Genomic DNA, 72,089 nt, shown 5'->3' on the forward strand with positions numbered 1-72,089 from the left:
GAACTGCATGTTCAGACCACCATCCATGAAAGGAGCAGGCTAGAGATTTGGCAGATAAGAAGAGCTCTGTTGACAGATATTCAGTGCCACTACTGGTTTAAGTCAACTGAAGAAATTTGACATGTAATATCAGCCTACTTCCCCTGGAATGTATAGGGGCTCCTCAAAATGCCTGCCATTTTTGGATACAAAACATGGTCAGGGCATTGTTAGTGTTGGTAAAAAAGTATTAAGAGTTAAAATGTTTTCATGCATGTTAGTTATTTCCTGATTCATTCATATGGTCTCTATCCCACCTAAGCTCTTTGTTTTTGTAGTAGTAGTTATTGTTGTTGTTTTACCTTGTTTTAGCAAATAATTGACAAAGATAATCATTTCCAAAGTTTACGATATGAAAGTGATTGGCTTAGTTTCCATGCAAGGATACTGTAAGATAAATAAAAGAAACACATGGAATAAACAGGGGTTGGTCAAAGAAAAATAATTTTTTTTCTACAAAAAAATACCACTAAGTAAAATAAAATATTGAATGACTATTATTAATAGTATTCTGCCATTATAGCTTGTTAATGTTGGACCTCATCTATTAATTTATTTATTATAAAAGAAAAATTATTTATTATTCTTTTATAGCAATAGTAGGTGAAGCTGTATGTTACCTATACTTTATCTCTGAAACCGTCATTCTTTTTACAGTGTGAGCTTATTGCTATACAGGCTATGGAGCTCTCATCCTATAATTTTGTTTTACTAACCTGAGTTGGCATAAATATCCCTAGAAGTCATATGTAAAATTTTTCAATTACTCTTTCTTTTTGTTCATGTTACTTCTTTTAAAGAGTGTGGGAAGTAAACATCAGTACCATGCATTCCAACATATATATTTTTCCTATATTCATATTCAAACATTGTAATAAAAAACCATGGACAAATTTGCACACATAAAAATGGCTTATAATCAGCCTTATTATGTGTAAGGGTGTATGTGTATACATATATACAAATTATATATGGGTTGGGGATCCCTGGGTGGCTCAGGGGTTCAGTGCCTGCCTTTGGCCCAGGGTGTGATCCTGGGGTCCTGGGATCGAGTCCCACATCGGGCTCCCTGTGTGGAGCCTGCTTCTCGCTCTGCCTGTGTCTCTGCTTCTCTCTCTCTCTCTATCATGAATAAATAAATAAAGTCTTAAAAAAAATTATGAATGGGCAATTTGGGGTGAGCAGCTGCCAGAGACTAATCTACAATATGACTGAAAAATAAATGAAAAAATAAGGTCACATCAGAGTTATTATTTGAGAATAAGTTTTTTTGTATGTATATTTTTTATTGGAGTTTGATTTGCCAACATACAGTATAACACCCAGTGCTCATCCCATCAAGTGCCCCCCTCAGTGCCCATCACCTAGTCACCCCATCCCCCTGCACACTTCCCCTTCCACTACCCCTTGTTTGTTTCCCAGAGTTAGGAGTCTCTCATGGTCTGTCACCTTCTCTGATTTTTCCCACTCATTTTCTCTCCTTTTCCCTATAATCCCTTTCACTAAGGGATGCTATGTAAAGAGAAAAAGAGAAAGAACAAACTTTAGGAAATTAGAAATATGGTTAAGATAATGTGAAGAAATATTTAAAATGTAATTCCAAGTGGAATGTGTGAGCAAAATGTGTGAGACATAGAATGTCAATTCAGGAAAGCTGATATTTGATTAATTATGTGTCTGGTTAATTATCTGGTTCTCAAAGGGAGGACAGAGTAAAGAAAGGAAAGGAATTATTAAAAAAATTACATGAATTTGAAAATGGATATTCTTTCCATATAAATAATGGATCTTCTTTGTTTTCCAGAAATGCTCAAGATAATACTATTTCACACAATAAGTAAGAATGGTGTTCTTCTAGATAAAACACAAAGAAAAAGAAAAGCTGAAAATAGCTAGAGGGAAAAATGAGGTCCTTACCTTACTTAGGGTAACTATTCTTGTTACTGTGACAGATGATTTTTCACTAGCAACAACAGAAGCCATAATCTATGGAATAGCTTCTTCAACATATTACCAAAAAAATAGTAAATGCCACCTAGAAATCATATCCACCAAAAGTATATTTTAAGATTAAATATAAATATAGCCTTTTCAGATTATTTCAAAAAGAAAAATTCCCAAAGACATAGACATCAAGAAATCTCATGAAAGAATAAAATTCTAAAGGATACTGTTGTTGAAAAAATGACCACATTTTTCTGTGATGACAATTTGTGACGGAGAAGTAATTAAAAATGTGATAAAAGTGGATAAATCAGAGAGCTTGGAAGCAACCCTGATCAAAGGATGTTGAGTCCAGAGTCCTATCCCTGCTGGACTGCAAGTATCTGACCCAGCTGCATGTCCTCACTGTATATGGAGGATGCAGTGTGCCAGCTGCCAGAGAACAAGGAAAATAGTAGCCAATATGGTATTGCCAGGCTCTTCACTGAATATTTTAACATTTTAAGTCAGGGAACTCACCTCCTCTTGGGATTTCAGCTTCATCCAAGCCACCTCTCACAATAGGGCATCATTCTTTCTTTTTTTCCTAAAGATTTTATTTATTTATTCATGAGAGACACACAGAGATAGGCAGAGACACAGGCAGAGGGAGAAGCAGGCTCCCTGCAGGGACCCCGACACGGGACTGATCCCGGACCCTGAGGTTCAGGCCCTGAGCTGAAGGTAGACACCCAACCACTGAACCACCCAAGCATCCCAATAGGACATCATTTTTAAGGGCCTTCGGCAGATGCTTCTGAATTTTGGGCAAAAATGGGGACATTCAGATCCTAATCCCTGGAACCTGTGAATGTTATGTACCAAGAAGGACTTTGGAGATAGGGTTAACTTAAGGATCTCAAGATGGGGCAGATTATCCAGGATAATGTAATCACAAATATTCTTGCAAGAGACAGACAAGATTTGATGACAGAGGAGGAAAAACATGATGTAAAAGTGTAAAACGGGGAGGAGAGGGCCACGAGCCAAGGAATGGGGACATTCTTTAGAAAATGGAAAAGCAAAAGACACGAACAGAAATCTCACAGAGGAAGATGTAGACATGGCCAACAGGCACATGAGAAACTGCTCTGCATCACTTGCCATCAGGGAAATACAAATCAAAACCACAATGAGATACCACCTCACACCAGTGAGAATGGGGAAAATTAACAAGGCAGGAAACCACAAATGTTGGAGAGGATGCGGAGAAAGGGGAACCCTCTTAGACTGTTGGTGGGAATGTGAACTGGTGCAGCCACTCTGGAAAACTGTGTGGAGGTTCCTCAAAGAGTTAAAAATAGACCTGCCCTACGACCCAGCAATTGCACTGCTGGGGATTTACCCCAAAGGTACAGATGCAGTGAAATGCCGGGACACCTGCACCCCGATGTTTATAGCAACAATGTCCGCAATAGCCAAACTGTGGAAGGAGCCTCGGTGTCCATCGAAAGATGAATGGATAAAGCAGATGTGGTTTATGTATACAATGGAATATTACTCAGCCATTAGAAACGACGAATACCCACCATTTGCTTCAATGTGGATGGAACTGGAGGGTATTATGCTGAGTGAAGTAAGTCAATCGGAGAAGGACAAACATTATATGTTCTCATTCATTTGGGGAATATAAATAATAGTGAAAGGGAATATAAGGGAAGGGAGAAGAAATGTGGGAAATATCAGAAAGGGAGACAGAACATAAAGACTCCTAACTCTGGGAAACGAACTGGGGGTGGTGGAAGGGCAGGAGGGTGGGGGGTGGGAGTGAATGGGTGACGGGCACTGAGGGGGGCACTTGACGGGATGAGCACTGGGTGTTATTCTGTATGTTGGCAAATTGAACACCAATGAAAAATAAATTTATTATTAAAAAAATAAAAAAATAAATAAAAATAAAATCTTTTTCTCAGGAAAAAAGAGAAAGAAAGAAAGAAAGAAAGAAAGAAAGAAAGAAAGAAAGAAAGAAAGAAAGAAAGAAAGAAAGAAAATGGAAAAGCCAAGGAAACAATCTCCCTTAGAATCTCCAGAAGAAACCAGCCCTGCTGACACTTTGATGTTAGTCCTGTAAGACAGGTGTTGGACTTATTATGGCCTTCAGAAGTTTTAAGAGAATAGATTTCAGTTGTTTCAAGCCAAAAAAAGGTGGATAAATCAAGTTAAGAACTGGCAGGATTGAATAAAAAGTATTTTGTTTAAAGAATCAAAATAAACTGAGAGGATTGAGTAGAATTAAAGTGTCTTATGTTCCATGTATTATTCAGATATAGGGAAAATTCATGGATTACCTTTACAGTAGATGAAAAAATAGGTATTGTTTACAACAGATATATGTAAAACCAAAAACATAAAGATTAAAAGTTAAAAGATGATAAAAGACATAAAATGCATATAAACACCAACTAAAGAATACTTCTTAATGTTGAACAAAATGGCATTTAAGGCAGAAATTACTGCTGGAGAAATATGGGTCATTTAATAATAATAACTTGTTGGATTTAGCTATAAAGTACAACCATCTCTAACTGGAATGCATGCAATCATTCTGTCTTAATATTATAATAGATGGGAATAAGATAAAATAATAGAGTAAAAAAACACAATAGGGAGTAAGTCTGAACTAGTGGTTTAAAGGGTATATTGAGTTAAAGTATTCCATGAATTATCTGAGTCAGGAAGCTAGAGAGCAGAGATTTGAACTCTAAAGAGCAGAGCTGAAATACCCTGTTATTTTAGGGCTGTGGTTGTTAAGACCCATCAGAATCTCAAGAAAAAGACTGGAGAGCTCTATCTGAGGAACAGGAAAGCTAGATGTAGGTGGAATCATTACTAACACTGAAACAGAGCCCTGAACAAGCAAGATACTTTGTTAGAGTGAGTAATAAGGCCTTTATTTGCTATCTGGAGAAAGGGAGAAGATTTTCTAGTTGAAGATAACATCACTTAGAGTCTTTATAATCAATCCATCTTACCTAGCATCTGGCATACAATAAAACTCACAAGCCATAAAATAAAACTTAGAAAGAATGGGGAATAGCCATATGATAAAAGCAGTATGGTGGAACAGACCATAAGGTGACCCCCAATGATCAGTAATTCCTTGTGTTCAGGCTCCTGAGTTCCTCTTGAGAGCATGCAGAACATGTGATTTAATATAACTTATGGGATACAGCAAAGGTGATGTGCTGTCATTCCTGTTATAACATTATATTATGTAAGAGTTCATCCAGAAACTCATGCTGGTGATTCTCCTTGATGGCTTGATGAAGTAAATGGTCATGTTTGGATAGATTCCAGGTACTGAGGGTAACTTCTGGCCAACAAAGAGCAAGGAAATGAAGACATTTGTTTTACAATTTCAAGGAAATAAATTCTGCCCAGAATCTGAGTGAGCCTGGTAGCTTTTTTTCCTCTCATTTGAGCCTCCAGATTAGAATGAAGCCTGGCCAATATCTTGAAATTCTTACACTCTAGTATAAGCAAAGAACCCAGATAAGCTATGCCCAGACTGCTGAATCACAGAAACTGTGAAATAATAAACGTGTGTGTTTTTTTAAGCTGCTAAAGTTGTGGTAATCTGTTATGCCACATCGAAAACTAATGATAGCAGACTCACTGATGATCCAAAATTTGGAGTTAAGAGATAAGGACTTTTAAAGCAATCATAATTAATGTGTTAAAGAAATAGAGGGAAAATACAGATGAGCTAGATGGATAGAGGATAGAGAATTGCAATAGATGATTGAAACTAATAAAAAAGAGTCAAATGGGGTTTTAGAACTGAAAATATAATGTATAAAAATAAGAACAAAATGGATTTAATAGTAGAGTCAAAAAATGACAGATGATTGGATTAGTGAATTGAACAGATAAATAGAATATACAAGAACTGAAAACTGAAGAGGTAAAGACAAAAGAATGAAAAGAGAAGTGAGCATGTGGTGGATAAGATAATGCTCCTCTTCTCCCAAAAGATGTTCATGTCCAAATCCCTAGAACACTTGAATGTCATTTTATATAGAAAAAGGACTTTACGGACATGATTAAGTTAAGGATCTTGAAATGGGAAGATTATCCTGGATTATCTGGGCTAAACAATGTAATCGCAGTGGTCCTCAGAAGAAAGAAGCAGATACTGGAAGAAGAAAAATGAGATGCGACAGAAAATGAAGATGAGACAGAGCCACGAACCAAGGAGTGCAGGTAAGCTGTAGAAGCTGGATAGGAAGGTGACATAGTCCTCCTTTGAATCTCCAGAAGCAACACAGCTCTGCTGACATCTTGATTTTAACCCAAATTGATTTTGGACTTTCAACCTTCAAAACTAAAATTGTGAAGTTTAGGTAGTAAATCTTTGTTGTTTGAAGGCACTAAATTTGGGGTAAAGTAGCAGTAGATAACAAGTAGAGATTTTGATTCCTGGAAGTGAGATGTTGTTGTGACAAATAAATATAAAAAAATATGTAAATGGCTTTGGAACTGAGTACTAGGTGGTAAACACAAGATTTAGGAAAAGCATGATATATAAAGCCTAGATTGCCTTGAATAGTTGTTAAAAGGGATATGGATGCTAATAACTTTGCCAGCGAGGACTCAGAAGGGATTGAGGAGCACGGTAGAAAAATACTAAATCACCCTAGAGAACGTCTAAATAATCACAAACAGACTTTTGGTGGAAATATGAACAGTGAAAACACTGCTAGCAATGACTCAGAAATAACATGTTATTAGAACCTAGAGGGAAGTTGTCCTTGTTATGTACAGTGGCAAAAACTTAGCCACTGTACATATTATATTCTATAGTTATATGGAAATCAGAATATGTAAAGTGATGCATTTGGATATTTAAGTGAGGATATTTGCAAGCAATGTGCTAAAGGCATGGGCTGTATTCTTGGTGCAGTTTATGGTAAAATGCAAGAGGAAAGATATTGATGGAAAGAATTGTTCAACAAGAAGGAACCAGCATTTGATAATTTGGAAATTCACCTATCCAGATTACAAAAGACATTCAAATTTGGAGATCTACTATCAATAAAACATGTTCTGGAAAGAAACCTAAGGGTCTGGCTAGCAAACCTTTTGCTAATGCCTTGGAAGGATCACTGAAGTCATAATATTCAATCACTCAGAGGCTTCTTCCACGTGATTAAGCATGGGACTAATGGCTCCTCTCAGCCATCTAAGCAGAAGCTGTGAATAGAGAGAGGATTATCCAGAAAATATCTTTGGAGGGATATCTTGTCTAGTGGAATGAATCTCAAGACATACACAGGAGACCCACAAGGTTTCTGAGAATGTTGTATCTTGGACTGAAAGTGACAGAGACAGAAATAAATGAATGAAAGAAGACTGTTGAACTCCCCAAATCCTACAGGCAGAAAGCAAGCTAATCAAATTACCCGTAAATACATGCTACCATTCATGAAGAAGGAAGGATGGGTGGGGTGACATTAGTGGATGTGATGCAACAGGTGGCTCTGAGTGTCCATTCCTACAGAGAAACATCGACAAATCAAGCCAAAAGTGTCAGAATTAATTTTGTCAGACATCTGGAAAGTAGTCAAAGGTTTATAGTAACCAAGCAAAGACTGAATCATTGAAAAAAGGAAATTTTTAAATGGTGGGAAAGCTTTGCAGAATTTTTTCTTGTCTTTGCCATAACTGCCCCTGACTCAGTAGTGGTCTTGAAGACAAACAGCCAATATTCTCAGTATATGAGGCAGTCTAAGGTGAACTGATCTTATTCTCAAGAGTTATGTTCATTGAACACTACATCTGAAACTAAGTATGTACTTTATGTTGGCTGATTGAATTTAAATTAAAGAAAGAATGATGTTTATTTGTTTTAACCTGTCAGAGGTAAACCTAAAGGACTGGCACAAAGCATTTACCATTATTTTACCTAAGTCAGAACCCACTTAAGATAGAAACTGTCTGTTTTCATTGAAAACTTTGAAAGGAAAATGAACAACTTATAACCTCCTGGGAACAGAGATTACAACTGAGGCAAGCATTAGGGTATTGAAAGCCTAGCAGGAAAAATTTGTTTTTTGAAATTAGGGTTTCTCAAAATCCCCATGTAGACTGGGTAATTTAGCAAGCTACACATGTAAAGGGAAGGACACATGCTCAGAAATGACCTTTTTCTTGTTTTAAGGTTAGAATGACAACATCTAAACTCTTTACAGGTGGAACTGAAGTAGGAACTCTGTCTTGGTATATAATTATTGGGATATAATCCTTTCCTTGCAGAAGTCTTCACAGATTTATACATTGCTTTCCAATATATAAATTGTGTTCTATATTTTAGCTTATAGTCTTGCAGATACTATGTAGTTGTTGGTCTAATTCTTTTTTCCTTTGTTAATGTTTTGTTCTTTCTGATTGGAGGCTCGTAAGCCTTTCTAGCGTTCAGGAATTTTGCCTGGATGTTCCTAGGAGAGTGCTTTTTATTGTCAATCTATCCTAGGTTCAAATGGCTCGCTTAAATCTTCAGCTTGTCCTTTTTTTTTTTTTTTTTTTTGAAGAATTACCTTGTTATTATTTTTTTCTTGATCAACTCAAGTTTTTATCTTGTATGTATTTTTCTGAAACTCTGTTGAGGGTTTTTGGGTCTTTCTGTAGATTCTCGTCTACTTCCTCATTATTTCCATTCTTCAGGTTTGTCTTTAATGCTTTCACATATTTAGCACTTAATTATATCCAGGTTAGTAAATTGGGGCTGAGTACTATTTCCTAAATTTTTACCTTGAATATCTTATTTAAGAAAGTATAGTTTTAAACTTAATCTTTTTCTCTGCATATGAATTTGAAGCAGTTTCTATTCATTTCCCTAGCTACTGTCTGCCGTTTCTTTTCTGAGGCAATGGTAGAAAACTTCATGGCTAAACCCTTACCTATGCACTCTCAGGCTAAAAGGCAAGGAGGGCTCAAGCTATGTATTCAATTTAAATCTCTTTGGTGAATGTGAGTCTAATATATTCAAGTGGGGCCAGTGTTGACTCTCCAGGACTTCCACAGGTCTCTGAACACTTGGTACTTCTTCAGGACTGTCAGGAATTTTTCCAACTCAATCAAGGAAAACAAACTTCACAACATTTCTCTTTGCCTAAAGCCCAATAGTGCTAACATCCTGACTTGTGCACCTGTCTAGAACTGTTAGCAGCTCCTTGACACTGGAGAAGTAGGTCTCCTCAAAGTAGAGGAGGAGAAAGGAACCATATTCAGATCACCATGTTCCAAGAATCTTGAGACACATTTTCTAACATTATAACAGAATTGACAGCCTTGGCAATGTAAGCATGATAAATAACTGACGGAATAGGGAGATGTGTTGTGTGGAGGAGGTGATGTGTCTTTAACATCATAAGAAATCCAAAATAATACCTAAAGTTAGTAGAAATAAAATATTTGCACATGTGATTTCATAAAGCCAACTAATAGGAAACTAAAGCATAATATTGCTAACAAGAAGAGGAGGGAGTATAGGGAAGTAATCACTAAGTTTCACTAAGTAATCACACCAGTCAAATCAAGGGGCTCTAGGTACAATTTTGACTTCATAAATAGATGAGGTTACACATTTTGGAGAGAATTCTAAGGAGAATATCCAACTTCAAAAATGTTTCCTTTCAGAGGGATATTTCAAGGTATTTTACTTCATGTTTTACTTCATTCTATATTATTTGAAAATGTTTCATCACATACATGTATGGTTTAAAATTAATGATTATGAAATGGTTATATAACAAAATGTAATGGGATAGAGTGGCCAGCCACAGGCTCAGTTAATACCAGACTGGGGTTTTGTTTACTTTTGATTGCTGGTCTGTTTTCTTTTCAATGTGACATTGTAACAGGATAGAATAACACAAGTGATATTATATAACTTATAGTTCAGTCTAATAAAGACCATATATTAATGTACTTTTATGTACTTGTTCTGCTTTTCTATTAGCCATTGTGAGTTAATTTCTTTGTGTGTTGACCATTTTTTGGTCTCTGTAATTCTGTGTGCCTAGATCATTACTCTCATTTCAGGCAGCAAACTTTTTTTTTTACTTTCTTTATTGAAAGTTTGTTCTGTATTTCATTGATTTCTTTTCTTCTTCTTTACTGTTTGTCTTATTTGCTATGTATTTGAGCTTGATGTACTAAACTTTCCTCTACTCTTTCAATATGAATCGCTATTTTCAAATTATCTCCTTTTCTAATATATGGATCAAATGGCACAAATTTCCCTCTAAGAATTGTTCAGTTGATATATCTCTAATATAACTTAGTTGAGAAGATTTTATTTTATCAGCTTTACTGAGGTGTAATTGATAAATAAAATTACATATATTTAAGGTATACATATGGTGTTTTGTTTTTTTAAGATTTTATTTATTTTTTTGAGAGGGAGGATGAGCATGGCAGGGGAATGGGCAGAGGGAGAGAGAGAAGCAGACTCCCTGCTGAACAGGAAGCCTGTTGTGGGGCTTGATTCCAGGACCTTGGGATCATGACCTGAGCTGACGGCAGATGCTTAACTGACTGAGCCACCCAGGTGCCCGCACATGGTGTTTTAATATATGCATACATTGTGAAATGATTACCAAAGTTAAACTAATGAACATATTCATCACTTCCTATGGTTACCATCTGTGTGTGTGTGTGTGTGTGTGTGTGTGTGTGGTGAGAATACTTGAGATCTACTTTATTACTAAATTTCAAGTACAACGTATCATTACTAATTATAGTCACTATGCTGTACATTAGGTCTCCAGAACTTTTTGATTTTATAACTGAAGATTTGTACCCTTAATTATTATCCCCTTTCTTTCCCCCACTCCTAGGCTCTGGTAACTACCATTCTACTCTCTGTTACTCTGAGTTCAATTTTTCTTTTTTTAAGTTCCACTTATAAGTGAGATCACATGATCTCACTTTTGCTTTTCTGTGTCTGGCTTATTTCACTCAGCATAATGTCCTCCAGGTTTATTCATATTGTTGCAATGGTAGGATTTCCCTCTATTTTTAAGGCTGAATAATTAGTGATATGTAAGGAATTACTAATGCCCCTTTGTTAATTGTTTTCTGGGTGTTTTGCAGATCCTTTATTCTTTTCTTTCTGTCTTATCATATTCTTTTGTGATTTGGCAATTTTCCATAATAATATGCTTTGAGTCCTTTATCTTTAAGTTTTGTGTATTTTTTTATTACAGGTTTTTACTTTGTAGTGATTATGAGTCTTGGAGTCAAACTTTTGAATGTCATTATTAGGATCAAATACTGATATGCATTGAAATCCAATTCTCATTTAGTTTATTTAAGGAAAAGATTTATTCAGACACGAAAGCCTGAATGCACAGCTAGGAATGTGTGTGGTTTTCAGAGCTCATGCTTGAGGACTATGCGACTCTGCAGGATGAAAAACTAACAGGTTAGAAGTCAGCCTTGAGGATACCTTCAGGTTTAACATGAGATGAGTTAGAGATATGGCCTTGGGAGCAGCAGAACTGCTTCCCAAATGTGGCTGGCTGCTCTTGTTCAAGATCCTTTACCTACAGGAACTCAGATTTTTCATATTTTAAATGAGAATAACCTATACCTCACATACTTTTTTTAAACCCATATTTCATAGCATTTCATTAAGTATCAGAGACTGTGCTCAGTGTTCAAAGTGCTTATTTAACTTTTAGACCTATTCCAGGAGGTCAGTGTATGATTATACCTGTCTTACCAATGAATAAACTGAGGTAGAGACCACATAATAAGTAAACATAGTAAAAGGAGAACCTAGATATGTTTTGCTCTAGTTTCCTTAGCTTTAATCATGTTATCATAATTCTTATAGAAGGCTTTTATTTAATTACATTGTGCATCAATGTGCTTGGCACATTCTGGATTCTCATACAATGAAGATTCCTTCAAAAGCAGAGAAGGGTTATTTGCCACCTAAGTTCCAGCATGGGATGAAAAAGGAATGGATGTAAGGGAAAAAGTAGGGTAAAGTTTCAGGCTGCCACACTAAGATGATATTCCTCACCCATAATCACAGTGATCATAGCTCTGAGGTGTTTGCAAGGTAGTGATCAAGATGATTACTGAGGGGAAAGCACAGTGAGTTCTACCAGGAGCCTTTAAAATCCCATCTGGCTATTCAGTGAGATCCTCTGATCTTAACCTCTGTCACAGCCTTCTTTGCATTGCAATGAACTTCCTTCCCCCCAGGTGAAACATGGCTGCTAATCACCATACCCATGCAAAACAGCCATGGTCTAGTGAGCAGGGCCCTCGGGAACTGTGCCTTTCTGCTCTTCCCCCAGGAATCAGCAACCTGCTATGGCTAAATCCTTATGTTGTGAGTAAATTTGAATATACTACTCTAGCAACCTTCAAAGGACCCTGAGTGGGACTAAATATTTTCTTTATTCTTCAGCTTCATGAATTTAGGCTTAAAGGTGGGAAATTAATTGTCCACAGACTGAATAACTGAATAGTTGGTGGGACCATGAGTGACCTCATAGATGTCTGACTGTGAAGCTCATGTTTTTTTCCACTGCCCTCCTGTGCTGAAGTGACCTGCCTCTGTCCATCCCCTTTCCTGTGTGAGTTCATGAGTTCTGCCTACAATGAGAGCCATGGGAGTAAAAGGCAATGATGTCCTGCTAGTTTGGGATGACCTACCCCTCAAATTTCCTCTGCTGGATGATAACATAGATCATAGATGTGTCTGTTTCAGGATGCAGAGGCCAGTCTCCTGGAAGAGATCTAGAATAAATGAAGGTGATATTTCATTCTGATTATTTTCTCTGACTTATGTGGGCAGCTCTTAAGGAAAAAGGCCTATGAATAAACATGAATAACTAAATAGACCAGTATTTACATCACACTACAGAGCTCTTACTCTCCTTTCTATCCTCTCTAAATTGGCCATTATATTCAGATTTCCAGGGAAAGAAGAAAATTGGATAACATCAAAGTAGAGTGATAGAGTGCTCTTTTTTTTTTTTTTTTTGATAGAGTGCTCTTAATAGTCAATTAAGTCTATCTCAGTTCAAATGCCTGCAAACCAGTATTTCTCTTCTTTGAAGTGAGGTCACAATACCTACATCCTAAGGTGGTTGTAGGAAACCCAATAAGAGAATGGATATGAAAGCTTATGGTAGGAATGGTTTTGTATTATTAACCACTTGAAAAATATTTGGCAAATGCCTTCAATCTGTAGGAGGAGGCCTTCAAGCATTCCATATTATGGACCAGTAATTCTCAAAGTGTGGCTCTTTGAGTAGCAACACCAGCATCACCTGGGAACTTGTGAGTAATGCTAATTCTCAAGCTCTATCACAGAATCAGAAACTGGAAGTGAGAGCCAGAAGTCTGTGTTTTGCAGTCTCTCTGGGTGTTTCTGTTGTGCTTTAATGTTTGATAATCACTGCTATCGGCAGATTGAGGCCTAGGAAACTGTCTTCAGTGATGACACCACTTCTGTCCATCCATCCCTAATGAGTGTTTTGGACTAAGCCTCACTTGTGTCTGGCATCTGCCTTATTTGCATCCCTCCTCTGGCACTGCTAGTGCTAAGGAGATGTGACGTGAGTGGAGGGACAGTGGGGAGGGGAGTAGAGAGAAGACTGAGCCCAAAATAAGGCCCTTTGCTTTAATGAACCAGGGATCCTCTAAGGAGACAGAAGCTGAAATGTTCAAATAGTAGAAGCAGTGATCACCATTAGTGTAGTTTTCAGTTTCTTAGTAGTTGATAGTTGTTGATTCTTAACAGTTGGCATAAAGATTTTATTACTGGAACTTAAGGGTTTAATTTTATTGTCAGTAGCCAGAACACAGCACACCTTGTGTCTGTCACATCTCCATTTCAGATAATCTTTTTGAAGTTCTCCACTAATGCATTTCTTCTTGCAATATCCCATTTTGTTTTCACACCTTCTCAAAAATAAATGACCTGTGTAAAGGAATTGTTTAACTCATTAAACCAAAGATATTTATCAAAATAAATTTAAACATTGAACATTGACTATTGAAGTCTTTTTCAGTTGCTTTGTTGTATTTGTCCTAACAGTGAAAACTTCCTCTGAGGAATAAATGAGATTTTATGAATACAGAAACATATGAATTTATATACATATGTAAGAACTTACCGTTCCTGAAATGAGAATTCTGCATGCAAACTTTCCCCAGAATTCTATTTTTCATTTTTTTAATGAAAAAAATTACATATCATTACACATCAACACAAAATCCCCAGTTTTCTAAAGTGTAACCAAAACACATTTAAACACATAAGTAGAACTCACAAGCTATCCTCCTATAACATATGAAATGCTTAAATCATTGTTGTAATGCTTCTCAGAATTATCAAAACAGACATAGCTTTTGTTGACACTTGGGGGATTTTGAGAATATCATTACATGTTTCTGAGATCCTACAAATTTTATTTGGAATGTAATTCTATGCTTGTCTTACATATGTTGTTAATAATGTATCAACTGATAGACAAATACATCTAAAGTTTTAACATATAAACATTGATTATATATGCATAATTCTTGGTAATTTTAGTAATAAAATATAAAAGAGGCATTTTACTAGGAACATACTAATCAGAGAGACATTCTGCAGGGTATAAATATTTTGTAGGTACATAATATGTGTGCATATTACATACATATACAAAGTCTTCCATCAAATGGTTTAACATATAGAGGGCCATGAAGAGATGTTTGGACTCTTCCCCATCTTGCTCTATGTTGAGTCATATTTTCTTTTATTCAATCAAAATATATATAATCAGAATTAAGCAGAACAGACAAGGTCAGGTGCTTACATTGGAAAAGAGGAGAAAGAAAATAACAAGTAAATAGCTACAGGTTGGTCTAAGTATTATTATTATTATTATTTAAAGATTTTATTTATTTATTCATGAGAGACTCAGAGAGAGGCAGAGACATAGGCAGAGGGAGAAGTAGGGAATCCTAATGCAGGACTCAATCCCAAAATCCCAGGATCATGACCTGAGCTGAAGGCAGACGCTCAACCACTGAACCATCCAGGCATCCCATGATCTAAGTATTATTAAGGAAAGAAATAATGTAACAGAGAAACTGAGTAGATCTACTAATGACAGGATGATAGAATTACCCCTAAGGAAGTGATAATTTGATGCTAGACATGAATGATAAAAAGGATCCAGCTCTGTGAAGACCTAGAAGGTGTTAGAAAGAAAGGGAGTAGCGTATGCAAAGGCCATGAGCTGGTGAAGAGCTTGATGTACCTGAGGGACTTCTGCTGTTTTCATGACTCTTCTCCCTCTTCATATTCTGTGTGTCTTAAGGGCTCTTGGAATGATCCTTGGACTTATACTCCCTTTCCAACCACGCCTTCTTTTATCCTTTTCCTCACTGTAAAAACAAACATCTCCATGAATGGGACACTCAAAAGTCTTTCTTCAGCTGGGATATATGGATGGAAATCTAGATCAAATCTGTTGTTTCCTTCTTTCCATTCCTGATGTTCCACGTGTCTTGGTGTTTTGAGGATTTTCTCTCCCAAATATATGTATTCCACTTTTAATGCCACTAGATGTTGGAGATGGATTGGCTAATCTTACAGGATAATCCTGAATTGCTTGTGTTTGTCTAGAAAATGAACCTGAACTTTCTCAGGGCCCTTTGCTTTAAAACTAGAACATCATGTGAGTGTGTGATGTATGTTAATGTTCCCAGAGGCAGGGAGAAAAATTGTACAACCTAAACTCATAGAATTTTGAGGTTACTTAAGACCAGGAACATTTTCTGAGACATTTCTCATACCATTATTAATTTTCTCCTATCCTTCAATTTGAACAGTTTGCTAGTAGTAGAGAATGGAAACCATTATATTCTTGGAGGCAGGCTGTAGAATAACACAATTATCTTTCTGTTAGGAAATTCTTCCTCAAAAAGTTAGTTTGGTACTTTGTGGCATATATTCAAAAATTACAGATAAGATATAGTCCAGTGGGCAGCCCGGGTGGCTCAGTGCTACCTTCGGCCCAGGGCCTGATCCTGGAGACCTGGGATTGAGTCCCACATCAGGCTCCCTGCATGGAGCCTACTTCTCCCTCTGCCTGTGTCTCTGCCTCTCTCTGTCTCTCATGAATAAATGAATAGAATCTTAAAAAAAAAAAAGATATAGTCCAGTGTAAAAAATAGAACCATAGAAAATATAAAACACAAGTAACTGTTCTCAATACTGGAAAGAACTTTCTAAGCTAATGGAGAATACAAAGAAAAATACTAATAGATTTGATATGAAAATGAAAATTTCACACCTCAATAAATTAATAAAAAATTAAAAAGTGACCAATAGGTGATTGCCTTGGGTTTGTGGGGCCAAGTGAGGAGTGACTGCTGATGGGCACAAGGTTTCTTCCTAGGATGATGAGGAGATTCTAAGTTTAGATCATGGTGATAGTTGCATAATTCTCTAAATAGACTAAAATGCATTGATTTATATATTTTATTTTTTTTAAGATTTATTTATTTATTTATTCCAATGCGGGACTCGATCCCAGGACTCCAGGGTTAGGCCCTGAGCCAAAGGCAGGCGCTAAACTGCTGAGCCACCCAGGGATCCCCGATTTATATATTTTAAATGAGTGGGCTATATGGTATACAGAATTTATCTGTATCAATAAAGTAAAAAATAACCAACACAATAATTTGCAATGCATAAAATGCCAAAGTTAACATACCTGTCAGATAAAAGTATCAAATTAATAAGAAAACACTAATATGCTAAGAATAACCATTTGAAAATATATGCCAGTTCCCTGATAAAAATAATGTCTTGTCATAGATATGAAAGTACATATCAATAAAGGTACTAAAAGCTAGCACACAATATTTACATTAATATAAAATTTCAAAGTTAATATACTAATCTAGGAAAACCTAAATTAATTAGTGAGAAAGTACTAACATACTAAGAGTGACCATTTGAAAAATGTATGGTGGTTCTCTTAAAAGAAATACTATGATGTAACCTGGAAATGAACTTCTAAAATTTGCTTATATACAGAAATCCTACAATGATTTATGAACTAGATTACAACACTTTATAATACTAACACATTGGAAAAAATAACTTGGGACGCCTGGGTGGCTCAGTGGTTGAGTGTCTGTCTGCCTTCGGCTCAGGATGTGGTCCTAGGGTCCAAGATTGAGTCCCACATCTGGCTCTTTGCAGAAAGCCTGCTTCTCCCTCTGCCTGTGTCTCTGCCTCTCTCTCTCTCTGTGTGTCTCTCATGAATAAATAAATAAAATCTTAAAAAAAAAAAAAGGAAAAAATAACTTGATGCAAGCAAAGTCTTTCCAAACAAATGTTGGAATAAAAATAGAATAATGAACATCTATGGCAAACCTTATTTTTGAGGAATATTTAAAGGTCTGTAAAATTCACAAAACATTAAATTAAGCAGTTAGGTTAGAAACATGACATATGACTTGGTCAACATTTAGAAAATATAAGAGGTTATTAAATTGTAACCAATTTTTTTTGATTTCCCAAGTAGAGTATTCCTGTCTTAATTTTGTAAATATGAACTATAGAATTAATTAAAAAGAAGGAATGTTTACACGAGAAGCCTGAAATGTGACATGGGTCTTCCAGCAGTTCTGAATCTTTTCCCCATGTCCACCCAGGATAGTTTCCTTCACTTTTCCACTTTACAGTCCTACAGATATTCAGAAATAGCCTTTCCAGTCTTATTAATCACATCCAAGAATACAAAAATGGGGGATCTTCTCTGAAAGATCAAGAAAATTAGAAGTAATATTGTAGAATTGTTACTTTAGAAGATAACACCTGGTGCCATACAAAGTGAAGTGAGGCAGGGCTGGCCTGAGTTGGCCCTCGGTGATAGGATAGAGGGCGGTTTGGAAAGTCAGGTCCATCTCTGCATTTGGGTACTAATTATTCTCCCTCAGTTTCAACCATAGTCACTGCTCCATTGTGAGATCTCTTAGATCTTCTCTTGGGATCTCTTAGAAGAGAGATGTTCTAAAGAAACAGAGCAAACCTCAGTCTCCTGTCCTGTGAAAACACTTTCCCCCATTCTCATGGAGAGTTTGACAATAGGGATTCTATGTGCAGGACCCTGTTCTAGGTTAGTGTTTCTTTTCCCCCAAGATTTTATTTACCTGAGACCAAGTGAATCAGGAGGAAAAAAATTGCGAAGGTGAATAATAAGGACTTCATAGCTCCTGAAAGACAGTGGGTTCTATGGAGTCCAAAACTCTATTCAGTGTGATTCTGGACACAGGTCTCTGTTGTCTTTTCTAGATGGGGTTGGGCTCAGCCAGTAGACCAGTAGCATATAGGATACTGTGTCAAACATAACTGCAGTCTATTGGCCAGAAGCTCTAATTGAAGCACCACTGTTCAGAGTCCTGTCCTAGGTATGTCGTTAAGGAAAGTGAAAGATAGAAGAAAAGGTGAAAGAATGGTATGGTAATTTGGAGAGAAAGGACACTTACAAGGGTAATTTATTTTGATCCTCTAAGCCTGGGCACTCCTACCTGGGTTTGTTTGTTTTGTTTACAGCTTCTTGTGTTGACTCTATTAGTGTTTATCTTACTGCATTGTGACAATCTGTTCACCTGTCTCTCCCTCTAAAATGGAATGCCTTTAAGGACACTGACTATATATTATTCTTTTCTGTTTTTCAGTAGTGGGTACAGAGAAGTACCTATATAATTGTTGAATGAACAGATTAATCCTCTTTTGATCATAAGCACTTCAAAAAGTTTTTTTTTAAAGAAATGTCAGTGATCAAAGATCTATGTACAAAGATGTCTTCAAATCCCCCTTTAAGCCCATCAGTAGAATATCATTAAATGAAGTGCATTCAAATGATTTAACATCATGCATCTGTTAAAAAGACTGCAGCAGATTTGTTTTTCTAAACATATTTTTGAGTGCAAAAGCAATGCTGTAGAACAATATAGTAATGATTCTAATTTATGTAAAACTGTATTGTGTGTATGTATGTCAGTAAAAGTATTAGCTAAAGGGGGTGGAAGGATACACATCATTTTAATAATAGTGTCCTCTAGATGGAACTGGTTAAAGACAGGTAGTCCCAGTAAACTTTAAATTGCATTAAAATTTTTTGAGTGGCCCTCTGGATTGTGGCTGAAATTCAAAAGACTTGAGATTTCCTTCTTTGTGAAGAGATTTTATTTTTTCATTTCTTTTACAGCTTTATTGAGATATAACTGACATATATTAAACTGTATTATTTAAAGTGTTCAATTTGATGAGTTTGACATATGCAAACATGGGTGAAACCACCACCACAATCAACATAATACTTCCTTCAACCTTCAAAGATTCTTTGTGCTTCTCTGAAATCCATTTCTTTCTTTCTCTTCCTCCATATTTCTCAGACAACCAATGGTCCAGTATCTGTATATAGATTTGTTTGCGATTTCTAAAATAGCACATAAAGAATGCATAGCATTCTTTTTTTAGCCTGTCTTCTTTCATCAGTGTAATAATTTTGAGATTCATCCATGGTGTTGGATATAATAATACTTAATTTACTTTCACTGATAACATTCCATTTCATGGATATACAAAAATTTGTTTATTCATTCACCTCTTAATTTTGGTTGTTTCTAGATATTGTTACTACAAAGCTGTTGTTGATCATTTGTGTGCAAGTCTCTGTGTGGATATATGCTTTCTTTTCTTTTGTATAAACAGCTAGCAGGGGAATTTCAGTCACAGAATAGGTATATATTTACTTATTAAGAAATGGCCAGGTGCCTGTCTGGCTCAGTTGGTAGAGCATGTGACTTTTGATCTCAGGGTTGTGAGTTCAAGCCCCATGCTGGCTGAAGAGTTTATTTAAAAAAAAAAAAAAAAGAAAGAAAGAACGAAAAGGAAAGGAAAGAAATGTCCAACTTCTTTTCCAAATGATTGTACCATTTTACATTCTTACCAGTACTTTATGAAAGTTCTTTTGGATATATATTCAGAAGTGGGATTGCTATGGTAGTTCTATTTTTAATTTTTTGAGGAACTTCTGTACTGTTTTTCCATAGTGGCTATCCCAATTTACATTCCTATCAACAGTGCACAAGTGTTCTCTTCCTCTGCATTCTTGCCAACATTTGTTATTTCTTGCCTTCTTGATGACAGCCATTCCAAAGACGTGAGATGACATCTCATTGTGGTTTTAATTTGCATTTCCCTGATGATTGTGATATTGAGCATCTTTTCATGTGTCTATTAGCCATTTGGATGTATTCTTTGGAAAATGTCTATTTAAGTCCCCTTCCTATTTTAAAATTAGATTGTTTGCTTTTCTGTTATTGAGTTGTATGAATTCTTTATATATTTTGGATATTAACCCTTTACCTGATATATGGTTTGCAAATAGTTTCTCCCATTCTGTGGGTTGCTGTTTTCATTTTGTTGATAGTTTCTTCTGCTGTGCAGAAGCTTTTAAGTTTGGTATAGTCCCACTTGTTAATTTTTGCTTCTGTTGCTTGTTCTTTTGGTGTCATATTTTAAAAATATTGTCAAGACTTGTGTCATTTATATGATACTCTAGACATTGCAAACCAACCTGTACAGAACTGGTAGAAATCTAGCATGCCTGAAGGCGTATTGTGTGCCAGTCTCAGCCTATCAATAATTGGTCTTGTGGTTGGACCAGCCCTTGTGGTTATGATTGCAAGATACTTTTCAGCAATAACCATCAGGAAACTTTGAAGAAATAAAGTTTATTACTTATAAGACATGGAGATTACATAGCACACCTGAGGCCACACAGGGAAGTCATGGGGAGAGAGAAAGTGTGCACAGGGGTCTGGAGTTCTGCTTTTATTTGGGCTGAGGGTGGGGTTTAGGGTATTATGGTCTCACTATTGGTGAATTTTAAATGTAAGAGCAGAAATTTAAAGCATTGGAAGAGAGGGACACCTGGCTGGCTCAGTTGGAAGAGTGCATGACTCTTGATCTCAGGGTTGTGAGTTTGAACCCTATGCTGGGTATAGAGATTACTCAAATAAATTAAACAAAAAAAATGTAAAGCATGGGAAGAGAAAAAAGTAGTGTCCCAAGTGGTCAGTTATTGAAATCAACCAAGATCTCTAAAAGTGACCTAAGTGAAGATGGGTAGGGGGCTCTTTTTCTAGCTCTGTAGCTGGTAATGTGTTTATTAGAGATAGCCATTGTTGAAGTGGATGCCTCTGCAATCAAAGCTTAAGTCAGGCACCAGCATTACAAAAACAAATAAACAACAAACAAAAAAACACAAAACAACTGCCTGGGTTTAGGCTATAGGGAGACTCCAGCAGAGCAACAGAGTGAGAAGAATAGGAGTCTGGACACAGTTGAGAGGAATTCCACAAGAGCCACCTAGGGTGATACTGCACAGGGCTAAGCTGTCCAGCACTGGGGACAGCCTCTCCCATTGAGAAAGTTTAAAGCAGTGAGTTAGTGCCCAGCTACCCCAGTTATGTGGGTCATGGCTGGAGAAACTTGTTTCTTTTCAGAAGAACCAAGAGTACCGAGGTAGGGCTTCCATGACAGGGGAAAGGGAAAAGACAGGGAAGGAAGCAGATAAGAATATCAAAAGGCCATAGAGAAAGCAATTCCTGTTGACTGCTTTGGGGTTTCAGTAGGAAGTCTACCTACAAACCACTAGGAGTGTCCAACTGGAAGATCTCCATACCTGGTCCTTCGGAACCCATAATGCCCCAGTGCTAAGCCCGCACCTCTCCCTACTTTGCAGCCAGATCTTTGTGTGGCCCACGAATGCTAGCAGTGAGAATAGTTCAGATACCTGGGTCTGTGGGCAAGGAGAAACCACTGGAGCTGCAGTGCCACCTTCTGGAAACTAAAGAGAGGTTTCCAGCAGCCTGACTGGTGAGTTTCTAACAAGAGAAAACAATAAAAGCTTAAGAATTCTGCCACAAAATGGAACAAGAAAGGTGGAGCTGATCTACCCATACACAACCTAGGAAACACCAGGTAAACTGATAACAAGGGACAGTACTGCATGGGAAGACAACCAGCAGAGATTTAAGAAGGTTTCTGCTGCTTTATATGTGAAGGCAGCATGAAAAATGCAGGAACATCACTATAAGATATCCATAATTCTCCCAACAGCCAAACTCAAAGTTAGAGAATATTGCAATCTAGCTGATAAAGAATTCAAAATAGCTGTTTTGAAGAAACTTAGTAAGCTATAAGAAGACTTAGTAAGACAGTTCAATGATATTAGGAAAAAAAAAACACATGAACAAAATGAACTCTTAATCAGAGAAATAGATCCTAAAAAGACCCAAACAGAAATTCTGGAGCTAAAGGATTGAATGAATCAAATGAATATAATAGAGAACATCTTTTGAGAAATGAGCAAATGGAAGGTATTTTAAGTGACTAGAAGATAGGAATTTTGAACAGAAGAGAACGAAGAAAAAAGAATAAAGTGAAGACAGCGGGTATGTTCTTTGGCACTGAGCCAAAGGGGAAATATTGGAATAATTGGGGTCCTAGAGAGAGAAGGGAAGGAGAAGAAGACAGAAATCTTAAAGAAATTATAACTGAAAACTGCCCAAACCTGGGGAAAACTTGGACACCCGAATTCACAAAGCTAATAGATCACCCTACTATCTTAGGGGCAAAAGACCTCCAAAATACAACATAATAAAACTTCAAAATCAAAGATATAGAGAATCCCAAAAGGCAGCCAGTGAATGAAGAGAGTGACTGACAGAGGAAACGATTTTAGGGTGTCAGCAGATTTCTCAGCAGAAACCCTAACAAGACAGTGGAGTGACTTTACCAGGCAAACAAAAGTTGAAGGAGTTCTTCACTACTAGACCTGCCTTGTAAGAAATGCTGATGGGGGAGGGGCAATATGATGGAAGAGTAGGGTCCCCAAGTCACCTGTCCCCACCAACTAATGTAGATAACTTTCAAATCATCCTGAAAACCTACAAATTCAGCCTGAGATTTAAAGAGAGAACAGCTGGAATGCTACAGAGTGAAGAATTTGGGCTTCTAACAAGTACAACTCATTTTTAGCCACTCTGCACTGAGCAAAATGACTAGAAAGAACTCACCGTGAAAGAAAGAATCAGAAACAGTCCTCTCTCCCACAGAGTTACAGAATTTGGATTACAATTCCATGTCAGAAAGCCAATTCAGAAGCACAATTATAAAGCTACTGGTGGCTCTGGAAAAAAGCATAAAGGATTCAAGAGACTTCATGACTGTAGAATTTAGATCGAATCAGGGCAAAATTAAAAATCAATTAAATGAGATGCGATCCAAACTGGAGGTCCTAACAACGAGGGTTAATGATGTAGAAGAACAAGTGAGTGACATAGAAGACAAGTTGATGGTAAGGAGGTAAGGAAGGAAGCTGAGGAAAAAAGATAAAAACAAAAGACCACGAGAAAACATTAAGAGAAATAAATGACAGCCTCAGAAGGAAAAAAATCTACATTTAAGTGGGGTTCTAGAGGGTGCCGAGAGGGAGAGAGGACCAGAAAGTGTATTTGAACAAATCATAGCTGAGAACTTTCCTATCTTGGGGAGGGAAACAGGCATTCATATCCAGGAGATAGAGAGATCCCCACCCCCTAAAATCAATAAAAACCATTCTACACCTCGACATTTAATAGTGAAACTTGCAAATTCCAAAGATAAAGAGAAAATCCTTAAAGCAGCAAGAGACAAGAGATCCCTAACTTATATGAGGAGAAATATTAGATTATCAGCAGACCTCTCCACAGGGAACTGGCAGGCCAGAAAGGGCTGGCAGGATATAGTTAGGGTCCTAAATGAGAAGAACATGCAGTCAAGAATACTTTATCCAGCAAGGCTCTCATTCAGAATAGAAGGAGAGATAAAGAGCTTCCAAGATAGGCAGAAACTGAAAGAATATGTGACCACCAAACCAGCTCTGCAAGAAATGTTAAGGGGGACTCTGTAAAAGAAAGAGGAAGTCCAAAGAAATAATCCACAAAACAGAGACTGAATAGGTATTATGATGACACAAAATTCATATTTTTCAACAGTAACTCTGAACGTGAATGGGCTTAATGATCCCATCAAAAGACGCAGGGTTTCAGACTGGATAAAAAAGCAAGACCCATCTATTTGCTGTCTACAAGAGACTCATTTTAGACCTAAGGATACCTACAGCCTGAAAATAAAAGGTTGGAGAACCATTTACCATTCAAATGGTCCTCAAGGAAGACAGGGGTAGCCATCCTCATATCAAATAAATTAAAGTTTATCCCAAAGACTGTAGTAAGAGATGAAGAGGGACACTATATCATACTTAAAGGATCTATCCAACACGATCTAAAAATCATGAATATTTTTGCCTATAATGTGGGAGCTGCCAAGTATATCAATCAATTAATAGCCAAAGTCAAGACATACTTGGATAATAATAAATTTTTACTAGGAGACTTCAACACGACACTTTCTGAAAACGACAGATCTTCTCAGCACAACATTTCCAATGAAACAAGAGATTTAAATGATACACTGGACCAGATAGATTTCACAGATATTTACAGAACTTTACATCTGAACGCAGCTGAATACACATTCTTCTCAAGTGCACATGGAACTTTTTCCAGAATAGACCACATACTGGGTCACAAATCAGGTCTTAACCGATACCAAAAGATTGGGATTGTCCCCTGCATATTTTCAGACCAAAATGCTTTGAAACTAGAACTCAATCACAAGAAGAAATTTGGAAGAAATTCAAATACGTGGAGGTTAAAAGACCATCCTGCTAAAAGATGAGTGGGTCAACCAGGAAATTAGAGAAGAATTTAAAAGATTCATGGAAACTAATGAGAATGAAGATACAACCGTTCAAAATCTTTGGGATACAGCAAAAGCAGTCCTGAGAGGGAAATACATCGCAATACAAGCGTCCCTCAAAAAACTGGAAAAAACTCAAATACACAAGCTAACCTTGCAGCTAAAGGAACTGGAGAAAGAACAGCAAATAAAGCCTACACCCAGCAGAAGAAGAGAGTTAATAAATATCCGAGCAGAACTCAATGAAACAGAGACCAGAAGAACTGTAGAACAGATCAACAAAACCAGGGATTGGTTCTTTGAAAGAATTAATAAGACAGATAAACCATTAGCCAGCCTTATTAAAAACAAAAGAGAACAGACTCTAATTAATAAAATCATGAATGAAAAAGGAGAGATCACCACCAATACCAAGGAAATGCAAATGATTTTAAAAACTTATTATGAGCAGCTATATGCCAATAAATTAGGCAATCTAGAAGAAATGGATGCATTTCTGGAAAACCACAAACAACCAAAACTGGAACAGGAAGAATTGGAAAACCTGAGTAGGCCAATAACCAGCGAGAAAATTGAAGCAATCATCAAAAACCTCCCAAGATAACAAAGGCCAGGGCTTGATGGCTTCCCAGGGGAATTCTATCAAATGTTTAAAGAAGAAACCATACCTATTCTACTAAAGCTGTTCTGAAAGATAGAAAGGGATGGAATTCTCCCAAACTCGTTCTATGAGGCCAGCATCACCTTAATTTCAAAACCAGACAAAGACCCTGCCAAAAAGGAGAATTATAGACCAATATCCCTGATGAAAACAGATGTAAAAATTCTCAACAAGATACTAGCCAATAGGATGGAACAGTACATTAAGAAGATTATTCACCATAACCAAGTGATATTTTTTCCCGAGATGCAAGGCTGGTTCAACACTCATAAAGCAATCAACGTGACAGATCATATGAACAAGATAAAAAACAAGAACCATATGATCCTCTCAATAGATGCAGAGGAAGCATTTGACAAAATAGAGCTTCCATTCCTGATCAAAACTCTTCAGAGTGTAGGGATAGAGGGAACATTCCTCAGCACCTTAAAAGCCATCTACGAGAAGCCCACAGCAAATATCATTCTCAATGGGGAAATGCTGGGAGCCTTTCCTCTAAGATCAGGAACACCACAGGGATGTTCTGTCTCACCACTGCTTTTCAACATAGTACTAGAAGTCCTAGCCTCAGCAATCAGGCAACAAAAGAAAGAAAAGGCATTCAAATTGACAAAGAAGAAGTCAAACTCTCCCTCTTTGCAGATGACATGATACTGTACATAGAAAACCCAAGAGACTCCACCCCAAGATTGCTAGAACTCATACAGCAATTCGGCAGTGTGGCAGAATACAAAATCAATGCCCAGAAGTCAGTGGCATTTCTATACACTAACAATGAGACCGAAGAAAGAGAAATTAAGGAGTCAATCCTATTTACAATTGCACCCAAAAGCATAAAATACCTAGGAATAAACCTAACCAAAGAGGTAAAAGATCTATACCCTAAAAACTACAGAACACTTCTGAAAGAAATTGAGGAAGACACAAAGAGATGGAAAAATAGTTCATCCTCATGGATTGGAAGAATAAATATTGTGAAAACGTCTATGCTACCCAGGGAAATTTACACGTTCAATGCAATCCCTATCCAAATACCATGGAATTTCTTCAGAGAGTTGGAACAAATCATCTTAAGATTTGTGTGGAATCAGAAAAGACCCTGAATAGCCAGGGGAATATTGAGAAAGAAAACCAGAGCTGGGGGCATCACAATGCTGGATTTCCAATTGTACTACAAAGCTGTGATCATCAAGACAGTGTGGGGATCCCTGGGTGGCGCAGCGGTTTGGTGCCTGCCTTTGGCCCAGGGCGCGATCCTGGAGACCCGGGATCGAATCCCACATCGGGCTCCCTGCATGGAGCCTGCTTCTCCCTCTGCCTGTGTCTCTGCCTCTCTCTCTCTCTGTGACTATCATAAATAAATAAAAATTAAAAAAACAAAACAAAACAAAACAAAATCCTGTAAGAGAACACAGGCAACATCCTTTTTGAACTTGGCCACAGCAACTTCTTGCAAGATACATCTATGAAGGCAAGGGAAATAAAAGTAAAATGTATTATCGGGACTTAATCAAGATAAAACCTTCTGCACAGCAAAAGAAACAGTCAACAAAACTAAAAGACAACCTACAGAATGGGAGAAGATATTTGCAAATGATCTTTCAGATAAAGGGCTAGTATTCAAGATCTAGAACTAATAAGTATGTAAGAACTAATAAGTTCTTAATAAAGAACTTATTAAACTCAACAGCAAAGAAACAAACAATTCAATCATGAAATGGGCAAAAGATATGAACAGAAATTTCACTGAAGAGGAAGACAAAGACATGGCCAACAAACGCATGAGAAAATGTTCTGCATCATTGCCATCAGGGAAATACAGATCAAAACCACAAAGAGATACCACCTCATACCAGTGAGAATGGGCAAAATTAATAAGACAGGAAACAACAAATGTTGGAGAGGATGTGGAGAAAGGGAAACCCTCTTGCACCGTTGGTGGGAATGTGAACTGGTGCAGCCACTCTGGAAAACTGTGTGGAGTTTCCTCAAAGAGTTAAAAATATAACTGCCTTACGACCCAGCAATTGCACTGCTGGGGATTTACCCCAAAGATACAGATGCAGTGAAAAGCCGGGACACCTGCACCCTAATGTTCATAGTAGCCATGTCCGCAATAGCCAAACTGTGGAAGGAGCCTGGGTGTCCATCGAAAGATGAATGAAGATGTGGTTTATGTATACAATGGAATATTACTCAGCCGTTAGAAATGACAAATACCCACCATTTGCTTGGACATGGATGGAACTGGAGGGTATTATGCTGAGTGAAGCAAGTCAGTAGGAGGAAGACAAACATATGGTCTCATTCATTTGGGGAACATAAAAGATAGTAAAAGGGAATAAAGGGGAAAGGAGAGAAAATGAGTGGGAAATATTAGTGAGGGAGACAGACCATGAGAGACTCCTAACTCTGGGAAACGAACAAGGGATGGTGGAAAGGGAGGTGGGTGGGGGGTGGGGGTGACTGGATGATGGGCACTGAGGGGGGCACTTGACGGGATGAACACTGGGTGTTATGCTGTTGGCAAATTGAACTCCAATAAAAAATATACAAAAAATAACTATAGTTAACTATAATTTGTTTTTTTCTTTAAAGATTTTATTTATTTACTCATGAGAAACACACACACACACACACAGAGGCAGAGACACAAAGGGAGAAGCAGGCTCCATGCAGGGAGCCCGATGGTTACTATAATTTGTTAATGAATTCACAGCATAAAAGAGGTCAATTTTTTTTTAAGGATTTTATTTATTTATTCATGAGAGTACAGAGAGAGAGAGAGGCGGAGACACAGGCAGAGGGAGAAGCAGGCTCCATGCAGGGAGCCCGATGTGGGACTCCATCCCGAGACTCCAGGATCGCGCCCTGGGCCGAAGGCCGGCGCTAAACTGCTGAGCCACCCAGGGATCCCCAAAAGAGGTAAATTATGACATCAGAAATATAAAAGGGGAGGAGAAAAAGCGAGGATCCTTATAGGTGAATGCAGATTAAGTTGCGGTCAGCATAAAATGGACTGTTTTATCTGTGAGATGTTTTATGTAAGCCTCAAGATAACCACAAGACAAACATCTAAAGTAGGTTCATGAAAGATTAAAAAAAAAAAGGAGAGGTAAGGGGGAGAACAGAGCATTCAGCCATGGAAAATCAGCAATTTACAAGAATAGTCAGAAACAAAGGAAAAAAGGAACAATGGAAATACAAAACAACCAGAAAGCAATCAGTAATATGGCAGTAATAAGTTTTTTACATATCAATAATTATTCTTAAGATAAATGGATTTAATTCACCAATTAAAAGGCACAAAGGGGCTAAATGGTTATTTAAAAAACAAAATAAGGGATCCCTGGGTGGCGCAGCGGTTTGGCGCCTGCCTTTGGCCCAGGGCGTGATCCTGGAGACCGGGGGATCGAATTCCACGTCGGGCTCCCGGTGCATGGAGCCTGCTTCTCCCTCTGCCTGTGTCTCTGCTCTGCCTCTCTCTCTCTCTCTCTCTCTCTCTCTCTCTCTCTCTCTGTGACTATCATAAATTAAAAAAAAAGTAAAAAAAAAAAAAAACTAAAAGTTTAAAAAAATAAAAAATAAAAAACAAAATAAAACCAGACCTAACTATATGCTGCCAAAAAGAGACCCATTTTGGCTTTAAGAACACACATATGTTCAAAATGAAGGGATGAAAGAAGATATTTCATGCAAGTGGAAACCAAAGGAAAGTGTGAGTGTAGGCTATAAGCAAAAAATGGTAACAAGAGACACAGAAGGTCATTATATAATGATAAAGATACCAATACATCAAGAAGATATACACTCATAAATATATATACAACCAACATTGGAGCACCTAAATATATAATTAAACAAATGCTAACACATCAGAGAGAAAAAATAGACAAGATTACAAGAATAGGACACTTCCATACTCCATTTTCAGCAACAGATAGGTCACTGAGATAGAAAATCAATTTTAAAAATTGGAGTTGAACCATGCCTTACACCAAATGGACCTAACAGACATTGTTCAAAAAGTAAATTAAAATGGACTAAATAGTTCAATGTAAGAGCTAAAACTATAAAATCCTCAGAAGAATACACAAAACTTCATGACCTTGAGTTAGGCAATAATTTCCTAGATATGACACCAAAATCAAAAAAGTTAAATGTTAACTTCATCAAAATGAAAAATGGTTATATTTTATTTTCTTAAAGAATTTTGAGGGTGTGGTTTTCCTAACACAATTTAAAACTGAAAAATAAAATATTTCATCATAAATGTATATAATAAAAAGATATGATTACTTATGTATTATAAAAACTTACCTGTAAAAATTATAATTTAATTTTTAAGTTCAATCTGAATACATAACAATTATTCATTTAATAAAAATGTAAAGAAGCTTTTTAAAAGAACTAGAAACATTACATCATTGTTTCCTCTTTAAAATTTCTTTTAAAAGATTTTATTTATTTATTCATGAGACACAGAGAGAGGCAGAGACATAGGCAGAAGGAGAAGCAAACTCCATGCAGGAGCCCGATGTGGGACTCGATCCCAGAACTCCAGAATCACATCCTGAGCTGAAGGCAGATGCTCAACTGCAGAGCTGCCCAGGCATCCCTCCTCTTTAAACTTTTATTCCATGAATTTAAGTTTTTATTCCAACCTCCTCACAAAATTAAATCTTAATGTAATATAGTTTTATGTTTGAAAGTTCATTATTGATCATTATATCATATTTCTTAATAACAAAACATGGATATATATTGTAACTTATTATAAAATCTCCATGAACATAAAACTCTAAATCTTTAACAACATATTCAAGATTGAGTCATGATTTCAATATTTGGGACAAAATTGCTTAAGGATGCATAAGTGTATTATCAGACAAAAAATAACTATTAACAAAGATAACTTTTTGTTTCAGTGTATATATATTTAGTAAATAGATAGTGCTTTCTTTCTATTAGTTTATGAATACATAGATAAATATTACTTGTTACTGGAATGAGATGAATATCAGCATTAACTTTTCCCCAATTTTTATTTTGAAAAATGTAAACACTAAAAGAACTAATTCACATCAATAGGTATAGATGAGAAAGTTGGAAGATTAGGCATCAGATAGATGATAGATAGATAGATTGATCACACAGGTGTTTCAACTCTTTACAAGTTATACACCAAAAGTTCCTTAGTAAGCTATTATTAAGCTTCAAAAAAGCTTAATTTCAAAGCTTTATCCACCATTAGTTTGATTCTTCCTGATGTCATTGTTTTGGTAAACAAAAAATTTTCAATCACTTGGATTTCCAAAAGATTTGTTACCCAAAGTCTATGATTACTCACTTATGAACACCAGCACCAATATTTAAATTATCCACTGATTTGACACCTGGAGATTTGTCCACTCTGGGCAACCCATGATTGTGAGATAAAGGACATGTGAGAGGTACATTTTCTTTTCAGAGTAGGAGAAGAGAAATTGAGGAAGTGGATGTGAAAAGAAGAGCTTGTTAAGAACGCTCTGAGCATGATAAGACATTCAGAAATTGAGGGTCTAAAAATTGATTCCCTTAAATTCTCAATGTGCACACCTTGGAAAACCTTTTTGTAGCTGGTATCCCAGTTTGAAGACTACCAATCATATTGTGTGACCTTCTAATATCTATTGAGATGATTGATGAACCATATATTCTCAAGTTTTTATTGAGCATTTGCCATGTGCTAGGCACTGGTCTAGCACCTTGGGACACAGGCATGAAAAAGATCAAGGTGTTAGGACTATATGGACATTATGGTTGTAATGACAGTCCATAAATAAGTAAATAACTCAATAATTCAGTAGGACAATGAAGAAATATACAAAATAATTTCAAGTGGCTTAAGTGATAAGAAGAAAATAGTGCGGAACAGTGAGGAGCAGTCTCGTGGCCAAGAATTGTTTCTAAGGAGGTGATATTTGAAGCAAAGATATAGAAAAAGAGTAGTCTAGGCTGAGGCAGACTGGTGGTCGAGGGACGGCTTCATACTGAAAGGATGCCTCTGTGAAGAGTCAACACATGACCTGTGTGATGAGGTGTCAGCTATGCAAAGAAATAGAGAAGAGCAATTTAGGCAGAGAAAAGGTGATCAATTTGTTCCACTTTGCTAAAGACTTTCTTAATATTGGCACTAATTCTGGTGATCTGTGGAAACTCTCAGTCCCAAACTAAGATGATTTGTCAGCCTAACGGGGGGAAGACCTTTATTGGAATAAAGATTCCTTGAAAAGTCAGTGATCCAATATTCAAACTGCTGTCATAGTCACTGGCAAGTTGACTTAGATAAAATAAAAAGAGAGGAAAAAGCCTTCTTGATTCTGAGACATTTAGGCACTTGAGACTGTGACTTTCAGTAGCACCCCAGATTTAATTCAATACATTAATAATTAATCAACTTTGTAGTTAATAACTGCTTCTCTGTGATATCAAAGAATTAACTTGCTGACTCATCAGTCACCATACAAGCATCATTCCTCATATGTATGTAGGCACACAAAGTTTAGAAACCCTACATACAATAAGCATTTGTGGACAAGATAAAGATCTGGAGAAGCATGATGTGAGATCACTATAGTGGGAAATTGGACTGTTCATTGAAAAGAATATTGGAAAGATGAGTAGAATTTGTGATGCAGCTTTTAATTTCATATGATGCTCTCAAGGCAAGTCCCACTTTCACCTCTATTTAGTTAAATCAGTATTTGTGCAGAATGAGGTAGTTTCTAACTATCATCTGTATCTAATTAAGTCGATATTTTGGAGAATGAGGTGGTTTCTAACTATAATTGGGTTAGTTTCTAGTTGAAGCCTTATACAAAAGTTGACCTAAAGATACAGATAGGGATTTCAACTCTTAACTTATAATAAAAGGGAGGGAGGAATGTGAGTGTGGTAAAGGGAGGACTTATTTGGAACTTTTTCTGTACCTTCATAGATTCCTCTGTATATGATAGTAGTGGTTCAGGCATTAATAAAGTCAAAATCCTTGTCTCAACCATAAAAGCAGCTCCAAGCTGTGGTTTTAATTTTGTTTTTGTTTTTGGGTTTTTTTTTTTGGTATGGATGGAAAAATACACAGACACACAAATGTTCTCTTGAAACCACTATATTTTAATACATCACAGGAAGACAAATAAGGAATATCAGCCCAATAAAGGGAACCCTTGTGGCTTCTATGCACTGCCCTTTACACATTTCTAGGGTAAACCTTAGCGCATATCTTGGCAGTAGAATTATGTCCATATGCATGCCATCCAATTCCTAATAGAATTGTCTCTGGTGAAATAACATCAATAGAATGAGTTCCCTGGATATTATTCCCAGTGCTTATTTCTAGTGTCTCATACCCAGATGAAATGGTAATTAGTTGTACTGTTAGTGGTCTCAAGAGGATGGGCCAAAGCTTAGGAAGAAACTTGTTAGGTCTCAATTCTTCTTCTTTCTCTGGTATTGCTTGATTCATCTGTGAACTCATCATTTAACCAAGATACAGGGGAATTCAACAAAAAATCCCAAGTACTGACATCAGTAGTTATCTCTTCTTTAATGGGTTCAAGACGTGGTGGCATTTTTGTGTATCCATGATCATCTTTTATAGGAATGCAGCATATTAGCTTGTTCATACAAAGAAGCTTGTACCTCTCAACATGAAAGCATCGTTTTCTGCAGTGTCCTATATTATCCTTCCAACATCTTTCAGTTTCCCAGCCAGCTGCAGGGAATAAATGAGTAGATCAAGTTTTTAACTCTAGCAACAATATGGTAAGCATTAATTCAAAATTTTGACAACTATTACTACTCCCATCTAAAGTAATATGATCAATACTATAAGCTATTGGGAGACAGGAAAGAAAACTGAAACTGTATATTAAATACTGTGTGATATGCCATCAAGGAAATGGGGGGCGGGGGAGAGAGAAGGAAAGCAGAAGAAGGGAAGAGCAGGAGGAAGAGAGAGAGATATATAGAGAGGGAGACCAACATAGAGCTGATATTTAAGCCAAGGCAAGAAGGATGGAAGGAGCTAGCTAGGTACACAGGAGGCAGAGATTGTTTCATGGAAAGACCAGTGAATGCTCAGTCCCACTGCTGAGAAACTGCATTGTGTATTTGGAGAAGATATCTAGAGAAGGCTGATGAGTCTGAAGTATAATGTGCAAAGAGCAAAGGAGAAAGAGATGAAATGAGCTTGAAGTGGCAATGCTACCCCCCAGTCAAGTTAGGCCATTTTTAAGCATTTTTATTTCAAAACAGAGTGTGACCTAATTCATGATTTAAATGGTTAGTTTGGATTTTATTTGGAAATTAGATTAGGGAAAAGAAAGAATAGAATCAGGAAGGCATGTTAGAAGCCTTGGCTTGACATAATGGGACTAGAACTGGGGCTTCAAGACCTGTGGAAAGAAGAGGACAGATTTAAGCCATCCATTGGGTATAAGATCAGAAGATAAAGAAATCAAAGTGCATTACTACAGTTCTGTTGAGATTAGTGGTGCTCACTTCACAGAATAATAAACTGAGAAAAGAACAAGATTTGGGGACGTTTGGGTGGCTCAGCGGTTGAGCGGCTGTCTTTGACTCAGGGCATGATCCCGGGGTTCCGGGATCGAGTCCTGCATCAGGCTCCCTGCAAGGAAACTGCTTCTTTCTCTGCCTCTCACTCTGTTTTTCGTGAATAAATAAATAAAATCTTAAAAAAAAAATAAGATTTGGAAGGAAGAGAAAGAGGCAGGCTCAAATATTTGCTTCAGGGCATATAACATATCATATACCTAGGATGTTAAGAAGGCAATGAAATATACTTGTAGGATCTCAGTAGACAAGTTTGGACTCTAGATGTAAATTTTGGAATCTTCACTCACAGATATCTAAAACTACAGTAATGGATAAAGTATAATGAGTTGGAATAACATGGGATAAAAGAGGGCCAAGATTCGGGTGAGTGTCAATATTGAGAGCTCAAATAGAACAAAAAGGCACAAAAGGAACAACCATGTAAGTCAGAACAAAACAGGAGAATGGGACACTGGAGAACTAGATTAGTTTCTCCCAAAGCAGACCTTGGGGAATATTTTGAGTATAATAAGTGAATGGAGAGACATTTTCCTCCCTCCAAAATCAGTTTGGAAATGGGATAGTTAGGGAAGTTAGAAAGTACAAAAAGAGCTAGGAGGAGTTAAAATGGTGGAGTAGTAGGGGGACTCTACGCTTGCCTCATCCCAGGAAGACAACTAGATGAATACCAAATCATTCTGAACACCCAAGAAATCGATCTGAGGACTGAGAGAACAAACCGCACATCTAGAGGGAGAGAAACAGCCACTTTGAGGAAGGTAGGAGAGTTGATTGAGGGAGAAAAGATCTGTGGTTGTTCCAAAGGGGAGGAAGCCCTGCGTGGAGAGAGGAGAGAGAAACAGGGGGAGAGAAAAAAAAGAAAGCAGTGCAGAGGGGATTGCACGAGAAAAATGCTTCTCCCAAACCATTGACTGGGAAAAGGAGAGGGGCTGATTATCATAAGTTTTTCAAAGCAGTGGAGCTCAAAGTCTGAAGTTTTAGAAATCCGTGCCATTGCAGAGGGTCGTGCCTGCCAGGCTTAGGGGTGCTCTGGTGGGAAAGGAGGGCAGAGGCCGGCAGCGGACAGCGTGGTTTTAGGAACCTCTGGATGGCACTGGAGAGACCGTTTCCCTCCTTGGAGTGCATTTGGGAGAGGTGGCACTGCCTCTCTGGGGAGGAAGGAGAAGGCGGGCGCTACGGAGCAGCCCTCTTAATTAGCACAGCAACAGAAGCACCTGCTGAAGGTACCACAAACCCGAGCCCCTGTGTAGTAGAGCGACGGGCACCAGCCACGTGCAGCAAGACCCTCCCCTAGAGGATCCGCATAGGTCCACACCACACCGGATCCCTGAGATCTGGAGTTCTGAAACCCAGCTGCGCACCTGAGATAAAACACTGGAGCACTGTGCCACCAGATAGGGACACAGACAGGGTGAAGGCGAGGTCTTGGTGGAAGCCTGGGACGCCAGAGGGGAGATGACTCACTCTTTCCTGAGGCCTTCCTGAACAGTGGCAGGAACAAACTCCCCTCTCCAGGGATGAGAGAGCAGGCCCATGCCATTTTTCCTCTAGTCCATCAGCGCAGACTGACTTCAGTGAGCGACACAGTGTCCCTCAGTGGAGACTGGAGCCACTTACACCAAGCCCCACATCTGCGTGCCCTGCAGGTACATCTGTACTAGGGCAAGTGGGTCTGAGAAGCAACGCAGCAAGCTTGCCCCCAGATCAGCACAAACCCCTGGCGCACACCAAGTCTACTGATCATAGAGTGCTGCAAATCTTCAGCTCTAGGGGAAACAGGAGCTAGCCTAGCTAGACACACCTAGCTAAAAACTTGCCACACAGTGGACAAGGTCCAAAGGCTCCCCACTGCAGGCGGTGAGAAACTCCACAGAGGACTAACCTGAGGGAAGAAGCAGGCAAAACCCAATAGCAGTGTGCACACTCAGAACATTCCTGAAGCCCCTGGACAGGGGACTTCTTTATTTGAAGATTTTTAAAAATGTTTGTTTATTGATGAGAGACACACAGACAGAGGCAGAGACACAGGCAGAGGGATAATCAGGCTCCCTGCAGGGAGCCTGATAGGGGACTTGATCCCAGGACCCCAGGATCACACCCTGAGCAGAAGGCAGATGCTCAACCACTCAGCCACCCAGGCGTCCCTAGGACCTCTTCTTAATACAGCCATTACTCTCAGGAGCAAGAAATGCAACAGGCTTTCCTAACACACAAAAGGACAGTGACCTTGAGAAAATGCTAGATGGAGGAATTCACTCCAAAAGAAAGAACAAGAAGAGGTCACGGCCAAGGATCTAATAAAAACAGATCCAATTTGCCTGAATCAGATTTTTAAACAATCTTAAGGATACTAGCTGGGCTAGAGAATTGTATAGAAGACACTAGAAAATCCCTTACTGCAGAGATAAAGGAACTAAAAAATTGTCAGGCTGAAATTTAAAAAAATATGCTCGGTGGGAGAGTTACGATGGCAGAGGAGTAGGGGACCCTAAGTTCATCTGCTCCTTGGAATTCAGCTAGTAGTTAGCAAATAATTTTGAACACCTGTGAAATCCGAGATCTGAGAAAAGAAACGCAATTTTATAAATGTAAAAGTGATCACTTCTGGAAGGTAAGAGATTCAGAGAGGTGAATCTGAGGCCATGTATCAGAAGATAGGGCGACGGGAGGCTCCTGCAAAGTATTTTAAGCAGCATAATGCAAAATCAGAACTTTTTGAACTCAAGGGTGATGTCCTTGGCTTAAAGGTGCTGAGGTGGCAAAGCAGGGAGGAATCCCAGGTGGGACAGCATGGTCTCAGGATCCCTGGGGTCACTTAAAAATGGCTGTGCCTGAATATGGCAGTTCTGAGGCACCTGGTAGGGAAGTTGGCTGAAAACAGCGAGTCTAGGCGCCAGCTTTCTGCTCCATGTGGCCCTAAACTGTGAGCTGCTATATGGTCATGGGACTGCTCTCCTGGCAGGGGCCCAGCAAAAGCTAGAAGCTCTGTGAGACTGTGAGATCCCTTCCCTTCCCTCTCCCTGCCCCCTCTGCCCCAGGAAGAGCATGGGTCCACACCACAGGAGTCCAAAAAATTTGGAGACTTGAAACTCAGTCATGTGCCTGAATAAAAACACTCTGTCACAGGCTGGGTGAACACAGAGTTTGGAGGGAAAAGAGGGAGACAAAAGTAATTGACTGCTGTTCTGTGAGGGCTCACTGGAGTGGAGGATGCAAGCTTTCAGCTCTGGGGCTAGAGAGTGGGGAGTTGCACAGTCATCACCTGCCATCAGTGTTGAAAGCCTTCAGGGAGCAAAACAGTGCCACCTAGTGCAATCTGGAGCTGCTTACTCTGAGCCCGGCTCCCTGGCAAGGGAGGCACATTTCCATAAGTGCAAAGGCACCTGAGAATCAGTGTGTCAGGCCCCTCCTCAAAAAGACTGCAGGAACAACTGGCTAGTGCCAAGTTTATTGATCATAGATAGAGAACTGCAAGGCTTCAGCTCTTGGGGAAAATACTATATAGCATTCGTGTTTTTTTCTTTTCTCTTCACTCTATTCTTTCAGGGGATTTTTCAGATATTGTCTTATTTTTCAATGCTTTTTAAAATTCTTTTTTAAGTTTTATTTTATATAGATGTTATATTTATTTTTGGTTTCTGTTCATTGTATTTTATTTTACTTTATTTTGTATATATATGAGTTTTTCTTTGTTTACTATTTTGGGATCTAGTGTCTTTTAACAAGCATACCAAAATACAACCAGGATCTAGTATTTTGTTTTGTTTTATTTTTTGTTTTTTGTTTTTTTTTTCTTATTTTGTTTTGTTTTTGTTTTCTTCTGTTTGTTTTTTTTTTTCTTTCTGCTTTTGTTGGTGGTATTGTAGTCTCTTTTCTCTCTTTCTTCTGTTCTTTTCTGGACTTAATGACAAGATAGGGAAATTCACCACAAAAAGAAAGAACAGGTGGTACTCATGCCGGGGATTTATGTAATCAATATGGATATAAGTAAGATGTCTGAACTAGAATTTAGAGCAACAATTATAAGGATACTATCTGGACTTGAAAAAAGCATAGAAGACACTAGAGAACCCCGTACTGTTAGAAATAAAAGAACAAGGCAGCCCAGGTGGCTCCCCAGTTTAGTGCCGCCTTGGGTCCAGGGCCTGATCCTGGAGAGCCAGGATCGAGTCCCACGTCAGGCTCCCTACATGGAGCCTGCTTCTCCCTCTGCCTGTGTCTCTGCCTCTCTCTCTCTGTCTCTCATGAATAAATAAATAAATAAAATCTTAAAAAAAAAAGAATTAATAAGCTAGATAAAGCCCTAGCCAGACTTATCAAAAAGAGAAGAGAAAGGATCCATAAATAAAATCATGAATGAAAGAGGAGAGATCACAACCAACACTGAAGAAATACAAACATTTACAACAGAATATCATGAGCAATTATATGCCAACAAATTAGGCAATCTGGAAGAAATGAATGCATTTCTAGAAATGTATAAACTACCAAAACTGAAATAGGAAGAAATAGAAAATTTGAACAGACCCATAACCAGCAAAGAAATTAAATCAGTAACCAAAAATCTCCCAAAAAACAAGAGTCCAGGGTTGGATGGCTTCCCAGAAGAATTCTACCAAACATTTAAAGAAGAACTAATACCTATTCTTCTTAAATTGTTTTAAAAAAAAGAAATGGAAGGAAAACTTCCAAACTCATTCTATGAAGAGAGTATTACCTTGATCCCCAAACCAGACAAAGACCCCACTAAAAAGGAAAATTACAGACCAATATCCCTGATGAACATGGATGCAAAATTCTCACCAAGATACTAATAGGATCCAACCGTACATTAAAAGGATTATTCACCATGACCAAGTGAGATTTATTCCTGGGCTGCAAGGTTGGTTCAACATCCACAAATCAATCAATGTGATTTACCACATTAATAAAAGAAGGACAAGAACCATATGATCCTCTCAATGGATGCAGAAAAAACATTTGACAAAATACAGCATCCTTTCTTGATAAAAACTCTCCACCATGTAGGGATAGTGGGAACATACCTCAATTTCATAAAAGCCATATATGAAAAACCCACAGTGAATATTATCAATGGGGAAAACTGATAGACCTTCCCATAAGGTCATGAACAAAACAGGGATGTCATTATTCAACATAGTACTGGAAGTCCTGCCTCAGCAATCAGACAACAAAAAGAAAGGAAAGGCATCCAAATTAGCAAAAGAGTCAAACTTTTACTCTTTGCAGGTAACATGATACTCCATGTAGTAAACCCAGACTCCAGCAAAAAATTACTAGAAGAATACAGGAATACAGCAAAGCTGCAGGATATAAAACCAATGCAGAGAAATCAGTTGCAATTCTATACACTAATAATAAGGCAGAAGAAAAAGAAACCAAGGAATAGATCCCATTTCAATTGCACCTTAAAAATTATAAGGTATTTAGGAATAAACCTAAACTAAGAGGTAAGGTATCTGTACTCTGAAAACTATAGAACACTTAAGCAAGGAATTGAGGAAGATGCAAAGAAATGGAAAATCTTTCCATGCTCATGGATTAGAAGAACAAATATTGTGAAAATGTCTATACTACCCAAAACAATCTACACTACCCAAAACAATCTAATGCAATGCCTATCAAAATGCCATCAGCATTTTTCATAGAGGTGAAACAAACAATCCTAAAATTTGTATGGAACCAGAAAAGACCCCGAATAGTCAAAGTAATGTTGAAAAAGCAAAGCAAAGCTGTAGACATCACAGTTCAGTACTTTAAACTATATTACAAAGCTGCTATCACCAAGAAAGTATGGTACTGGCACAAAAACAGATACATAGATCAATGGAACAGAAGAGAAAGCCCAGAAATGGACCCTCAACTCTATGGCCAACTAATCTTCAACAAAGCAAGAAGGAATATCCAGTAGAGAAAAGACAGTCTCTTCAACAAATGTTGTTGGGAAAATTGGACGTCCACATGTGGAAGAAGGAAACTTGACCACTGTTTTACACCATACACAAAACTAAACTCAAAATGGATGAAAGATCTAAATGTGAGACAGGAATCCATCAAAATGCTAGAGAGAACACAGCAGCAACCTCTTTGACCTCAGCTGGAGCAACTTCTTGCTAGACACATCTCCAGAGGCAAGAGAAACAAAAGCAAAAATGAACTATTGGGACTTTATCAAGATAAAAAGCCTTTACTTAGCAAAAGAAACAGTCACCAAAACTACTGAATGGGAGAAGATATTTGCAAATGTCTTATCAGATCAAGAGCTAGTATCCAAAATCTATAAAGAATTCAACACCCCAAAACCAAAAAATCCAGAAGACATACAGAAGACATACAAATGGCCAACAGACACATGGAAAAAATGCTCAGCATCACTCAGCATCAGCAAAATACAAATCAAAACCACAATGAGATACCAACTCACATGGTCAAAATGGGTAAAATTAATGACTCAGGAAACAACAAATGTTGGTAAGGATGTGGAGAAGAGGGAACCCTGTTACACTGTTGGTGGGAATGCAAACTGGTAGAGTCACTCTGGAAAACATTAGGGAAGCTCCTCAAAAAGCTAAAAATAAAACTATCTTATGACACAGCAATTGTACTACTAGATATTTACCCAAAAGATAGATACAAAAATACTGATTTGAAGGAGCACATGTACCCCAATGTTTATAGCAACATTGTCAACAATAGCCAAAGAGCCAAACGTCCACCAACTGATGAATGGATAAAGAAGTTGAGATTTATCTATATACAATGAAATATTACTCAGTCATCAAAAAGAATGAAATCTTGCCTGTTGCAGCAACCTGGATGGAGCTAGAATGTATTATGTTAAGTGAAATAAGTCAGTCAGAGAAAGACAAATAGCATACAGTTTCACTCATATGTGGAAATCAAGAAACAAAACAGATGAACATAAAGGAATGGGGGGAAAAGGGAGAGAAAGTGGGAGGCAAACCATAAGATACTCTTAAGTATAAAGAACAAACTGAGAGTTGATGGAGGGCGGTGGGCAGGGGAAGGGCTAAATTGATGATGGATATTAAGGAGGGCCCTTGTGATTAGCACTGGGTGTTATATGTAAGTGATGGATCACTAAATTCTGTGCCTGAAACCAACCTTACAATATTTGATAACTAACTGGAATTTAAATAAAAACTTGAAGTTTAAAAAGAGAGAGCCAAAAAGGTGAGTTAAGCAATTAGTTACCACTGTGGTTGACTAGAGCATAATCCTGTGGGAAACTCTGGCAGCCAGTGTATGAAACAAGCCTCAGAATTATCCTTGAGAATGAAAGGAGCTACAGTATTTATCTGCCACCTACCCAGGCAATAGTTGATAGATGATCATGAATGAAATGAGCTCAGAGTGAGCTCATAATTCCTTCTTGTTTCTGAATTGCTCTGTACAGGGGTATTTCACATACAATCAACCATGCTTTGAGGATAACTGCCAATTACAGGCTCATGTGCATGAAAATGTAAATGCCAAAAGGGTCCAAGGAAAGTTGCATCAGATATGACTAGATTATGCAAGAGAGGAAAGGTGTTTCTTAAGGCAGTGAGTGGACATTTGTAGGCAAATACTGCTGAACAGTTGAGTAAGATAAGGGCAGAAGTGTCCACTGTGTTTAATATGATGATTGTCACTGGTAAACATGAGAGGAGAAGTTTCACAGTGGTAGGGAAAAAAGTAACAAAAGTGAAGTTGGTGAAATGTGAATGAGAAAAGTCAAAGTAGCACCTGGAGACAAAACTCTTACAAAGTTTAGTGTAAGGAAGAGCAGAGAAATAGAAAGATTCTTGGAGGATAATACAAAGCCAAGTGAGCATTTTTCAGGCATGTTTTGAAGAATGGGAAATAACAGAGCATGTTTGAAGGCACTTTAGAAACCAGTAGAAAGGGAAAAATTAATGTAGAATAGGGAAATGAGACAATGGAGGGGCATAGTCCTTCACAGTTGTCAAGGATCCAAATCACATTGGGCAGATTGAAACACAGAAGGCACACATCCTTAGTTATGTCAAGAGGGAAGGAGAAGATGAATGCAAAGGCATATTGGTATGAATGTTGATCATAGTAAAAAGAAAAAGTTCTATTTTAATTTTTTGCTATTTGTTTATTCATTTTTTTTAGATTCCACATATGAGTGAAGTAATATAGTACTTGTGTTTCTCAGTCTGACTTATTTCACTTAGCAAAATACCCTCTCATCTATGTTGTTGTGAATGGCATAATCTTGTCCTTTTTAATGGCTGCATAATATTATATATATATATAATATATATATAACGTATACGTATCACATCTTTCTTATCTATTTGTCTATTATTGGACACTTGGGTTGCTTCCATATCTTGGCTATTGTGAAGAATGCTACAATAAACATGGGGTGCATATATCTTTTCATATTAGTGTTTTCATTTTCTTTGGGTAAATACTCAGAAGTAGAATTATTAAAGCATATGGTGTTTCTATTTTTAATCTTTTGAGGAACCTCCATACTGTTTTCCAAGTTTCTGCCTAATATACATTCCTATCAACAGTGCACAAGGGTTCCTTTTTCTCCACATCCTCACCAAGGCTTATTTGTCTTTTTAATTTTAGCCATTCTGACAGGTGTAAGGTGATATTATGGTTTTGATTTGCATTTCCCTGATGATTGGTGATGTGAGGCATCTTTTCATGTGACTCTTTGAATTTTTAAAATCTTGACATGTGGGATAAAGTCATAGGCTGGGAGGGAGAAGCACATAGAGAAGCAGAGCAGGAGAATTAAAGAGAAAGAAAGGTCAGTACCAAATAGCTGTCTAGGAAAGAGGAAAGATGAGCTCACAAAAGAAATACAGTAGGATTTCTAAGCAATGTGATAATTCATTTGTAGGATATAGATATGAATGTAAAATGAAACTAGCTTGCTCCATTGTATGATCATTTATCAAGAAAGCAAACATGATCATCTTTCTCAGAAAATTGCCTGCAAAGTAAAAGGCTAGTGTATTCTAAGCAGAGAATGCAGCTAGAGCAAAGGTTCTATATTAGGGGGTAGCCTGGTATATATTAGAAAGGGGAAGTAATTCTCAAAACAATCTTTTCTGGATTTAATTTGATAATGTATAAAAAAGCACCTTTCATGGGTTGACATATATAAAGCTCACAATAATTTGTCTTCTATTGCCTCCCCTGGGCCAAGAAGTTTATTCCACTTCTTTAATGATTGATTCTCTTACTATTTACTGGCTTAAATTTACTTTGCTCATGTTAGAATTTTCTGTAAGTTTCAAATGTAGACATTCCACTTTTTTCATTCAAGATACCACTTCTTCCTTCCTTACTTCTACAAAGATTATTTCTCAATTTTTCTTTTCCTCCAGAATATCTGTTCTTGGCAGCTCCTCATTCAACAAAGTTTGCGCCCCTAACTATGGTACAGACTTCATTCTAGGCCCTTAAAGTACATTTGTGAACTAAGCAGACAAAGTCACATGGATCTTACTTTCCACCAGGGTAAGACAGACAATGAAAAACAAGTAAATTGTCTTATATGTGAGAAGGTGATAAGTGGTTTGCAGAAATAAGAGAGAATCTAAAAAAAAAAAAAATAATAATAAAATAAAATAAAAAAAAATAAAAAAATAAAAAAAAATAAAAAGAGAGAGAATCTATTTGGAGTGTCATGTGGGCAGATTGCAGTTTCTTTCTTTCTTTCCTTCTTTCCTTCCCTCCCTCCCTTCTTCTTTCTTTTCTTTCTTGGTTAAAGATTTACTTACTTACTTACTTACTTACTTACTTACTTACTTACTTACTTACTTAAGAGAGAGAGAGAGAATATAGGCAGGAGGGGCAGAGGGAGAGGGAGAATCTCAAGCAGACTCTACTGAGTGCAGAACCCAAGGCAGGTCTTGATCTCATGACCCTGAGATCATGATCTGAGCCAAAACCAATAATTAGATGCTTAACTGACTGTGCTGCCCAGACACCCCTAGATTGCACCTTCTTAAACAGCAGTTATCATAGGGCTTGAAAGAAGGTGACAATTAAACAATGACTTAAAAGAGTATAGGAATTAACCACACTAGTACCTGGGGCAAGTGCAGTCTAAGCAGAGGAAACAGAACGCTGGGTTAAGCAAGCCAGGCATGCTTGAGGAAGAGCATCAAAACCAATGTGGCTCTACTGAGATGAGCAAAGACTAGAATAGGAGAAGATGAGGTGAGAGAGGTCATAAGGGACAGATCATGGAGAGCAGGTGTGCTGCTCTTGGGACCCTGGTTATTGTTATGAGTGAAGAGGGAGCCATTGCAGAGTCTGAGCAGAAGAGGTACATAATCTGACTTCCAGAGGGAGTGAATCATGCTGTCTGCTGTCTTGATGGCAGATTGCAGGAGGCAAGTGTAGAAGGACAGATCACTGTGAGGAGCCTATAGCAGTAGGAGGTGACAAATGGTAGTGACTTGAATCAGAGTGGTAGGAGTGGAGGTGGTGAGATCAGTTGACTCTGGACATAATTTGAAGGAGATTTCTTGATAGATATAGATGTCACCGCTAAAAATATGAAAGAGGGGATCCCTGGGTGGCGCAGCGGTTTGGCGCCTGCCTTTGGCCCGGGGCGCGATCCTGGAGACCCGGGATCGAATCCCACATCGGGCTCCCGGTGCATGGAGCCTGCTTCTCCCTCTCCCTGTGTCTCTGCCTCTCTCTCTCTCTGTGTGTGACTATCATAAATAAATAAAAATTAAAAAAAAATATGAAAGAGAATTTTAAGAATGTGGCTCAAGCAATGCAATGATGGCAATTGGGAATAATCTATAATTGAATGTATTTTTGTTTCGAATGATAGCAGTCATTTTTTTCAAAGCTCTCCAGTCTGGAATTATGCTGTTAAAACGTGTGCCCTCCATCACTAATATCTCAAAATCATGAACCTAAAAAATATGAATAACAACTGTATTATTTCAGACACATAAGCCATTTGCCAAAACATTATCCATCTCTCTAATACATACCAGATGCAGAATCAGAAACCATCAACTTAAATATAGCTATTGACATTGATGGATAGCTTGGGTTGGCAAAAGTTACTTTACAAAACCACCAGATGGTGTCTCATTCGAAAATACAGAATAAACCCAAATACATTAAAGAGTTATATTTCAAAATAGAACCTATAAGGGAAAATCTACAAATCAACAGGAATAAAAACTACCCCCCCAAAAAAACTACCCCCAAAAAAGGAAAAAATAGTCATAGCTACGCAATTTGTAGAAAAATTAAAAATACACAATAAATACATATCTGAAGTTTGACTTCTTTATACTGAATGATATAGAAACAATGATATCTTTAAATACTATCTTTCATGTAAAAAAATTGATTTATACCTAAGAACAGTTATATAGAATATAACTCATGTGTATAACATAAATGCACTTAGCAAAAATAATGACATAAATGTCCAATTATCAAATTGAATAATTTGCAGAGCATCCATTCATTGAAATTTTATGTAATTATTGAAAATTCAGTTGTTGGAAAATATTTAATATATGGGAAAATACTAATAACATAATAGAAAATTTAAAGTAGGCTACACATTTTTATTTACGTGGTATCCAAGGAATTTGAGGAAGAGGAACAGAACAAAACTCTTTGTTTATTTCTTTATTATTTAAAAACCTTTCAAAATGTTGGCAAATAGTTCATAATCAAATTCACCTATCCTCTATAAGTTCTATGCATCTTTTAATAATAATAAGTAAATTTCTATATTGATAAGAAATCTCTAAGACAGGTAGTATCTTAGAGAAGAATCCACATGGTTCATTTACGTTGAGTTTTAAAAAATCTAATGTATATATATATGTGTGTGTGTGTGTGTGTGTAGTATCCTACAAGTAATTGGTATGATTGATTGAGGGATTCTGAAAGGAAAATTGAAGAAATGTTATTCTAGGGTTAAGAGAGTATTTTCCCTTAAACTCATGTAAACCTATCAAGCGTTTGATACTTTGTATCAATTACAAGTACTATTTTTCAATAAAAAGTAGATAATTTCTCAAAGTAGCATTACTAAAAATCAGGAATAAGCTCATTCTTGTTGATCTAATACCAGGAGCTTACTATTTCACTGGTTAACACTGGTTAGTGAGAGACAGAAAGCGCTGCTCAGAGGGTTGAGGAAATTCTTGCCTTTGGAGAAATGTCTCAGAAGATACCCCAGCATGATAGGTGCCTCCAAAAGAGTCTTAAGAGTGTTGGGGACGTGGAGTTGCCATGAGAGCATTTCTCGCCTTTTTATTGGCCCAAGGCTTTTCCTGTCCCTCTTTTCCTGTCAAGACACCTGAAAGCTCAAGGTCAGTACTTCATCCTAGTTCCATTATCTCTACATTTTAGGGTCCCATTACCTTTGGTCACCAGATTTAGGGACCCACATATAATGAAAGTCAACATCAGGAGATTCATGGCTTCTGGCAGAGAGGAAGCTCTGTGTCCCAAGGAATCCAGAGCAGTTTGCCCAGCTAGGAGTATAAATAGTCACCTTTACTTGCCTATCATGGGTGACGAACCAGAGATGGGAGAATGCCATGCCATCCAGATCACCAAACCATTAACTTGCACCACTGAGTGTGCATGACAAAATACTCTGTTCTAGAAATTATTAAAGGAAACTGAGGCTTCGTGAAATGAATTATAATCCTGAGGAAGTGTAGGGTCTGATGGGAAGTAACAACTCCCAAAGGAAATTTTTCTCCTTAACCCTAGATGGGGCCAATTACTTCTCCTCTATAAATATACACCAGTACTACAAATACACACCAGTGATAGCAGAATGGTACATAAAGATATTTTAGACCAATTAGCTTTTGACTTCCAGTAGAGTATCCTCTGCTCCATCTGAATGATTGCCAAATCCACTTTGGTTAATTTTTGTATAAGTTATGGAGTTCAGTTTGAGATGAATGTTTTTTTTACTGTGGATATTCAATTTTTGCAGTAACAATTTATTGAAAATACTATCCTTCCTCCATTGAATTGCCTTGGCATATCTGTCAAAAATTAGTTGCCCATACTTGACTTTGTATTATATTCCATTGATTATGTGTCTATTCCTCTGCCAAAACAACACACTCTTGATTATTATAGCTATATAATGTCTTGAAATAGTGCAGTGATTCTTCCTGCTTTATTCTTTTTAACCTTTTTTTTATCTATACCAGTTCCTTTGCCTTTCAATAAAAATTGTAGAATAGTCTTATGTATATCTACAAAAGATCTTACTTGAGATTCTGACAGCAATTGAGTTAAAACTGTGTATTAGTGGGGGAGAAATGACTTCTTTGTTATCTTGAGTCTTCTAATACATCCATATACTCCTACACCATTTCATTTAAGTGTTTTTAAATTTCTTTCATCACTTGAAGTTTTTAGAATACAAGGCTTAAAATATTTTTCAATTTATATCTAAGTATATTATGAGTGATTTTAGTAATTTTATACTTTTAATTCCAATATGCACATATCCTCACTAGTGTACAGAGGACAATTCATTTTTATGTGTTGATTTTTGATACCAAACACTCTGTTCAACTCAGTTATTAGTTCTAGAAGATTTTTTTTTGTAGATCCTTGATCCTTTCTACATAAACTGTCACATCAACTGTAAATGGGGAGAATTTTATTTTCTTCCTTTCCAAAGTCTATTTATTTCCTTTTCTTGTCTTATTACGTGGAGTAGAATTTTCAGAATACATTAAATAAGAGAGGTTAGAGTGAATATCCTTGTACTTCTGTGATCTTAGAGGTGGGTATTCATTCTCTTACATTAATATGACATTAGCTATAAGTATTTCGTAGATTTTTTTTATCAAGTTGAGAAAGTTTCCCTACATTCTTAGTTTTCTAAGAGTTTCTATTATGAATGCATTTGAAACTTATTCAAATGTTATTTATACATCAACTGGTTGGATCATATTTTTCTCAGTTAGTCTGTTAATTTGCTAGGTGACATTGATAATTTTCAAATATTTAACCACCTTTCTTTCTGCAACAAATCCCACCTGGTCACGACTTTAATTCTTTTTGTGTATTGCCCAATTCCATTTGTCAATACTTTCTAAATTTAAATAATTGTAGATTCACATGTACTTGTAAGATATAATTTAGAAAAAAAATTAAACATTTAAAAAAGAAATAATTTAGAGCAGTCCTATATACCTTTTATTTTGTGTCCCCTAATAGTCATAGCTTGCCAACCTATCAACAGGATGCAATATCAACAACGAGGATGTTGGCATTGATATATTCCACCAATCTTATTCTGATTCCCCAGTTTTGTTTGTAATTATTTGTGTGTGCATGTGTGTGTCTTGATGAGGTGTGTGCATACAGTTCCGTACAACTGTATCACATGTAGGTTTGCTTACCTACCACTCAAGATACACAGTTCCATCATCACAAGAGTCCCACTTTTAGTTTACTTTGGCCTTGCCAAAAGTCAGTTGAGCATATTTGTATGATCTATTTCCAAGTTCTGTAATTTGGTCTACTAGGCATTTATCCCTCCACTAATACCACACAGCTGTACCTAAGCCTTGATAGCCACTTCATTCTCTGTCAAGATGGTTTTAATTACTCTAGGGCTGATGTTCTTTGTTTTTTTTTTTTAAAGATTTTATTTATTTATTCATGAGAGACACAGATGTGAGAGAGGCAGAGACATAGGCAGAGGGAGAAGCAGGCTCCCCACAGGGAGCCTGATGTGGGACACAACCCCAGGACCCCGGGATCAAGACCTGAGCCAAAGGCAGACACTCAACCACTGAGCCACCCAGGTGCCCAGGGCTAATGTTCTTATATATCAATTTTATAATAAGCTTGTCCATGTCTAGAAAGATCTTTCAGAAATTAGTTAAGAATTTCATTAAACCTATAGATCAATGTTAAGTCTTCCAATCCACAAACACAGTCTGACTCACTATATGTTTAGGTCTTCTATGCTTCCATCAGAATTTTTAAATTTTCAGTATTCAGATTCTAAATATGTTTTGTTAAATGTGTATCTAAGTATTTCATTTACTTTGTGGGTGATTTGTGCTGCTTTATAACTCCAATTTCCATAAGTATATTCCTAATATATAGAAATGTAATTTAGTGAACAGATGTTTATTTGGGCAGTTAGAATTGCAATTCAAGAGTCACACATTCAAGTAGAAATCTGAACTGACTAGCGAGTTCAGCTGTGTTGCAGGATAAAAGATGAGACACAAAAGAATTCAGAGGAGGAAGATAGAGAGCATGAGGAGGGAGGAGAGGTAGAGGGACAAGCACACTCCCCACTGAGTGGGGAACCCAATGTGGGGCTTGATCCTGGGACTCTGGAATCAACACTTGAGCCAGAGGCAGATGTTTAACCAACTGAGCCACCCAGGCACCCCTAAAGATTTGTTTGTTTATTTATTTATTGAGTGAGTGAGTGAGTGAGTGAGTGAGATGTGGGGAGAGAAGAAGGAAAGGGAGAGAGAATCTCAAGCAGACTGCGTGCTGAGCTGGGAGTTCCTCATGGGGCTTGATCACATGACCCTGAGATCATGAACTGAGCCAAAATCAACAGTGGTTCACTCAACTAACTGAGTCACCCAGGTGCCCCACATTGATTGATTTTTTGAGTATTAGCCAGTCTTGCATACCTGAAATAAATTACTTTTGGTCCTGGTGTATAATGTTTCATACATTGCTGGATTCTATTTGTGAATATTTTACTGAGATATTTACATGAAAGTTCCTGAGGGCATCTGGTCTGTGGTTTTCATTTTTCATAATGTCTTCATCTAGTTTTACTATTAGGGTAATGCTGACGTCACAAAATGAGTTAGGAAGCATTTCTTCCTCTTCTACTTTCTGAGGGAAGTTGTGTGGTATGGGCATTCAGTCTTTGTATGTACAAGAATCCCTCACTTTTTGAAAGTTTGGGTTACATCACTTTGCTTTTATGAGAGACCTACATTAGTACTTGTTTTTGCTAACTGAAACAAATCTGAAGAGGATCTTTGCTTTTACAAAGAAGGTGAAAAGAAAATCCAGTTCAGTGTTTGTTTTGCAGTAACAATGGCACTCAGTTCAGTGTTTGTGCATCCATTAGCAAGCTATGTCCCAAGTTATCAGAAAGCCTAAAGAAAGATTATTTTGGGGTCTGAAAATATTCAACAAAATTTCCATATAGATTAATGGTAATTGCTTCTTTGCTTTATGCCATTTTGGCTTACAAAAGATTTCATAGAAATGCTCTATGGATAGTGGGGGAAACCTCTACTGGGTAGAATTCTCCCATGAAACCATTTTGGCCTGGAGATTTCTGTTTCAAAGCTTTTGAATTACAAATTCAATTTCTTTAATGGTTACAGAACTATTCAGATTGTCTATTTCATCAAGATTGAGTTTAAATCATTTTTGGTTTTTGAAGAATTGGCCAATTTCTTCTAAGTTGTAAAATTTTTGAGTGAAATATTTCTTATAGTTTTTCCTCCTTATCTTTTTAAAAGGCTGTAGGATCTTAATGATATCCATTGTTTCATTGTGGATACTGATGGTTTCTGAATTGTTTCTTTTTATCTTTATCAATTTTGAAATTTGATTTAGCGATTTTATAGTTTTTTTTTAAGAGAATCAGCTGTTTGTTTAATTCCTTCTTTCTATTGTTTTCTGTTTTCAATTTTATTTTTCTCCTGCTGCTGCCCTTATTGCTTCCTTTGGGTTGATTTTGCTCTTCTTTCTCTAGTTTTGAGATAAGGTCTTAGATTATTGAGATCTTTCTTCTCTTTAATCATAAGCATTTAGTGCTACAAGCTTCCTTCTAATTACCCACATATTCTGATATGACCTATTAGGAAGAAATGTGAAACACGAAAACATGTGAAAATGTGTCTTATACAAATTAGGGTTTTATTCTTCTCATATGATATAATGTCAGGGAATGTTAAGAGCTTCACAGTGACATCAAGCACCAGGCAACATCTTTCCTTCTTTTCACACATTCCTAGCTTGTGCTTTTGGCCCATAGTTATAAGATGGCTGCATCACCTCCAGCATTATGAGCATGCTTCAAACAGAAGGGAGTAGTGTCCAGGAAAAAGCAAATGGGTACATGCCACTTGCATCCTTGCCCCACCACTTTGAAGTATCTTACAAGATAGCTCACCAAAAATATTCTGCTTAACGTCACTGGCCATAATTGCACCACATTTCACCACTGTGTGCTTGCCAGATTTGGGGAAGTTGTTCACTTGGGCATGCTGCTGCACCTAAACTATCATTCAGACACAGTATGTTGTACTAAGTGAAGAAGCAGAAATGCCCAGAGCACACTGAGTTCTTCAAGAAAGACGGCACCCTTGCAGGGCCAAACTAATGACCCCTTTCTTGGAACATCAAGACCTAATTGTGCTGGCAGCCCGCAGGCATACCCCAAGCTTTGTGGAACATCACAGAGGGCCAGGTGAGGAACTGCCTGTTCAGACCACCATCCATGAGAGGAGCAGGCTAGAGATGTGGCAGACAGAAGAGCTCTGTTGACAGGTGATCAGTGCCACTAATGGCGATTTAAGCCAGCTGAAGAATGTTGGCAACTGATACCAGCCTACAGCCCCTGGAACGCACAGGGGCTTCTCAGAAAGCCTGCCATTTGAGGACACAGTATGTGGCCAGGCAACACTCTTGGTGACAAAGTATCAGTGTCAGAATACTTTCATGCGAGTTGCTTATTGCCTTGCTCACTACTTTGACTTCAGTTACCACCTAGGTTCCTTTTTGTTTGTTCACTTTTGATTTAGCAATTAATTCACATAGATAGGCTCACTAGCTTCCAAGTCAGAAAGTGATGACCTGATTTACATGCAAAGATATCTTAAGAAAAATGTAAAAACATACATGTCCTCAACAGATCATCTTACATATGTTTCAGAAAACAAATGCCACAAAATAAAATGATACATATAGTAAATGAGTGTGTACCTCACTTATTATATCTTGTCACTTGACCTTATTCTTCCTTCTACAATGTGAACTCATTTCTTGCTAAACAGGCTACACAGATGTCACCCTAGAATTTTTATTATTAAATTCCTGAGTTGGCATAAATATTCTTGCATGCCATATTTTCATATTTTAAAAAATTACTCCATTTTTCTGCTGAAGTACCTTTTATAAAGAGAATAAGAGCAGTAAACTTCAGTGCCATGCATTCCAACAAATATATGTTTTTCTATCTTCATAGCTAAACATCTTAAATCAAAAGCTTAATGAGGATAGGCTCAAACACATAAAAATTGCTTACAATCAAAATTTCTATTATATATATTAATTATGAATAGAAAATCTAGGATGACTGTATTTTGAGAAAAAGCTTCAATTTGACAGTGAATATATGAAAACCATTAGGCTCTCACAGTCAGTATCTAGCTAGTGGCAATGGTGAGACTTCAAGACTTACTTCCTCGGAGAAGGACAATCATAATATGGTTTCACTCGTACGGGGAATATAAAAAATAGTAAAAGGGATTAAAGGGGAAAGGAGAGAAAATGAGTGGGAAATATCAGAGAGAGTCACAGAACATGCAAGACTCCTAACTCTGAGAAATTAACAGGGGGTAGTGGAAAGGGAGGTGGGCAGGGTGATGGGGTGACTGGGTGACGGGCACTGAGGGAGGCACTTGACAGGATGAGCCCTGGGTATTATACTATATGTAAAAGAATAATTAAAAAAAGGACTTACTTCCTAACAAAGGTCTAGTCTCTAGGGAGAAAGAATCTGATGGAGGGGAATTCTGAGACTTTATCCCAGGCAATAGAAAGGCATCTTGCTCACTCCAACTTGTTCTAAATTTATTTCATCTAGAGTAACAAAATAGACAATAGAAAAGAGTTCTTCAAGGAAATATATTGGGGATACTGCACTCAGGGAAGAAAGCAGTGGATAGAAAAAACACTATATCCTGGAAAAAGGGACAGGAACACTGGTAAAGGTCATATCCCTGAGACCCAACCTCAGTAAAAGTCTGGGACAAAGTCAGAAAAAATTTAAATCTTTTTCCCTCCCCCTCAGTGTACCGATGTACCAAAAAAGCTTCAGGATACTGACAGTGGATTTCAGCTGAAAGGGCTGAACAGACACTGTAGGTATTTCTAAGTAGACTTACATAATTTTGAAAAGGTATAATGAAAACTCTAAGTCAAGCACTTAAGAATTGTAAAAATAAGTTTAAATGATGTGCCAAGAGACAGAGAAAGAAAATGGAACCATGCAGAACAATAAGCTACTTGCATGAAAGTATTCTGACACTGATACTTTGTCACCAACACTAAGAGTGTTGCCTGGCCACATACTGTGTCCTCAAATGGCAGGCTTTCTGAGAAGCCCCTGTGCGTTCCAGGGGCTGTAGGCTGGTATCAGTTGCCAACATTCTTCAGCTGGCTTAAATCGCCATTAGTGGCACTGATCACCTGTCAACAGAGCTCTTCTGTCTGCCACATCTCTAGCCTGCTCCTCTCATGGATGGTGGTCTGAACAGGCAGTTCCTCACCTGGCCCTCTGTGATGTTCCACAAAGCTTGGGGTATGCCTGCGGGCTGCCAGCACAATTAGGTCTTGATGTTCCAAGAAAGGGGTCATTAGTTTGGCCCTGCAAGGGTGCCGTCTTTCTTGAAGAACTCAGTGTGCTCTGGGCATTTCTGCTTCTTCACTTAGTACAACATACTGTGTCTGAATGATAGTTTAGGTGCAGCAGCATGCCCAAGTGAACAACTTCCCCAAATCTGGCAAGCACACAGTGGTGAAATGTGGTGCAATTATGGCCAGTGACGTTAAGCAGAATATTTTTGGTGAGCTATCTTGTAAGATACTTCAAAGTGGTGGGGCAAGGATGCAAGTGGCATGTACCCATTTGCTTTTTCCTGGACACTACTCCCTTCTGTTTGAAGCATGCTCATAATGCTGGAGGTGATGCAGCCATCTTATAACTATGGGCCAAAAGCACAAGCTAGGAATGAGTGGTCCAAGTCTCAAGTATTCAAAGACCTATTATTAGGCAGGATATTTTAAGAGCTCATAAGTTAAACATGTGCCAGAGGCTGCTCAAGGACCCATTCTCATGATTCTGGGAATGTAGAGTTGTGATAACCACAAGTCTGCTAAATTAAACCTTTACTGCATAGTCCACACCCACAGTTCTTGGCCTAAGCTCTCTTACTGCAAAACAATCATATATATCTGAGTGTCTACATTTAGTGTAGCATCTATATAATAATTTTAGCAATAATATTAGTATGTATATTCTTAACATTTAAAGGAGGCAGTGTGGGCTACAGAAAGACTTCAAGAAACAACTTATGTACTCTAGAAGTCCATTACATACATTTTTATATTTTTGTACCAGTTTCATTACTTGTGTCTGCCTTGGTTTACCACTTTACCTTATGATAAATGTGTGCAGAACTATTTAGTATAGAAATTAGTTGATGGTTGGAGAAAGCCGTGAGCAACAATCACTTTTACAGTTGCCATAAGAAGAATAGGATGCTTAGGAATAAATTTGACCTAGGAGATGAAAGACCTATATGCTGAAAACTATAAAACATTGATGAAAGAAAGTAAAGAAGACAGAAATAAATGGAAAGATATCCGATGTTCACAAACGGAAGATAAATCTTGTTAAATTGTGCAGCCACTATGGAAAACAGCATGGAAGTTTCTCCATACTGTTAAATTAAAAATACCACTGCCATATAATCCAGAAATCCCACGGCTAGATATCTATCTGGATGAAATGAAATCACTCTCTTGAAGAGATATTTGCATTCCTGTGTTCATCACAGTATTTATCACAACAGCCAAGGTATAGAAATAACCCAAGTATCTGGTGATGTAGTATAGGTAAAGAAAATGTATGTATGTTAAGTGGAATGATAATCAGAACTTTCTTCATGAATTTGCATGTCATCCTTGCACAAGGCCCTGCTAATCTCTGTATCGTTATTTTAGTCTATGTGCTGCTAAAGCAACCCCAGTAATCAGCTTTTTAAAAGGAAGGAAATCCTGCCATTTTTTTTTTACAACATGTATGAATCTATAAGACATTATGCTAGGTGATATAAGCCAGATAGAAAAAGAAGAATACTACATGATCTTATTTACATTGGAATCTCAATAGTCAAACTCATAGAAGCAGAGAATAGGCAGTGATTGCCAGGGGTTGTATGGAAGGGGAAATGGAGAGATGGTGTCAAGAGGTACAAGATTTTAGTTATGCAAAATGAATGAATTCTGAAGATCTGTTGTACAATAATGTGACTGTAAGTTAACAGCGTTGTATTATATACTTCAAATTTGCTAAGGAAGTATATCTTTAAATGTGTCCACCACGCACACATAAAAAGATAAAAAAAGAAGACAGTAACTATGTGTGGTAGAATTTTGAAGAATGAAAAGGATTAAAAGAAGCCATACACTGAAAGATATTATTTGCAAACTACATATTCAACAAAGAACTCAAATAAAGTACATAAACAACTCTTAACATTTAATAGTTAAAAACAAATATTCCATTATTCTTGAGTAAATACCCAGAAGTGGAATTGCTGGGTCATATGGTAGTTCTAATTTAATTCTTTGAGGAGCCTCCACACAGTTTTCCACAGTGGCTACACCAGTTTGCATTCCCACTGAGTGCATGAGGGTTCCTTTTTCTCCACATCCTCGCCAGCACTTGTTATTTCTTGACTTTTTTATTTTCATTGTTCTGACAGGTATGAGATGATATCTCATTGTAGTTTTGATTTGCATTTTCCTCATGATGAATAATTTTGAGTGTGTTTTCATGTGTCTGTTGGCCATTTGTGTATATTCTCTGGAAAAACAACTATTCAGGTTTTCTGCCCGTTTTTAATTGGATTATTATTTTCCTGTGTGTGTTGAGTTCTTAACATATTTTGGATATTAACCCAATTTGAAAAGATATACACACATCTATGTTTATTGCTGCATTATTTAGATTAGATTCAGAAACAACCCAAGTGCCCATCAATAGATAAATGGATAAAAAAAAAAAAGATGTGGTATATGTATTACACAATGGAATGCTACTGAGCCATAAAAAAACGATAAGATCTTGTCATTTGCAAGTGCCTGGATGGAGCTAGAGGTTATAGAGCTAAGTGAAATGAGTCAGACAGAGAAAGACAAATACCATATGATTTCACTTATATGTGGAATTTAAAGGGAAAAATGAACAAAGATAAAAGAGACAAACAAGAAAATAGTTTCTTAAATACAGAGAACAAATTGGTGGTTGCCAGACAGGAAGTTGGGGGGCAGTGGATGAAATAGATAGAGAAAAGGGGATTAAGAGGTACAAACTTCCAATTACAAAATAAATAACTCATGGAGATTAATGGTACAGCATAGGAAATATAGTCAGTAAGATGATAATAATGTTGTTTGGTGACGGATGCTGACTACACTTACCATGGTGAGCACTGAGTAACGTATAGAATTGTTGAATCACTATATTGTACACCCAAGACTAATATAACACTGTATGTTAGTTATTCTTCAATTAAAAAAAAACCTACTCTTCATAAAAAAACATAAATATTCCATTTAGAAAATGGGCGAATGAACAGACATTTCATCAAAGAGGATGGCAAATAAGTACATGAAAAGATGTTTGACATCAGTAGCAATTAGGGAAATACAGATTAATACCAGTATGGGATACTTCTACATATGTATTAGGACCGCTAGCATTAAAAACCATGACACTACCAAAAGCTGATGAGGGGAAACTGAATCTCTCATATGTTGTTGGTGAAAATGTTAAGTGGTGCAAGCACTCTGAAAAATAGTTTGGCAATTTTTTAAAAAACTAAACTTATGAATATCATTCAATCCAGCAATCACCTCCCTTAGGCATTTACCCAGAGAAATGAAAACTTATGTCCACAGAAAAATCCGTATGCAAGTATTCATAGCAGTTTTTATTTGTAATAACCCAAATCTGGAAACAACCGAAATGTTCTATAATATGTTAATGGTTAGATAAACCACAGGACATCCATACCGGGGAATACTACACAGCAAGGAAGAAACAACTATTGATAGATGCAGTGATCTCACAAGGTTGTATAATGTGTGATTCCATTTATATAACATTTTCAAAATGACAAAAAATTAGAGCAATGGAGAGCATATTGTTAGTTGCCATGGGAATGTTGGGGAAGTAGAGAGCTGAGTAGCACAGGGAAGATCTTTGTGGTGATTGAATAGTTCTGCATATTGATTGCTTACACTAATCAAGCCTGTAATAAAATGACATAGAGGTAGACATAAACGTTGTACCAATGTCAATTTCCTTGTTTTGACATTGTACTACAGTTATTCAAAATGTAACATTTGGGAAAACTATGTAAAGGATACACAGGATGTCTTTACTATCTGCGACTTCCTCTTAATCTATAATAATTTCAAAATAAAATAAAATAAACAAAGACAGATATAGCCAGAAGAAGCATGTGTTTGGTGAGACCGTTTTCTCTGGTGCAAGGATAAATGGATCTGGAGTCAGATAGACTAAAGTCCCATTCCTGACTCCATGGATTACCAACTCTGTGGCCTTAAGAAAGTCCACTGACTTCTCTGACCTTCAGTTCTGTGCCATAGAATGGTCTTTATCAATTTCCTAACCTAAATGTTAGTCATTTTTATATCATTTCACAAATGTACAGATTGCTACATCATCTATAGACTGTAGTGTTATTTAATTATACTTTTTATAAAAACCAACACAATCCATTTGCTTAAACTCATATTTGGACCACATCTTAAGTAATTTTTCTGTAAAATCACCAGATCAAGAGGTAGTGATTTTTTTTGTCAAATAAGTATTAAAATAAAATTATTAAAAATTGAAGTTTGCCACTTAAATTGTCACTTATACTGTCAGTGACATGGGTCACACATTTCATGAAATGCTAGTTTGGCAACTTACAGATGAAGAAAGTGATGTCTCATAGACAAAAAGAAACAAATGTTCAGATTTTAAAGATCTCTTAAAGTATAAATCATAAGTAAAGTCCCAAGTCCTTAGCAGTATTTGTCCGTCCTGAGTTGGATCTCTATACTAGACACAGTTCTAGGCATTGGGTAGCTCTGCCTGCTTCTGTGGTTTGTTTCTCTTTTTCCCTTGCTCACTAGACCCCAGTCATACTTGGCTTTTTGCTCTTCCTAGGAGACCTATTGCTTTTCTTCCTCAGAGCCTTGCGATTCTCTCTGCCTGGAAGATTCTAGGTATTCATGTAGCTCACTTCCTCCATACATTTAGGTTTCTAGTCAATGTCACTAACTCACAAAGTCCTTCCTCGGATAACCTTCAAAATAGACACTCCCACCACCCACCATTTATACATGTACATCATCTTATCCTCCAACCCTTACCCTGCTTTGTTTGTTTGTTTTTTTGTATATTTTTTATTGGCGTTCGATTTGCCAACATATAGTATAACACCCAGTGCTCATCCCGTCAAGTGCCCCCCTCAGTGCCTGTCACCCAGTCACCCCATCCCTCTGCCCACCTCCCCTTCCACCCCCTTGTTTGTTTTCCAGAGTTAGGAGTCTCTTATGTTCTATCACTCTGTCTGGTATTTCCCACTCATTTTCTCTCCTTTCCCCTAGTTTTCTTTATAGCACCATGATCACTTGCCATTATATGTTTATTGTCTCCCCTCCTTAATCAGAATGGCAAGACTTTGCTTTCGTCTTCTTGGAGACCCAGTGCCTAGAACTGTGTCTGATATAGAGATCCATATCAGCCAATTCACCAGTCCTCCCTGCAGGACCTGAGAGAAGTGGTCAGGTGGGTTCCATTTGTAGTATTTGGACACCAGGAACCAGCACATCTCCCAGACAGTCCAACCATTTTCAGATGGTACCAATCATCAGAAGTCTTTCCAATTAGTTAAAACCTGCCTTGCTGCAATTTCCACCCAAGACTTCTAGTTCTGCCCTCTAGGCCTGCACAGAACATATCTTTCAGGAGGTAGTGATTCTACCTATCGTTCACTCATCAGTGTTTTTCAGGTTAATAGGTCTCTCCTTCCATCATTACACAAGCATAATCCTCTGGGATGATAGAGAGAACATGTGCTCTTGAGACAAGTAAGCCAAACCTGAATCCTGACATCACTCTTCAGTGTAACACTGAGCAGATTACATTTGCCTTTCAGGGATCCTGTGAGGATTCTAGGGGGTCAGTGACTTCATTGAGTGGCTTCATGTTCACTGCTTTCCTGGAGAAGGGACTACTTAGATATCAAAGGCAAAACAGATTTCCTGATATGCACCAGGCTTTCCCTAATACGTGCCAAGAAAGAAGAGAGTACAAGAGCACTGGGACCATCAAAGGGTATAAAATGACCATACCACAAACTAAGGATCCCCGAAAGAAAACCCAGTGACTCACAGATACACTTCCTGGTGGAGCCCAAGCAGTGCTCCCTTTCTATTTCCTCTTTGTTGGAGAAACTGCGGGAAGCATTTTTGCTCTGAGGCTAGAGACTAAGAAAGTCTCAGAAGCAGCCAATATTAAGGATTTGGATTATAGGAAATAAAGAGTAAATGCATAATTAAAAAGAGCTGGATGATAAGCTGAGTTAGGAGGATCTCCTTCTGGTTCTTTCTTGCTCACAGTATGACCCTGGGCAATCCTCTTCCACTCTGAGTCTGCATTTTCATAGTTGAGAAATGCCAATTCTAAGATCTATCAGGGTGTGAATGAATACCATGCATGCATTCATTAATTCATTGTTTTCAACAAATGTGCACAGCACATTCTTGACATACAGAAACTACAGCCAGTCCCTACCTTCAGGGACTCACTGTCTGTTAAAAGTTGCCCTTGATGTTGTCAGTCCAATAGGGGTGATAAACTGGAAAAATACTTAGTTCCAACCTCACATGAAAAACATTATGACAGAAAGAAGGAGGGAGAGCAGTTGTAAACATAAGAGAGGGGGCTAAACTTCCCAAGGAGAGGAGCAGGAAAGGCTTCATGGAAAGTGGGTCCATTCTCTCCACAATGCCAGAGACTTGGGATGGACTTGTAGATCCTCTGTTAATGTCTTCCACCTTCCCAGATGATGTCTCGAGAAGGACTCTGAATATTGGATCATCAATCTATGTTACTGACCCACAAGCTGGTGAGTGGTGGGGCACTCTGCCCTTCTCTGATTTATTGTCCATGACTCAGCCTTACCCAAGACAATAAAATGCAGAGTGAAGACCAACCTTTTCTGGCACATTGAGTATGCTGCTGGTTCATTTCTCACTCCTCTCAGGAGTCCCTGGCTTTAGCTGTCCTTGTGCTCCTGGCTCAGGCTTCTCCAGGTAACTGAGACCATGCAGAGGAGGGAAAAGAAAGTAAAACTGGGGTCCTAGTCATAGAGTCATTGGAACATGGAATATGTGTGTCAGTCAGGACGATCCACAGAGATGACCAAGATCTAGTGAAAAGACTTATAATGAATATGTCCCATAATAAGGGAAGTCTGTCACCTCTGACTACCATGATGTTTTTCATGATGGCAAATATTGGCAGAGCCCAGGATTTCTTGTATGAAGTCCCTGCCAAGTGCAGAAGCAACTGCAGCATCCCTAGTGTCATTAATATCTTAGCCCTAAATGTCGACAAGGGATGAGTCCTGCCATCTCTCACTTCAACCTACTTTTAACTGATACCACTTCTGGCAGTAACTAGTTCCATTACTTCAGCTCTCCATTGTTACGTGGCTTTGAATGTTCCTTTAAAACAATCAGAAGTGGCATTTGTCTTAGAATATGTAGTGAAAAATTTGTAGGTTGATGTCAGATATCTAGAGGTTTATAAAATAGGCTCAAGGTGTAGAGCTGGGGTTAGGGCAGAAGATTCTGAATTCCATAGTTCTCTAGTGATATGACTGAGTGGTGAATAACTTTCTGAAGGAAATATTTTCTGCTTAGACTGCCTGCGGATTCTAAAGTTTATGATTTTTATTTCCATGATTTCCGTTTGGATCATTGCTGCTGGAAGTTGCATCCTCTCTTGGATCAGCTTTTCAAACTGATAGGCTTTATGAATCACTCAGTTGTTCTAGAAGCAAAAGAAGGTAATTCTGGGCTAATCCTGAGTTGGTTTTAGCCTGTCTTTTTTTTTTTTAAGATTTATTTATTTATTTTTATTCATAATAGACATAGAGAGAGAGACAGAGAGAGAGAGAGAGAGAGAGAGGCAGAGACACAGGCAGAGGGAGAAGCAGGCTCCATGCCACGACCCCAACGCGGGACTCGATCCCGGGACTCCAGGGTCGCTCCCTGGGCCAAAGGCAGGCGCCAAACCGCTGAGCTATCCAGACATCCCCTTTTATCCTGTCTTAAACTCTGGTAAGGGCAAATTAGTTTTGAGGAGGGAGTTGCAGCTGCAAAAGACATTTTGGGGCAAGAATCTATACATTGATTCTAGTCTGAATGTCCTGGTAAGAAAGAGAGAATTGGAAATTATCTCCCAGGAGGGGAGTTTGGGGGAAAAAACCATTAGAAGGAATCAAGATACTATGATCTCTCAAATGGACCCAGTGTGTTGGGGATACAGGATCTGTATTCAGTATTTAGAATACTAGATAGGGTTGAGTCCCAAACAATGTCACATAAGGGCAGTTTTACACCATCCAGAACATCAGCCTACAGATCAGCAGTATAAATTAATCCTTCAACATTCAAAGGCTTGTTCTAGGGCATCATTTGGGGCGTGCACTTAGTACAGTGCCAGGGACATACTCTGGTCTTCAACAAATCACTGTTGAGTGAATAATAAATTGAAAGGAAAAAACAAATAGATAATTGAAGGTATAGGTCTACTCCTTGGCAAGTACCTAGATTTGGGAGATAAGGAGGAACCAGTGTTGGCGAGACTGAAAAACGAAAAAGATGAAAACATCACAAGCACAGAAATAAAGTCCAGATAGAGCTGGTTGAAGGAAGGGAGATACTTATGCATCTAGTACATGTCAAGACCAGCATTAGGCACTACATCCACAGATGTATTTACTTTTCCCAAGAATGCCTTTATATTTCAGTAGTTCGTCCTAACCATTATTACTACAATACTAACATCCTCAGTATAATAGTCTTTACTCTCTTTCATGTATTTGTTTATTCATCTTTTTATTTATTTTGATGGATGGGTCAAAAGATGCAGTTATAGAATTGGCAGATGCAGGCAATCTCGCAAGAAAATGAGAAGAAGAAAGAAAAATGTGGGGCAAAAGAATTTTGCTGCATCCCTGATGTAAAATATATACCCTCAAACCCTGTTGAGAAACAACAGACAATATGTGAGCCTAAGGCAAGACCAGCTAAGCGTCCATAAAACTCCTGACACAAGACTTTTAACAGCCAGAAAAAAAGAGTCAGTAAAATGGCTGTCTGGGGCACCTGCATAGTTCTGAGATCCTTAGACACCTGCTGGGTCTTCACATGGTCCACTAAAGAAATTATGATCATTCTGGCTCTCATTATATCCTGTCTCTCTAGTCCTTGGTAGCCTGACATCTCTAGGGTTTCTCAGGGCATGACTGATATTCTTGGTTCTCACTGTAAAATGGTTTTATAGGATCTATATGCTGAATTCCTAAGCCTCTGACCCGGTGCTCCCAGATCCCTCAACAGGGAAGTTTTCTAAGCTAATGCAGATTCTACCTTGAGCACACATTCTTTTTTTTTTTTTTTAATAATTTTTATTTATTTATGATAGTCACAGAGAGGGAGAGAGAGGCAGAGACACAGGCAGAGGGAGAAGCAGGCTCCATGCACCGGGAGTCCGACGTGGGATTCGATCCCTGGTCTCCAGGATCGCGCCCTGGGCCAAAGGCAGGCGCCAAACCGCTGCGCCACCCAGGGATCCCTTGACCACACACACATTCTTATCTAAGGTCTCATCCTAGAGTTTTGAGATAGACCAGCGGTCTTTTTGCTTCCTTAGCTCAAGGTTTAACCCAAGGCTTTGCCTTCTGGGCTCACTCTTGGAATTTAGCCCTTACCCTAATTCCTTAATCATACTTAGCTTTCTAAAGATCGGCATGCCCTCTGACCAGGAAGCAACCATTGCCATGCCACCTAAATGGAAAGGGAAAACAGTAAAACAAAACAAAGAACAAACAAGAAAACAACCAAACCCTCCCCCTCCCCAAACAAAAAACAAGCACCACTCCCCCAACCTCCACATTTACTGAGAACTTACTTATTGTGTGCAAGGCCTTGTCTTAAGTACTTTATATACACAATCTCCTTTTGTCTTAACAACAGCTCCATGAGGTAAGAATTTATTATTATGTCCCTTTGCCAGAAGAGGAAACTAAGTCACAGAGAGTTTAAGCGACTTGCCTCAACTACTGTTGGCCACTGAACTAGTCCTGCTAGCAAGACTTGGAACCCATGATGCTCGAGTTCAGATGTTATGCTATCTCAAAAGGGAAAATTATTGCTGTAGTGAGAAAACCTTGCTCCGCTCTTCTGGCCCAGAGCCAATGTCCTTAAAGTGCAAGGTGTGGCAAGAAAGGGAAAGCCTTGTGAGCCTCCTTGTGGTTAAAATGTGTAACAAATCCAGCCCTAACTTGTATACCAAGGCACAAATAGATATGATCCCAAGTTGAAGTTAAGGAAGGAGTTGTTCCCACTTAGTAGACACTTAGTTCAGAGGCCAGTGCCAGTCAGGTCTAATGGTGAAAAGTATCCCTTGCCTCTGTTGACAAAATTATCTGGAGACACCGTCTGAAAAGAAGGTGTAGCAATCCTCACAATCATGGTGGCTTCTAACCACTCAACCCATTTCTCAAAGTGCTTTCACATCAGTTTTCTCATTCCCCCACCCCCATCTCCCTGGCAATACCACCATATAACATTCATGTTCCAAATCTTAGATGTCCTCAGGATATTTAGAGAGTGGATCAGAGATTGGGTCTCCAATTACCTAGGCACAGTGATGCCGATTAATATTTCAGCTTCAACCTCAACCACATCAACAGCTACAGAAGAGCCCAAGAAGCCACCTGTCTTGTACAAGTTTTTATATATTTTTGGCTAGAGAAATTATGCCTACAAATGGACTCAAGAGTCTTAGAGAGTTGTGTAAACATGCCTCCAGACCATGGTCCAAAGAATTGAAAAGGGTTCAGGGGAAATTCAGATGCATTAATAGGATGTGACTATGTCACTTTACCACTCTGAACCTCATTTTGCCCATCCTCAAAATGGAAATGTTGGACTGGATTATAAACTCCATATGCCCTTCGACTCTTAAATCCTTCTTCATTTTTTATGGTGAAATCCATTCTCTTGGGATGCCTGGGTGGTTCAGCGGTTGAGCATCTGCTTGTGGCTCAGGGCGTGATCCCCGAGTCTGGGACTGAGTCTCACATTAGGCTTCCAGCATGGAATCTGCTTCTCCCTCTGCCTATGTCTCTGCCTCTCTCTCTCTCTCTCTCTCATAAATAAATACAATCTTAAAAAAAAAAGAAATCCATTCTTTAGCTATGACTTCAGATGCCACTTTAGAGAGCAAAGGCATGGAGGATGAAGAGACTAAGAAACAGCAATGTGGTCTCAACCTAAGTACTCAAACCATAATCCTAAAATACATTTTAGTTAACTTCTTGTTCCTCACAGCCTGCACCACCAACATCATGTTGGCCACAAAGACCTTCTAAGTCTGCCTCCATAGCATCCGTTTTCCATCCTTGCCTCTGCTCTTCTGATTCAGCCATCATCTTTTCTTGCCCATTGTTATTGGTTGACTGTGTCCCTTCAAACTCATATAGTCAAGTCTTAATCCGGTACCTGAGAACATGACTACATTTGGAAATAGGATCTAAATTTAAAGAAGCAATTAAATTAAAATGAGAGCATTAGGGGGAATTCTAATCCAATTTTTAAAGATATTATTTATTTATTCATGAGAGACACACAGAGGCAGAAACATAGGCAGAGGGAGGAAAAGCAGGCTCCCTGTGGGGAGCCCGATGCGGGATTCCATCCCAGGACCCCGGGATCATGACCTGAGCTGAAGGCAGACACTCAGACACTGAGCCACCTGGGTTCCCTTGTTTCTTGCCCTTTTAAAAATAGGCTTCCCCTTTTGCTGGGAAGATTCTTCTTCCAAAACAAATGTATGCTTCTCGGTAAGCTTCACCTAAACAGTATTCCTACTTACCCTAAGCCGTATTCATTCATTCCTTCTTTCCTCTGCCACCAGAGGGATCCTTTAATTTATTTACTTTAAATGTTTTTACAAATAAAAATTGCTTATATTTAAGCAATGATTAGATTTATAGATACACAAGTTAATTTAACACACTTATCACCTCACATAGGTATCTTTTTTCTAGATAGGAACACTTAAGATCTACTTTCTCAGCAAATTTCAAGTATACAATAAAGTAATAATAACAAGAGTTACCATGTGGTATGTTAGATCATCAGAACTGGTTCATTTCATAACTGAAAGTTTGTACCCTTTGACCAACATCTCTCCATTTCATGCCCACTCCCTTTCTGGCAAACATCTTTCTGCTCTTTTCTGTGAGTTCAACTAATTTAGATTCACCATACAAATGAGTTTCATACAAGATTTGTTTTGTGTCTTGTTTATTTCACTTAGCATAATGGCCTCCAGTTTCATTCAAATTGTCCAAAATGGGCCCTGGGCAAGATGGCGGAAGAGTAGGGTCCCCAAGTCACCTGTCCCCACCAACTTACCTAGATAACTTTCAAATCATCCTGAAAACCTATGAATTCGGCCTGAGGTTTAAAGTATTTTTTTTAATTTTATTTATTTATGATAGTCACACAGAGAGAGAGAGAGAGGCAGAGACACAGGCAGAGGGAGAAGCAGGCTCCATGCACTGGGAGCCCGACGTGAGACTTGATCCCGGGTCTCCAGGATCACACCCTGGGCCAAAGGCAGGCGCTAAACCGCTGCGCCACCGAGGGATCCCCCGGCCTGAGGTTTAAAGAAAGAACAGCTGGAATGCTACAGAGAGAAGAGTTTGCACTTCTAACAAGGTAGGAAAGGGGGACTAAATAAATAAATAAATAAATATCCAGTGGGGCAGGGGCCCCGAGAGGAGCCGGGCTAAGGGGGGCCGCAAAAGTCTCCAGGACAGGAAAGCCCAGCCCTGGAGAAGCAGGAACTTTAAAAATCCGCACAGGATTCTTCCTGGAGGGAAAGGCGCTCACAGGATCAGGCAGGATCATAGGAGGGGCAGCAGAGCCCCCAGGGTCCTGGGGTCACTAACAAAGCAGGTGCACCCTGGGGAGAGCGTGCCACACTCCGTGGGCCGAGCGCAGTAAATGGCTGGAGGGTGCCCTGTGGGGCCCCGGGAGCAGGTCAGGCAGGCGCTCCTGGTGGAGGGGGCTGCCTGCCCTGGGGAGCGCAATTCCAGCGGCACAGGCCCTGGATCCCAGGGCATCAGGGGACACAGCCCAGGATCCTGCGCTCCCCCTGGGATAGGCAGGGGTGGAGAGGACACAGGACAACGAGGACACTCCTGCTGCCGGGCACCCCAAAGCTGTGCATATCAGCGCCCCCCGCCCCCACGCGAGTGTGGACTGGGAGCTGTGGTAGTTACTGCAGGAGCTGACTCCAGGGCTGGAGAGCTGGCTGCCACCACTGTTGTTCCTCCTGGTGTCACCTTGTGTCTGGGACTGAGCAGGGCTGCCAGGGAACAGAGGCCTCACGGGATAAACAGCCCCCACTGAACCGTGCACCTGACAGGGGCAGGGCAGCTCTCCCACGTGCACACACCTGAGAATCAGCACAGCAGGCCCCTGCCCCAGAAGACTGGAAGGACAGGGGAACAGCAAGTTCTTAACCAAGCAGTGCTGGAAAGCTCCACGGGAAGTCGAGGGATTTACAGTATATAGAACCAAAGGATACCTTGCCTTGGTTTTTTTTTTTTTTTTTCTTGTTTGTTTGTTCTTTTCTCTCTCTTTTTTTTTTCTTCCTTTTTCCAATACAACTTGTTTTTAGCCACTCTGCACTGAGCAAAATGACTAGAAAGAGAACTCACCACAAAAGAAAGAATCAGGAACAGTACTCTCTCCCACAGAATTACAGAATTTGGATTACAATTTGTGTCGGAAAGCCAATTCAGAAGCACAATTATAAAGCTACTGGCGGCTCTGGAAAAAAGCATAAGGAATTCAAAAGACTTCATGACTGCAGAATTCAGATCTAATCAGGCTGAAATTAAAAATCAATTAAATGAGATGCAATCCAAACTGGAGGTCCTAACAACAAGGGTTAATGAGGTAGAAGAAAGAGTGAGTGACAGAAGACAAGTTGATGTAAAGGAAGGAAGCTGAGGAAAAAAGATAAAAACAAAAGACCATGAGGAAAGGTTAAGGGAAATAAATGACAGACTCAGAAGGAAAAATCTACTTTTAATTGGGGTTCCAGAGGCCGCCGAGAGGGAGAGAGGACCAGAAAGTGTATTTGAACAAATCATAGCTGAGAACTTCCCTAACTTGGGGAGGGAAACAGGCATTCAGATCCAGAAGATAGAGAGATCCCCCTCCCCCAAAATCAATAAAAACTGTTCAACACCTGGACATTTAATAGTGAAATTTGCAAATTCCAAAGATAAAGAGAAAACCTTAAAGCAGCAAGAGATAAGAGATCCCGAACTTATATGAGGAGAAATATTAGGTTAACAGCAGACCTCTTCACAGAGACTGGTAGGCCAGAAAGGGCTGGCAGGATATAGTTAGGGTCCTAAATGAGACGAACATGCAGCCAAGAATACTTTACCCAGCAAGGCTCTCATTCATAATAGGAGGAGAGACGAAGAGCTTCCAAGACAGGCAGGAACTGAAAGAATATGTGACCACCAAACCAGTTCTGCAAGAAATGTTAAGGGGGACTCTGTAAAAGAAAGAGGAAGTCCAAGGAAATAATCCACAAAACAGGGACTGAACAGGTATTATGATGACACTAAATTCATATTTTTCAACAGTAACTCTGAATGTGAATGAGCTTAATGATCCCATCAAAAGACGCAGGGTTTCAGACTGGATAAAAAAGCAAGACCCATCTATTTGCTGTCTACAAGAGACTCATTTTAGACCTAAAGACACCTACAGCCTGAAAATAAAAGGTTGGAGAACCATTTAACATTCAAATGGTCCTTAGAAGAAAGCAGGGGTAGCCATCCTCATATCAGATAAATTAAAGTTTATCCCAAAGACTGTAGTAAGAGATGAAGAGGGACACTATATCATACTTAAAGGATCTATCCAACAAGAGGACCTAACAATCATGAATATTTATGCCCGTAATGTGGGAGCTGCCAATTATATCAATCAATAACCAAAGTTAAGACATAATTAGATAAAATAGACTTATACTGGGAGACTTCAACATGGCGCTTTCTGAAAATGACAGATCTTCTCAGCACAACATCAATGAAACAAGATATTTGAATGATACACTGGACCAGATAGATTTCACAGATACTTACAGAACTTTACATCTGAACGCAGCTGAATACACATTCTTCTCAAGTGCACATGGAACTTTCTCCAGAAGAGACCACATACTGGGTCACAAATCAGGTCTTAACCGATACCAAAAGATTGGGATTGTCCCCTGCATATTTTCAGACCAAAATGCTTTGAAACTAGAACTCAATCACAAGAAGAAATTTGGAAGAAATTAAAATATGTGGAGGTTAAAAGACCATCCTGCTAAAAGATGAGTGGGTCAACCAGGAAATTAGAGAAGAATTTAAAAGATTCATGGAAACTAATGAGAATGAAGATACAACCGTTCAAAATCTTTGGGATACAGCAAAAGCAGTCCTGAGAGGGAAATACATCACAATACAAGCGTCCCTCAAAAAACTGGAAAAAACTCAAATACACAAGCTAACCTTGCAGCTAAAGGAACTGTAGAAAGAACAGCAAATAAAGCCTACACCCAGCAGAAGAAGAGAGTTAATAAATATCCGAGCAGAACTCAATGAAACAGAGACCAGAAGAACTGTAGAACAGATCAACAAAACCAGGGGTTGGTTCTTTGAAAGAATTAATAAGACAGATAAACCATTAGCCAGCTTTATTAAAAACAAAAGAGAACAGACTCTAATTAATAAAATCATGAATGGAAAAGGAGAGATCACCACCAATACCGAGGAAATACAAACGATTTAAAAAACATATTATGAGCAGCTATACTCCAATAAATTAGGCAATCTAAAAGAAATGGACACATTTCTGGAAAACCACAAACTACCAAAACTGGAACAGGAAGAAATAGAAAACCTGAATAGACCAATAACCAGGGAGGAAATTGAAGCAGTCATCAAAAATCTCCCAAGACACAAAAGTCCAGGGCCAGATGGCTTCCCAGGGGAATTCTATCAAACGTTTAAAGAAGAAACCATACCTATTCTACTAAAGCTGTTCTGAAAGATAGAAAGGGATGGAATTCTCCCAAACTTGTTCTATGAGGCCAGCATCACCTTAATTCCAAAACCAGACAAAGACCCCACAAAAAAGGAGAATATAGACCAATATCCCTTTTGAACACATATGCAAAAATTCTCAACAAGATACTAGCAAATAGGATCCAAGAGTACATTAAGAAGATTATTCACCATGACCAAGTGGGATTTATCCCTGGGATGCAAGGCTGGTGCAACACTCATAAAGCAATCAACATGATAGATCATATCAACAAGAGAAAAAACAACAGCCATATGATCCTCTCAAGAGATGCAGAGAAAGCATTTGACAAAATACAGCATCCATTCCTGATCAAAACTCTTCAGAGTGTAGGGATAGAGAGAACATTCCTCAGCGTCTTAAAAGCCATCTATGAAAAGCCCATAGCAAATATTCTCAATGGGGAAACGCTGGGAGCCTTTCCCCTAAGATCAGGAGCAGGACAGGTATGTCCAGTCTCACCACTGCTATTCAACATAGTACTAGAAGTCCTAACCTCAGCAATCAGGCAACAAAAAGAAATAAAAGGCATTCAAATGGGCAAAGAAAAATTCAAACTCTCCCTCTGCAGATGACATGATACTGTAAATAAAAAACCCAAAAGACTCCACCCCAAGATTGCCAGAACACATACAGGAATTCGGCAGTGTGGCAGGATACAAAATCAATGCACAGAAATCGGTGGCATTTCTATACACTAACAATGAGACTGAAGAAAGAGAAATTAAGGTCAATCCCATTTACAATTGCACCTAGGAACAAACCTAACCAAAAAGGTAAAGGATTTATACCCTAAAAACTACAGAACACTTCTGAAAGAAATTGAGGAAGACACAAAGTATTGGAAAAATATTCCATGCTCATGGATTGGAAGAATTAACATTGTGAAAATGTCAATGCTACCCAGGGCAATTTACGCATTTAATGCAATCCCTGTCCAAATAACATGGACTTTCTTCAGAGAGTTGGAACAAATCATCTTAAGACTTGTGTGGAATCAGAAAAGACCCCAAATAGCCAGGGGAATATTGAAAAAGAAAACCAGAGCCGGGGCAGTACAATGCCAGATTTCAGGTTGTACTACAAAGATGTGGTCATCAAGACAGTGTGGTACTGGCACAAAAACAGACACATAGATCAATGGAACAGAATAGAGAATCCAGAAGTGGACCCTCAACTTTATGGTCAACTAATATTCGACAAAGCAGGAAAGACTATCCACTGGAAAAAGGACAGTCTCTTCAATAAATGGTGCTGGGAAAATTGGACAGCCATGTGCAGAAGAATACAATCCCTATCCATAAACATGGACTTTCTTCAGAGAGTTAGAACAAATTATTTTAAGATTTGTGTGGAATCAGAAAAGACCTCGAATAGCCAGGGGAATTTTAAAAAAGAAAACCATAGCTGGGGGCATCACAATGCCAGATTTCAGGTTGTACTACAAAGCTGTGGTCATCAAGACAGTGTGGTACTGGCACAAAAACAGACACATAGATCAATGGAACAGAATAGAGAATCCAGAAGTGGACCCTGAACTTTATGGTCAACTAATATTCGATAAAGGAGGAAAGACTATTCACTGGAAGAAAGACAGTCTCTTCAATAAATGGTGCTGGGAAAATTGGACATCCACATGCAGAAGAATGAAACTAGACCACTCTCTTGCACCATACACAAAGATAAACTCAAAATGGATGAAATATCTAAATGTGAGACAAGATTCCATCAAAATCCTAGAGGAGAACACAGGCAACACCCTTTTTGAACTCGGCCACAGTAATTTCTTGCAAGATACATCCACGAAGGCAAAAGAAACAAAAGCAAAAATGAACTATTGGGACTTCATCAAGATAAGAAGCTTTTGCACAGCAAAGGATACAGTCAACAAAACTAAGAGACAAGCTACAGAATGGGAGAAGATATTTGCAAATGATGTATCAGATAAAGGGCTAGTTTCCAAGATCTATAAAGAATTTATTAAACTCAACAGCAAAGAAACAAGCAATCCAATCATGAAATGGGCAAAAGACATGAACAGAAATCTCACAGAGGAAGACATAGACATGGCCAACAAGCACATGATGCAGACATGGCTCTGCATCACTTGCCATCAGGGAAATACAAATCAAAACCACAATGAGATACCACCTCACACCAGTGAGAATGGGGAAAATTAACAAGACAGGAAACCACAAATGTTGGAGAGGATGTGGAGAAGGGGAACCCTCTTACACTGTTGGTGGGAATGTGAACTGGTGCAGCCCCTCTGGAAAACTGTGTGGAGGTTCCTCAAAGAGTTAAAAATAGTCCTGCCCTACGACCCAGCAATTG

At 38.2% G+C, this 72,089-nt stretch overlaps 2 protein-coding genes and 1 pseudogene across 2 annotated transcripts; all 3 read right to left on the minus strand.

Moving 5' to 3' along the window:
* Window positions 1-13,712: 13,712 nt before the first annotated feature.
* On the minus strand, window positions 13,713-18,265 carry DEFB126 (defensin beta 126). The gene is made up of 2 exons (NM_001284438.1): window positions 18,208-18,265; window positions 13,713-13,969 (listed from the first exon to the last, which is right to left on the minus strand). The coding sequence occupies exons 1-2, from the start codon at window positions 18,263-18,265 to the stop codon at window positions 13,713-13,715; spliced, it is 315 nt and encodes a 104-aa protein (NP_001271367.1).
* Window positions 18,266-32,669: 14,404 nt separating this feature from the next.
* DEFB125 (defensin beta 125) lies at window positions 32,670-46,736 on the minus strand. The gene is made up of 2 exons (XM_038571906.1): window positions 46,586-46,736; window positions 32,670-33,291 (listed from the first exon to the last, which is right to left on the minus strand). Exons 1-2 carry the CDS (start codon window positions 46,641-46,643, stop codon window positions 32,999-33,001), a joined length of 351 nt encoding a protein of 116 aa, XP_038427834.1. The 5' UTR covers window positions 46,644-46,736; the 3' UTR covers window positions 32,670-32,998.
* An 8,399-nt stretch (window positions 46,737-55,135) lies between these two features.
* LOC119865792 lies at window positions 55,136-55,231 on the minus strand (annotated as a pseudogene).
* Window positions 55,232-72,089: the final 16,858 nt, after the last annotated feature.

Source organism: Canis lupus, chromosome 24, assembly GCF_011100685.1.
Source record: "Canis lupus familiaris isolate Mischka breed German Shepherd chromosome 24, alternate assembly UU_Cfam_GSD_1.0, whole genome shotgun sequence".
Lineage (NCBI taxonomy): Eukaryota > Metazoa > Chordata > Mammalia > Carnivora > Canidae > Canis > Canis lupus.

Coding starts and splice junctions, on each gene's coding strand:
- DEFB126 (NM_001284438.1), bottom strand. CDS start 18,265: ATGAAGTCCTTATTATTCACCTTCGCAATTTTTTTCCTCCTGATTCAC. Junction 13,970..18,207: donor CCTGATTCACTTGGTCTCAG/GTAAATAAAATC, acceptor TCCTTTACACAG/GTCATTTATTTTTGAGAAGG.
- DEFB125 (XM_038571906.1), bottom strand. CDS start 46,643: ATGAATCTCCTGATGTTGACTTTCATTATATGTGGGTCCCTAAATCTG. Junction 33,292..46,585: donor CCTAAATCTGGTGACCAAAG/GTAATGGGACCC, acceptor TATTCCCTGCAG/CTGGCTGGGAAACTGAAAGA.